The 72,089-nt window shown below is 40.0% G+C and overlaps 3 protein-coding genes and 1 pseudogene across 5 annotated transcripts; all 4 read left to right on the top strand.

Annotated features, from left to right (window-relative positions):
* Positions 1-11,460: 11,460 nt before the first annotated feature.
* On the top strand, positions 11,461-20,903 carry LOC136768719 (butyrophilin subfamily 1 member A1-like). Of its 2 annotated transcripts, XM_066723053.1 has the most exons (9): positions 11,461-11,756; positions 14,295-14,605; positions 15,100-15,219; positions 15,551-15,577; positions 16,126-16,161; positions 16,274-16,300; positions 16,520-16,546; positions 18,929-18,955; positions 19,266-20,903. In XM_066723053.1, the coding sequence occupies exons 2-9, from the start codon at positions 14,302-14,304 to the stop codon at positions 19,358-19,360; spliced, it is 663 nt and encodes a 220-aa protein (XP_066579150.1). In that variant the 5' UTR covers positions 11,461-11,756; positions 14,295-14,301; the 3' UTR covers positions 19,361-20,903. The 2 variants fall into 2 exon arrangements, with proteins under 2 accessions (XP_066579150.1, XP_066579151.1); XM_066723054.1 differs by lacking the exon at positions 16,126-16,161 and having other exon boundaries at positions 11,462-11,756.
* Positions 20,904-22,872: 1,969 nt separating this feature from the next.
* On the top strand, positions 22,873-32,292 carry LOC136768720 (butyrophilin subfamily 1 member A1-like). 2 transcript variants are annotated; one of them, XM_066723056.1, is made up of 9 exons: positions 22,873-23,145; positions 25,684-25,994; positions 26,489-26,608; positions 26,940-26,966; positions 27,515-27,550; positions 27,663-27,689; positions 27,909-27,935; positions 30,318-30,344; positions 30,655-32,292. In XM_066723056.1, exons 2-9 carry the CDS (start codon positions 25,691-25,693, stop codon positions 30,747-30,749), a joined length of 663 nt encoding a protein of 220 aa, XP_066579153.1. In that variant the 5' UTR covers positions 22,873-23,145; positions 25,684-25,690; the 3' UTR covers positions 30,750-32,292. The 2 variants fall into 2 exon arrangements, with proteins under 2 accessions (XP_066579153.1, XP_066579154.1); XM_066723057.1 differs by lacking the exon at positions 27,515-27,550 and having other exon boundaries at positions 22,874-23,145.
* A 1,970-nt stretch (positions 32,293-34,262) lies between these two features.
* LOC136768715 (butyrophilin subfamily 2 member A2-like) lies at positions 34,263-44,624 on the top strand (annotated as a pseudogene).
* Positions 44,625-46,594: 1,970 nt separating this feature from the next.
* On the top strand, positions 46,595-58,004 carry LOC136768714 (butyrophilin subfamily 2 member A2). The gene is made up of 11 exons (XM_066723047.1): positions 46,595-46,866; positions 47,801-47,886; positions 49,434-49,772; positions 50,155-50,439; positions 50,912-51,031; positions 52,715-52,741; positions 53,084-53,119; positions 53,242-53,268; positions 55,026-55,052; positions 55,426-55,452; positions 55,754-58,004. The coding sequence occupies exons 2-11, from the start codon at positions 47,805-47,807 to the stop codon at positions 57,034-57,036; spliced, it is 2,253 nt and encodes a 750-aa protein (XP_066579144.1). The 5' UTR covers positions 46,595-46,866; positions 47,801-47,804; the 3' UTR covers positions 57,037-58,004.
* The last annotated feature ends 14,085 nt before the right edge of the window (positions 58,005-72,089 follow it).

Below are 72,089 nucleotides of genomic sequence, written 5' to 3' on the forward strand. Positions count from 1 at the left end.
TCTTGTTCTGCCACTCCATGTAGCTCCTGAGCCATCACTTCTAATAGTCCCTTCCAGGTGTTGCACTTGCTTGCATCTGAGGCTTGGGGACTGGACACTACAGATATGACACCACAAAAGGTATGTTTGCAGAGCTTTGACGTGTCCTCTTCAGGTTTGGTAGTCGGGATTCCCTGGCCACTCTGCTGGAATTTGATGGAAAACCGGTGGTCTGTGGCTTCATCTGTTGGCCTCGGCAAGCTCTCTCATGATGCCTCTCTCATTTACCCTACACCACTCAAGCACCTTGGCTCGAGTGGTGTAGTGTAAAAATTATTCTAAATTGATTAGTAAAAAATCACAATCTCCAATTATACTAGTCAAGCCAATCAGGGGGACGTCATCAGGTATAAATCACTCATGGGTTGCATTTTGTTTGTCAACCAATCAGAAGCATTCATTTTACATTCGGCCTTTGTACATACCAAAATGGCTGACCAGGTCTCGAAATCTTGATGTTAACACTGAAAATGGCGATATTTCTAGCACAATTGAACATTATAGTGCCTTGGCAATCAAGCTTTTTGAATTATAGCGCCTGGGCACCGAGGTGCTTAAACAGCCTGGGCAAGACTATGACATACTGGGTCATGATGAGGAGAAACGTCAGGGTAAACACCTTTGAGTTTTCATTGGACAAAAATAAACTTTACAATTTAATTGTGAAATTGGTGAGAATTAAGTGCACAGTTTCAGCCCTCAAGAACCACAGACTCTTATTGTGTCTCATTCATGTGAACCACTGGAAGGCAGCATTCCCTTTGGACGTTTCAAACCAATTCCCACCTGCCATCCTACAGGAACTGCAGTATTCAAGGTGTTGAATTTCAAATGGGATATTGGTGACAACCTTGTGTTTAATATGGTTAGAGCCACAACTATGGTTTAATTAATTGTATTTTATAATAAATGTGTTTATAAAATCCAGGCCTAAATCAGGTTAACTATCTTATATCTATTTTAGTTTTCTACTAGAAGGTTATTTTATTGTACAGGAAATGAACACTTGCTAATAAAGAAATGTTTAAAATTGTCCCAGTGGTCTTTTCAGCTAAATGTCACATGCTTGGATTTTGTCAGCTACAGGTGTCCTTGTGTCAAATTATGGAGGAAAATATATGGAGAGGTATTTTCTACATATACAGTAAATATTACAGACTAAAATATATTTAAAAAAGATCCCAAATATTGGAAATATATGCTACTAACAAACCGATTGACATAAGGATCACATTTCTCCAACTGATCCATATAGGCAAACAATGAATATTTTTTAAACATAAGCAAGCCATTCAAAAGCAATTCATCCATTCAGACCCTGGCAGTTAATCTCAAATAAGCCAAATACAAAGGTGACCAACGGACACAGAACAGCAGCTCAATCAGGTATTTATGGCCGACTAAAACAAACAAAAGCCAGCAGTAAAAGCACAGCACAGACCGCCATTTCGGCAGGTTCAACCGGTGTGCAGTGCAGCAAGGTGCCCATTTGAGTGGAGACACAAAATGTCTCCTGTGATTGACACAACACCAGCAAATCATTCCAAGTAATGCCACCCATCAGTAAATCGACCGATTGAAAATGTACAACACATGACTTTACACCCCTGCAGCAGTACAACAGGATTGATAATGCTGTACATGACTAACAAAGACGCATTGTAAAAAACTTTTCTGCACCAAAATTTCTAAGGCACAAAAAAAAAAAAAAACTTTCCAATACCGGATGCATTTCAGCTCCCTGACAACAACCTGAACAGCAACCCTAGCCCACATCAAACATTCAAGCTAGAACTACACAATTATACTACTCCAAAAAAACACAACCCCAACCTAACCAAAAGCATGGGATTACGGAGGACTCCAACCCTAGCCCAGACCTAATTTAGCTTTCCTTTAAATGCAAAATGTGCTTAAATTACAAGATAATTAACTCTAAGCATTCCAAATGTAACAGTTAGACCACTTTTACCTGGATCTGAATCTCAAATTTAAAATTGCCACGTTGCCTGATATTCGAAAACCATTATAACATATGCATCTATCCATTGTGATACAATGCCATGTATTTCCATCCCTGAGAATACTGCAGGAAATCAAGCCAGCAGCACAGTGACACAACCATTGCTGCACTATAGTAAGTACATGAGACCTTGGTCTTACCTGTTGCAGACGTCTTCAGCTGTGTGTGCTGGAACGGTCCATGACATTGGCAGAAAAACATCTCCGCAGCAGAGTAACACAAGCCACTTCCACAGAATAGCACAGTAACACAAAGCAGCACAACAGTACACCATGATACACACCACACAATCAATCACAACAGCACAAAATGTGTCTTCAATCTAGCATCAAGAGACACACACTGTTGCAGCAGTACAGACCACTAGCACAAACCATTACTTTACATTAATAGACTATAGGCCTACCATTTCAGACCCTGATAGCAGCCTGATAGCAGCAAAGTAACACACAACAAGCATGATGTACAACACAGTAACCCAAACCAATGTGTCAGTAAAACACACAACCCATCACAGCAGTACAGATCAACACCACTGTTAATAGCACTGTAAGTACATTAAACCCAGGTCTTACCTGCTGCAGAAGTCTTCGCTGATGGTTGGACACTGGCACAGCTGCAGTTGGGAAGCAAATCGTATCAGCATCATAGAGGGGTAAGAACACATGCCAACATTATAGCGCAACACTGTAATACAGGCAAGCCACATCTGAAGTACAGCACAGTAACATAAACCACTGTAGCAGTAAAGAACAGTGACATCAATAACTGTAGAGCCGTTATTAATGCTTTATATAAACTGTATTATGTTTTATATTAGAAATAATAATAATATGCAGACTGAGCAAAGTAGATTTGTCAAGCTAGCAACAGGCAATTGTCCAGAGGATATGCTCTGGACATTCGCCTCTCCACTTTGACTTCTGTTCATATTGATAAGAGGAACACCCAAACAGATCAATAGCCCACAGATACCAGTTTGTTTGGGGTTTCCTGTTATTCTCTCAAGGCTGAAGATGCTACATTATAGTGATTGACTACCTCATTGTCCATTGTTAAAGAAATGTGAGATTGGGCAGTTTGTATGCCACAACAGGAAAACACCTGCTTCCATGATGACCCCCACTGCTCAGGAAGACCACCACAAACATTCAGAAACCCAATCTCAAGACAACACTTTGGGAAATCTGTCTGAGCCCCTGCCCACAGACCAACATGTCATGCATTGTATAAAAGGCTGTCCACTTCTGCTGTTCAATAAATCTCTGCTGAGGTAGAGTGCTTCCATGTCGGGCCCCTTCCAGGCCTGGCATGTTAAATAAATAAATGTATCATCTATGCATCCAGACTGGGTTCTTCAGTAACCAATGCATCAGTCCAGCACACAGACTATGACAGCAGTACAGTCCCTACGAACATGCCTGGAGTACAACACAGCAACACAAACCATTAGGACCCCACAGGACAGTAACTGAAACCACTGCAGCAGTAAATGAGTTAACGGAGAGAAGCGACGGAGGAAGCAAGGCCGAGCAGATGGGAACTATTAAAAGAGACTGTTTCTGTGCAGCAGTCAGTGGTCTTAAGCAACCCTGCAGAAGATGGAGACATGTATCCAGAGGTCCCCAGGCGATATACAGTTCCATTAGAAGAGTTACCTATAGATCTAAAGTGGAAAGAGTTAGAGAAGGTCTGGGAAGCTGTAACTGCAGAATAGACTAAAGAAACGAAAAGTAGAAGTAGAGGAAATCTGAGGTACAGCTACAATCAGTTGCGTAGAAACATTTGCCATAAATGCAAGAGTGGTGTCTGCTGTAGTATAAGAAAGTGGCATTCCCATTCTCACATCTAGCATATCATCCTTTAACATATCTAAAAGGTCTCTGGTTAAAACATCACAAACCCGACCTTGAGACTGAGATATAGTGATGTTTGTGATTACATCAATCATGGCGTCATTTCCACTGCAGTAAGAGTGTGTGTAAGGCTCCACAAGTTGTGTCCCAGCCCTTGTGCGGTCTGGGATCTAATCCATTGGACATATTGCCGATCTATCTCACAATTAACAGAGTTCTTCATTGAGTTGGTACTAACAAACAATCCACCAATATCACCAATAATGCTCATTTTCTTCCTACTACCTGATGTACAGTGAGGGAAAAAAGTATTTGATCCCCTGCTGATTTTGTACGTTTGCCCACTGACAAAGAAATGATCAGTCTATAATTTTAATGGTAGGTGTATTTTAACAGTGAGAGACAGAATAACAACAAAAAAATCCAGAAAAACGCATTATACACAAGTTATACATTGATTTGCATTTTAATGAGTGAAATAAGTATTTGACCCCTTCGACTTAGTACTTGGTGGCAAAACCCTTGTTGGCAATCACAGAGGTCAGACGTTTCTTGTAGTTGGCCACCAGGTTTGCACACATCTCAGGAGGGATTTTGTCCCACTCCTCTTTGCAGATCCTCTCCAAGTCATTAAGGTTTCGAGGATGACGTTTGGCAACTCGAACCTTCAGCTCCCTCCACAGATTTTCTATGGGATTAAGGTCTGGAGACTCCAGGACCTTAATGTGCTTCTTCTTGAGCCACTCCTTTGTTGCCTTGGCTGTGTGTTTTGGGTCATTGTCTTGCTGGAATACCCATCCCCATCCCATTTTCAATGCCCTGGCTGAGGGAAGGAGGTTCTCACCCAAGATTTGACGGTACATGGCCCTGTCCATCGTCCCTTTGATGCGGTGCAGTTGTCCTGTCCCCTTAGCAGAAAAACAACCCCAAAGCATAATGTTTCCACCTCCATGTTTGACAGTGGGGATGGTGTTCTTGGGGTCATTCCTCCTCCTCCAAACACGGCGAGTTGAGTTGATGCCAAAGAGCTTGATTTTGGTCTCATCTGACCACAACACTTTCTCCCAGTTCTCTGAATCATTCAGATGTTCATTGGCAAACTTCAGACAGGCCTGTACACAGGCCTGTACAACTTCAGACATGCCTTTCTTGAGCAGGGGGACCTTGCGGGCACTGCAGGATTTCAGTCCTTCACAGCGTAGTGTGTTACCAATTGTTTTCTTGGTGACTACGGTCCCAGCTGCCTTGAGATCATTAACAAGATCCTCCTGTGTAGTTCTGGGCTGATTCCTCACTGTTCTCATGATCATTGAAACTCCACGAGGTGAGATCTTGCATGGAGCCCCAGACCGAGGGAGACTGACAGTTATTTTGTGTTTCTTCCATTTGCGAATAATCACACCAACTGTTGTCACCTTCTCACCAAGCTGCTTGGCGATGGTCTTGTAGCCCATTCTAGCCTTGTGTAGGTCTACAATCTTGTTCCTGACATCCTTGGACAGCTCTTTGGTCTTGGCCATGGTGGAGAGTTTGGAATCTGATTGATTGATTGCTTCTGTGGACAGGTGTCTTTTATACAGGTAACGAGCTGAGATTAGGAGCACTCCCTTTAAGAGCTCATTACCTGTATAAAAGACACCTGGGAGCCAGAAATCTTGCTGATTGATAGGGGATCAAATACTTATTTCCCTCATTAACATGCAAATCAATTTATAACTTTTTTGAAATGCGTTTTTCTTGATTTTGTTTGTTGTTTTTCTGCCTCTTACTGTTAAAATACACCTACCATTAAAATTATAGACTGATTATTTCTTTGTCAGTGGGCAAACGTACAAAATCAGCAGGGAATCAAATACTTTTTTCCCTCACTGTATGTGTTTGGATATGTGATGCGCTAGTGTTATAAGCTTTTACTTGTGTTCTGATTTGCTTTCGAAGCCATTGTGCTGAAGCTAAATGTTCTTTACAAAGAGGGGTGCTACTACACCTGCACAGTTACCATGACAGCGTCAAGTAAAAGAGTCAATTAGGGCCTATTCAGATGATGCCATAAGGAGGTGGGTCATATAACTGGGGACATGTAATTCCCATAAGATTGGTGGCAGGTGGGTCCAGCCTGCTGTGACATTAACTATCTGTCCAAAATCAAGGAGGGTGGAAAAACATAGGAAATAGTTGCACACACACATACAAAACTACCTAATCCTGTATCCTAATGGTTAGGGCTGGGCGATATGACTTAAAAATAATATCTCGATATTTTTAGAAGTTTGGGAGATACACGATATGGATCTCGGTATTTCTTGTTCTTATCCAATCAAGCTACAAAATAAGACCAAAGACATTCAAAATACAAGTATTTTGTTAATCATTAAATATGCAAAACTAATAAATACTACATGCAGGTTGTCTTGGTAAATATATGCAGAATGCAACACATTACAGCGCAAGTGGTGTGTGATTACTATTACGTGTGGGATATATATATATATATATATAGACACACATACATACATAAATACATACATACATATACACATGATTTACTGTCACATAACGATAACACAAGTAATAGTAATCACGCAACACATGCGCTGTAAAAGCTATAGATTCAGGCAGATTTACCACAGCCGGGTTTATAGTACATTTCTTCTCTGACTGTCGCGTTTCGATTCTACTTACCGGTACCGCACGTGCTAATACAAAATAGTTATAATAATAATAATAATAATAATAATAATAATAATAATAATAATAATAATAATAATAAAATCTGTTGTACCACTTCACCACAATGCAAACTTTATTATTCTTTAATTTTATACAAATTATACTCATCTAAATTAGCGGGGGTGGGGTGCGATCGTGTATTGACGGGGCTGCTTGCAGATCGAGTTCAGCCCGGCGACGAGTGCGCTTGCGCATTAAAGTACCTCCTGGTTTGGTTGGTTATTGAGTCAGTTCACTCTCCTCCAAGTCTGTTTGTGTTTCTAATGCGCATTTCTTGCCGCATCCGGCACGTGTAGAAGAACTGGGAAGAACGCAAAGCGTCCAAATGACAAAAAATACTGCCGTAAAGAGTGGGATTTGCGACACCATGATATAAACGATAGAGAATAATATGAAACAATAGACGTTTTTCTATCGTCATACTGCACAGCACTACTCATCATATGCATTACGAATATCAACTGTTCCTTCTGAAGCTGTAATTTGAGAAATATTAGTTGAAGATAAGGGTTTGAATAAAGTCCCCAAAGGGTCTGTACCAAGAGGCTCTGAGACCAGGTCACGCCATAATAAACGATATGAGACTGAGGATGGTTCCTCCAACTGCATGACATTTTCTATAAGGAGGTCATTTTTTATTTCCAGCAGGGTTGGGTCGGCTGTGGAATAAACACAGTCTGAGTTTAAGTATCACCTACTACAGCTGGGCCTGTATTAATAAAGGTGGATAGCCACATATTCGGTTTCTTTAACCATTCCCCCTTTCCTCCTTGGGGCAATCTAACATGCTGACCTATCTTTAGACATGTTGACTAGGGTTGTAACGTATACCGGCATGGCGGTTTATCGCGATATGGACATGTACGATTATCATATCGTGAACATTTGTGAATATATCGTGAACCCACGGTTTTGGGAAAAAAAAAGAAACTATATGTCACCTTCGCGGCTGCGCATATGCAACTTCTTTCCACTTGACTGCTTAGACTCCACCCATACATGAACAGCGGAGAAAATGTCCGAGACAGAGGCTGTGAATTCTAATCTCTATCCCCCACCGAGAAAGTTAAAATCTGCAGTATGGGAATACTTTGGGTATCCGAAAAACGAACGCGGGGTTGTCCTTTAATGGATATCCAGTTTGCAAGAAATGTGGACGAAGAGTGGCTGCAAAAAGGAGGAAATAAGTCGAACATGTCACGTAAAATGCGAATCAGATCAAATCGCGATATGCGTGTGTCTATGAATATACAGCGCAAAAAGTCTGCTATATACTGTGCATCTATATTCTGCTTGTTCTGCGTGTCTGTGTGAATGAGCAGCACCGTTTCGTCTAGTAGTACATACTCAAGTACGTGTGACGCTCATGGTGTTTAAAGCGTCTGCCGGTGCACTCACTACATGAACACATGAACATATCCAGAGCTGCTCTGAGAGAAAACATAATGAGCATTTCATAATTTTATTTAAAACAATCATCCTCAAATACACTCTGACTGAAACTCATACGTGTTTAGTACAACCTGTCAAAATAAAAGTTCGGTTTAGCTTGAAGAAATAATGACTATGAAATATATTACTATTGTACATTAGAATGTAGCCTACTTAAAGTTATAGCAACAAATAATAATACATTTATTTAAATATTATTTAAGGAATATATTGTTTTTTGTCCTTGTTTTAATTAGTAAACCTCTGTTGTGCAGACAAACAAAATATGTTAATTTAATCTGATTGCATTTTCAATAATATATTTGTATTAAATCATAGAATCCAGACAAATTATATCAGACAACCCAGAATTTCTGAGGAAATAAAATAATTTCATAAGACTAAGACTAATTATTTTATAATTATTATCTTAAATAATAATTAATACATTAAAAATAAAAATAAGTTAAGGTTTTATGAATTCAATTGAAGTTTTTGACATGTTTTTGATTATAAACATTTGAATTAGTTTGCCCCATCTAAGTTATATCCCACATTTCAGTTCCCATTTACATGGTTCATTGGTTGGTTCATTATGTGGTTATATGTAGTTACATGCTATTTTTTTTAATCATGTTTATAATTCAGTTAATTCTTTAGGGTCAAGCTACCTCTGCAACGACTCTTCCTGATCCAGCTCAACCAACTGTCACACAGTCACTTGCAAAAGGAATCAAGTTAGATCCTACATCCAAACAAGCCAAAGAATTTAATCATGCTGTAGCTTGAGACATGATGCCCTTTAGAGTAGTGGAAAAACCTGGCACCTTTTGCTCTCCCATTTATGCTGTTCAAGAGGAAGGACAGTTTGGTTTATTCTTGTGTAATCTAAAGAGAAATAACTTATTCCATATTTTGTTCAAATGTGAGATGTGCAGCTTTTCTTTTTTTTCATACCGTGAAAATCTCATACCTTTACAACCCTAGTGTGCATGACTTTTTTTTTTAAATAAAATCTAACTTGATGTATTTATACTGTTATACTTTGTACTAATATTGGATTGGTACTTCACTTTGCCCATGGAGATTATGCAACACACAAAAAATAAAGTGGTGATCCTCAATTTCTGTGCTACTCGCAACCTTTCTGATTCTGTCTACACCTGTCTGTGGAGATCTGTTTGCAAAGAGTGCAATAAGAATGGAAAAGATGGCAAACAATTGAATTGAATTGCATATATGAATAAAGACTTTCTTAGAAAGCTAGATTTAGAAAACTTTCAATTGCAATTTGATTGTGGTGGAAAAAAGTTTTGGAGTCGAGAGTTCTAATCAGAATTTATTTTGTGCATGGGAGGAACAGCGCAACACAGAACTCAAAGGGTTTTAGGCCACATGACACTGATCCCCAAAAGTTTTGAGATAATGCAAAGCTTTTATATTCCCTCTGGGACATACCCTCAAGGGGGGTTACATTTTACAAACAGTGTCTGAGTGGTCTCCAATAACCAGCAGTGATTTCATTGTCATTCTAAACTAAGCCTTCATTAATATTATAATCAATACTCATGAATAATAATCATTAACCTCTACATTGCCAGTTGCATTGGAAGGTAATTTGCAGATAATATGTTGCAAGAAAGGAATGGGAGCTGCTGATAACCAAGTGAGGAGTAACAGCACACCAAGGACTAAGGCAGGATAGGATGTTAATATTTCCCCCCCTTTTTTTAATTTCCAGAATAATATATGTATTAGAAACTGCCTTTATGGACTCTTAATTCCACTGCTCAATGTGTTATGTGCAAATGTGGAAAGGGCATTGGGCTGATTTCCTAAGTGTAAGTTTAACATGCCACTGTAAATGTTGTGTGGATTAGGACTAGAAAAGTAAGGCAATGCCACTATTAGAATGAGATATCAGGGTTTTGCTTGGTGCTGATCCTCCGAACCCTTTACACTTTCCCTTCAAACATACACAATGTTTTGTCTGATAAGCTGTAGCAGACTTGATTGAAAAAATTGAAAAGTATGTTCAGAACAAGCAAAGAAAATACATCAGGGGCGGGTTGTACTAACGGGATCCGATCTTGATCTTGATCTCAATTTTGTTGTACTAAACGGATCAGGGCTCAATCTGAGCTCAGATCCGAGATCAAAAATGATCCTGTTTTTGATCAGGATTAGAGCTTGACCCGACTGTTTAAAATGCAGGAGATCTGTAGACTTCATCTAGTTCAAAACTCGCAGCACTTTAAAGACTTTAAAGAGAGGCAGATGACTTCAGAGGTTTGTCGGGAGGAAGACGTATGAAAGCGATATAGATTAACAGCATGAAGCATGTTTAACCTCACAGACATAATTGATGTTGTTTTAGGACCTACATTGAAGAGCAGTCATGCATTACCAAAACGTTTGAAGCTGCACGTGGCGTTAAGATATTCTGCAACCGGCAGATTTCAGCAAATAGGTAACATTATCGATGTAGACAAATCCGGTTAAGCACAGATAAACAACAAAAATGTGACTTACATTATTTACAAAGATTTTCACTTTCAAATAAACAATGTTTCTACTTCTACTTCTGTCTTTATGTTGAGGTGTAGTTTGTGTGCGATTAGGTTTTTATTTACATTGTAAAACAATGTAAAAGCACGTATTATTATTATTATTATTATTATTATTATTATTATTATTATTATTATTATTATTGTAGTTGAGCAGTTAATGAAACAGTGCCGTATCTTGTGAGACGCACACTAGTGCAAGAAACTGTAAGGTTGTGTACTTTTAACGGATCCAATGGGCAATGTCCTTGACTGACAACTTTTCTGATTACGGATTAATCAATTGGATTAATGAATTGAATGTTTAATGAATAAACTTGCCAGCAATACAGCACAGTATAGTTGTGTGAAAGGTTTATGATTGTATTGAGTCATTATAGCGGTAGATGTTCAATCGAGCCGGTTCGTGTCGATAGGAAACTGCTGAGTCACCGCAGCGCTGCTTAGTAATCGATCAGACACTCGGATCAGCGGAGCCGGATCACGACCTGCTTCTACAGCGCCTTTACATGATCCGGACCCGATCCTGTTTTCTGACCCTGTTAGTAAAACCGGATCCTGATGACGTTTTGAAAATGCTAAGCAAGGTTTTCCCCCAAATTTGAAAAAGGAAGTTTCATCTGTACTGCTCTGTATGTTGAAAGAAATAATGTGACCATTTAATAGAATTAATAATTTCAAAATAATAAACAGCTTATGAATATTCAAATCTGTATCTGTTTCTTCATGAAAATATGAACAGAATATTCCCAGATAACCAGACCTTGTCAAAGGCCAGTAATCTATCTCTGTGGTTACTGATTAAACTCAAATTGGTAGCTACAAGAACTGGACTTGTATTTTATTAAAGTGAAAGTGTTTCTGCCCGTCGTCCATTTTGCAGGAAGAAGAATACTTTAATTTTGAATTTTAATTCAGAAATAATTGTCCTGCTGTCTGATATATTCAGATCTGAAGTTCACTTGCTTGCTGAATGGGTTTGATTCAGCTGCAGTAACTAATCTGAGATCCACGCAGGCCAGAACTCACTCTGAATAGCGGCTAACCTTGGATTCACCATCGCTGGCAGAGTGAAAGTCCATTTTGAAGTAACAGGCAGACTTCATTAAGGTAAGCAAGTTTACTCTTAATAATGTAGTTTGTAATTTCTCCTGATTCTCTTAGATCGGGAGCCAACTCAGTGTTTGTGTTGTTGGTTGTTGGAGCAGTGCTGACAGCGCTGTGCAGTTCTATAGATTCGCCTCTCTAGTGAAGAGGTTAAGCCCAAAGAAAGGGTGAGTATTGCTGCTGTTGTGTGTAGGGACCTGTGTCCACTGTATGCCCAGTGTCAATGAGGGCATCAGATTCAGCTCAGACCTCAGTGGACTTGCCTCTGTGTTGTTTCTCTGTGTCCACTAGACTCTTTAGACACATGACCACATCTCTGTGATTATGCACATGCCTTCTACAGTATAACCTTATAGCTGCTCTGAGCTGGTTTAATATCTCACAATCCTGAGGGAATATGATATTATTGTCTCTTACACAAATACACAATGTGAAATTAGAGCTTTTCTGTCATTTGTGCTGATGTAGGTTTTCAGTTGCAGATCTCATATTTCAGTTACAGCTGATCATTGTATTAATGGCAAAAGTGGTTTAATTCCTTCATTATGGATTTTGGCTATGTATTAACACAACTGCCTGCTAAAATGATTCGGAATGTATTATTTGCTGTATTAGGAGCATGTACATACAGTGCATCCAGAAAGTATTCACAGCACTTCACTTTTTCCACATTTTGTTATGTTACAGCCTAATTCCATAATGGATTAAATTAATTATTTTCCTCAAAATTCTATAAACAATACCCTATAATGACAATGTGAAAGAAGTTTGTTTGAAATCTTTGCAAAGTTATTAAAAATAAAAAACAAGAAAAGCACATGTACATAAGTATTCACAGCCTTTACTCAATACTTTGTTGAAGAACCTTTGGCACCAATTACAGCCTCAAGTCTTTTTGAGTATGATGCTACAAGCTTGGCACACCTATTTTTGGGCAGTTTCTCCCATTCTTCTTTGCAGGACCTCTCAAGCTCCATCAGGTTGGATGGGGAGCGTTGGTGCACAGCCATTTTCAGATCTCTCCAGAGATGTTCAATCGGGTTCAAGTCTGGGCTCTGGCTGGGCCACTCAAGGACATTCACAGAGTTGTCCTGTAGCCACTCCTTTGTTATCTTGGCTGTGTGTTAGGATGGTTGTCCTGTTGGAAGATGAACCTTCACCCCAGTCTAAAGGTCCAGAGCGCTCTGGAGCAGGTTTTCATCAAGGATGTCTCTGTACATTGCTGCATTCATCTTTCCCTTGATCCTGACTAGTCTCCCAGTTCCTGCCGCTGAAAAACATCGCCACAGCATGATGCTGCCACCACCATGCTTCACTGTAGGGATGGTATTGGCCAGGTGATGAGCGGTGCCTGGTTTCCTCCAGACATGAGTTCAATCTGTGTTTCATCAGACCAGAGAATTTTGTTTCTCATGGTCTGAGTGTCCTTCAGGTGCCTTTTGGCAAACTCCAGGCAGGCTGTCATGTGCCTTTTACTGAGGAGTGGCTTCTGTCTGGCCACTCTACCATACAGGCCTGATTGGTGGAGTGCTGCAGAGATGGTTGTTCTTCTGGAAGGTTCTCCTCTCTCCACAGAGACATGCTGGAGCTCTGTCAGAGTGACCATCGGGTTCTTGGTCACCTCCCTGACTAAGGCCCTTCTCCCCTGATCGCTCAGTTTGGCCGGGTGGCCAGCTCTAGGAAGAGTCCAGGCGGTTCCAGACTTCTTCCATTTACGGATGATGGAGTCCACTGTGCTCATTGGGACCTTCAATGCTGCAGACATTTTTCTGTACCCTTCCCCAGATCTGTGCCTCGATACAATCCTGTCTCGGAGGTCTACAGACAATTCCTTGGACTTCACGGCTTGGTTTGTGCTCTGACATGCACTGTTAACTGTGGGACCTTATATAGACAGGTGTGTGCCTTTCCAAATCATGCCCAATCAACTGAATTTACCAGGTGGACTCCAATCAAGTTGTAGAAACATCTCAAGGATGATCAGTGGAAACAGGATGCACCTGAGCTCAATTTTGAGTGTCATGGCAAAGGCTGTGAATACTTATGTACAAGTGCTTTTTTTGTTTTTAATTTTTAATACATTTGCAAAGATTTCAAGCAAACTTATTTCATGTTGTCATTATGTGGTATTGTTTGTAGAATTTTGAGGAAAATAATGAATTTAATCAATTTTGGAATAAGGCTGTAACATAACAAAATGTGGAAAAAGTGAAGCGCTGTGAATATTTTCCGGATGCACTGTATCACATGCCAATATAATGTGTTTCAATGTAATAACTCTATTGTTTAGCACCTTACACTTGTTGTGTAAATGATGATGATGATAATAAGCAGAATGAACCATTCAACAGGGGGTTTGAATCTGCAAACTGGTGCCTTATTTGCATTAATGGTCTGAGATGTCAGTTCTTACGCCATAGGAGATCTCAAGGTACTTTTATTTGTCACTCTTGCACATATGCTGCCAATTGGACTGATATCAGTCTCACACAGTTGGTTTAAGCTGTGTGACAGACAGAGCCTGACTATGTTCTCTGACAGGTTCACGATGGGGATCTTCATCAGGGGTCTGGCTTTGCTCATCGGCCTCCTGTGCTCCCCCTCAGGAGGGCAGGAAGAGGAAAAGAGTGAGTATACTATACTACTATACCCTGAGCCGCAGATGTTCTGGACAGACAAGATAGGGGCCAACGTGTCTGCCAACAGAGAGCTGCCCAAACAGCAGAGCAGAGACAGCACCTACAGCATTGCGAGCCACATCCTGGTGAGCCGGGCCCGCAGTGAGGGGCTGCACTGTGTGGTGAAACAGCAGGAGCAGGAGCAGCACTTTGAATGTGGGATCAAAATCAACGGTAGGTCAAGTAGCTCAAAGAGGCTGAGTGAGAAAGTGGACCAGTCTTTTGGCTTGCTCCTCCTCAATGTTCATATTTAAAAGCTGCACAGCATACTGTGACATAACACTTACTGATACATTAATTGTCTCAAGTTAACAGATTTGTCTGCTCACAGTGTTAATCCAGTGCTATAACCTTTCACTATGTGGAAACAAATGATAAAAGACTAGTAGTGTTAAAAAGTGTTCAATATGTAACATGGGTCATTTTACAACTAAAGATAAGCATTGAAGTTTAGTGTTCATGTGCCGTTCTTGTTCACTTCTTGATGTAAATTGATGTTAATTTGATGTACATTTCTAACAGAGACACATACAAGGAAATACATTTCAATTGACTATCATTGTGTATCTAATAACTTCTGTATTAAGAACTATTTAGAACAACTTCTGCACAAGAATTGATTCTTTCTACTGGTTGTGCCCCAGAATAAATACATGTTTTGCTTGCAGATCAGTTCTTTGAAAGCACCCATCCAGTGACAATGTATGTGTCTGTTGTTGTAATATCTATTGTACTGGGCCTGGTGTGCATCCTGGCAGCTGGGATTTATGTTTGGGACCAAAAAAGAGGTAGGTTTCAGTTTGTTTATGCCGCTATTTACACTACACAGTTATGCCAAATATCCTGCCACTTCACAAACACAACTGAAATTAAAGTGATATATATATATATATACTGACTGACTGGAACAGTCATTGTTTAATTTCTGATCAGATCAGTCCCCAAGGTAGTGTACTGTAGTCATCTTGTTGTGCTGTATGTGCACAAATGTATTATATATCTTTACTTTCATTGTTAATACCATATAAAATTGAAAATAAATATTATCATAATATTATTTTACTCAACATTACTAATAAATTGTCAAAAGTTTTATTTTTTTATTTTTTATTTTTTTAGACCAACGTCAGAAACTTAAGGAGTATAGTAAGTCTTGCTAATTTATTTGTGTATATATTTATTTTCCCAATATAGTATTTAAATTGCTCTATCTATCTATATCTATAATTTATATTTATGTATTCCATCTTATCATTCAGACAAGCCAAAAGAATGAAGACAGTAAGTCCATGTCTGTTTCTGTCCCACCAAATGACCAGTCCCTTAATAAGGGGTGTGGGGAGCAGTTTGCTCTACTAAGTTCAGATTGAATTACATTGCGGTAATAGGCTAATTTTATACACTTAGTCCTGCAATACAGGCCTCTGTCTTCCTTTGACAGCCAGCATGAATGAGGGATACAATGAATAGTACATGGACATATTTAATATGCTTTATTATCATTACACTTGTTTATAATAACCAGTATTGTACTGTATTGTATCAGAAATGTTTAACTGGTCGGAGTACCTATAAATGGACAGTCACCATGAGTTGTACATAATAGATTTCCCCACAGGTAAAACCGCTGCTTTCAGTGCCAATATATTTGCATTAATACAATCTTTCTAATTTAATGTATTTACTTATTACAGAACATCTAATGAAATGGCTACAAAGCCTCGAAAAGGGTAACCTCTCTTACATAGTAACTAATGTTACTAACCTCAACATGTATAAATACATATATATACAAGATGTGGAACAAAAATTATAACAAAAACTATTTTCTAATTCTTGTAGTTAATGAAGATCAGAAACGTCTATTAGGTATGTATGTGATATGCTTCAGGAAGTGTGCTCTATTGTGTCCAGCAAAAACTGAGGCTTTCAATGATTCCACCTGAAACAATAATCATGGCAATTATGAATTATGTAAAAATATGACTATGGAATGAAGCATTTCAAAATGTAATTGGTTAACATTGATACAAGGTAATTATTTGGTAAAATAGATCTCAAACATTGTTTTTTGTTTTACATACACAGATGCTGTAAGATACACCCCAAGTTCAGGTAGTTATCAACTTAAAGTGTATATCGTGGGTTGGTGGGTCGGTTCGGGGACCCTGTCTGTCGGTCTGTCTGTGCTTATGTGTGTATATGTGAATGCATGTGTCTGTGTGTTGTTGTTTTGGGTTTGGGAGGGATATTGTTAGGTGGAGAGTCATGTGGCTTCCCCCGTCTCCTGGATGGTATCGCCGGGGAGCGGCGATTGGCGGGTGGAAGTCATGTGGCCCGGGGGGTATATTAGGTGGTGGTGACCCACCGCTCGGACAGTTCAAAGAGAGGCGTAGACAAAAGCAGACCAGAGTGACCTTCTGAGGAGAGATAGCTTGGAGGGAAAGTTGAGGTACCTCCCTGTATCTTCAATAAAGTCTTGGTTTTGTTTGAAATCTTTTGTTTTACATTTCTTTATTTCGTTATCGTCCTCCAGACCCGAGGTCGTTACAATTGGTGTGTAGCGTAAGGTACACTTATGAATTTAAATTAAAGAAGTGAATTTATAGTATCACCTCATCACGAATCCTGGAATCTTGTAGAACTCAATTTCTGTAATAATTGGACGCAGACACCAATTCCAAAGATATAAATTGTCAAATTTATTCAAAACAAAGACTAAATGTAGCACTACACTAATTATACTAAAGGGAAAAACTAATTAAAATTCAACTCTAGATCAACAAATTAAAGACAAATCACTTCCGTGACCAAATCAAAGACCATGGGATCGCATATGATATCACACAAATCGTTAAACAAAAAAGGTTATAAACACATTGACTACAATACCGGTTGGTAAGACGGAGGTGAGTCTCTCATTAGTATTGTTAGTCAGACATTAAATAACTACGCAGGTTAGTATTTATGTCAGGTAACTTCTCGTTATATATATCAGTCTCATTTACGTTTAGGTGCCGAGAAAGATCCTATCATTACTTGTTACCACAATTTCCCTTAACTGAGTTATGAATCACAGATTAACATTTCTAATTGATTTCTCAAATGTCATGAATCACAAACTCCAAACTGTTAAACTTATCTGAACTTGGTCGCAGAGAGGCCTCTCTGTCTTCGGGCTCAGATAACAGCGCACGGCACGAGGTTCGTGTGGTTTGGAACAAAGGCAGTCCGGTTCGGCTTTGTCCAAGAACTTCCACTCAGTCGATGCACCTGGAAGTTGGGGGTTTCGTGAAACAGAGTCTTTTCCAAACAGATTTTCCACTAGTTTGAAGACTCCAAGGTTGTACACAAAATCTTCTTGGCAAGCAGGGTCTCTCTTACGTACTTATTAGTTCTTTAAAAGAATTCTTCGTACGGTTAAATCTCCTTCTCCCAGTTTAACTATTCTGTTGCCGGCAAAGACTTTGTTGATTTCTGGTTCCAGTTCGGGCAACAGAGCTACAGGTTGAGCTGTGGCAGCGAGTTTCTGGTTCAGGTGAGAGAGCGTGAGGGAGATGCCGTGCGCTACCCTTGAGTTTGTGAGATTGGATTTCGGTTTCAGCCCCCAGTGTCCTATTGGAGGGGGGGTTGATTTATGACTGATGTCAATCCATGCCATCTTTTGGAAATGCCGGTTGGCCCGGGTTCGTAGCTCTATGTCGGGTATTTCGGCTCTCGTCCATTTCAAATAGTTTTTATTACCTACAGGCCCCCTTCCCCAGACATCTGACAGGAGGATTCCAAACTATTTGGCCTATTCTCAGTGCCATCCTCCCACGACTGTCACTTTGATGTAAACCATTCCCACGCTTTAAGGAAATCTGATAACTTTGGGGGGGAGAGGTCTTCTTTAGATCAGTGCTTCAGCTCAGAGCTAAAATGCTCTTATCAAAATACACCCAACATAACGCTACAGGTGTCAGAAGTGTGGGAAACGAGCCTGAGTCAGCCCGTTCTCAGTGAAGAGATGGAAGAGCAGCGTGAGGGCGCGCTGTAATGACAGGGGGGATTAGTGTAGCGATCTCGAGCCCCGCTAAGAGGCCTGGGCCTTTTAGAGATGCGGTAAGATCGCTGCATTGCGGCGCGAGAACCCCCGGGTCGCTACAATATTGACCAGTTTGAAATTTTATCAAAATCTCTAAAATTGTTTTATATTTACATTTCGTCTTGGAGTTAACTGCCATTGTCATTCAAAAGTCCACTACAAAACTAATTCTGAAAACAAGGAAGACAGGACATTCATTAAGAGAAATAACATAAAATAATATATTAAATTACATATGTCTGGAAGACAAAAATGTGCAAAAAAGAATATGCAGTCTTGTATATTACGCATGCAAAATGAAACAAAAGAGTCATGACATATTTGTATCTCATTTGATATTTGTTATTAACTTGAAAGCTTATAACCTTCAGAAGTGCATTTTGACAATCTTATTTTTTTTACTCTCCTAGTTTGGAACTGGATTTGTGATTCTGCAGGTAACATACGACATCTGTGTTTAACATTGTTTGTGTTTTCTAACTTCTATTTAAGTTTGTATTGTGGTCTAAACCTTCTTACAAAATTAACAATTTGGAAAAGTTGGTACCTTCCTCCTATAATCAGGGGAACGATGTCTGCATAACTTTGCACATGTAAATACCCCCAATCCAATATTACTAGAATTACAAGAATTCCTGGTCACTACTACTAGCACTACTTATATTTGATTTCCTTTATCATGCCTATAACAATTAATTAAACGTAACTGTAAAGTCAAGTATTAACACATCATATCTTTGTCTGCAGTTGATGTGACTCTGGATCCTGAAACCGCACAGGACAGCCTCAGTGTGTCTGAAGATGGAAAGACTGTGACACTGGGAGAGAGTCAGAGTGTCTGAGACAATGGGAAAAGATTTGAGCAACTGCCTGCTGTCCTGGGCACGAAGGGCTTCACCTCAGGGAGACACTACTGGGAGGTGACAGTGGGGGAGAAGACTCAGTGGTATGGTCACTAAAGCGTCTGCTGGGAGAGTTGGGAATGTAGTCATGTTCCCTGAGAGAGGATACTGGGCTCTGAGACTGAAGGAATCAGAAGGTTGATGCTGCCACCAAGACTTCCCTGCTCCCGAGTCTGAAGCTCAGGAAGGTGGGGGTGTTTGTGGACTGTGAGGGGGGGCAGGTTTCCTTCTACAACGTGGGGAAGAGGTCTTACATCTACACTTTCACTGACACCTTCACTGAGAAACTCTTAAGTGGAAAGTCCCAGTTTACTAAACTAGGAAAATCAATATTAAGTAAAAATGAAACAGATAAAGCCTCTCATAGTTGCAAGGATGGCACAGAGCAAAACACAAATGAAGCGCAAACAGCAGCTGCTCCACAGGAGACAAACCCATTCTTGATCTCAGGAGAACCAGTGGATGATAAGTCAGCGGGTACGAGCACAGCAGGAGAAACAGCACAGACCATTGACACAGAGCACATACACAGTACAGCTGATTCTGATTCCATAAGGAAATGTGAAACCGAAAAAGAAGTCAAGGCCAGCAATCCATTTGAGAGTTCAGAAGACCTAACTGATGGTAATGAATCAGCAGATGCAAACGCAGCAGCAGAAACACCACAGAAGACTGACCCAGAACACAAAACCAGCGAGACAGTACAGCCCTGTTAGTGTCTGATAGCCCGTCTGACAGAAAACAGTCAAGCAAAAAAGGAAAATTTGCTGTAAAAATTAAGAATCCACTTTTTGATCAGTATTGCACTCAAGGTCATTCAAGAGACATCAGACGCATAAAGTGTAAGTGTAACCCAAAGACAGTTTTCTAAAAACAAAAGCATACATGTTTTTCTAATGTTTCATAAGCAGGAAATAAACTGCCAATATTTGTATCTCTGTGATGCTCTGGGCAAGACACAGGAGTAAACTCAGAGTGGTGGGGAATGTTTAATGACTGTATATTGACATTTTCACAGGTGTGTAAATAATGGAAAACTAAGAATAGATTGTCTCTCTTTTGCGTCTTGATTACATTTCCTCCTCTTTGACACTTGACTGTACTCTTATTTATATCTACAATACTAGATGTGCCTTTCTTCTGCATTAAATATTAATTTCAACATTCTGATTATTTAAAGAGGAACTCCATTGGAATTCCATAGTTTCTCAGGTTATTCTATACATTGAAACATATTCTGTGGATTGAGCTTATCATGTCTAGCTCATTCTGTGTACCAGAATTAGAGATGGAGAAATATACCGTGATGTCACCGGTGTGCTAACTCTGGAGCTGCTTTGCTGGAAGTCAATGGGGAAAGTCAGAAAAGTCATGAAAATCATTACAAAATTAAATGTTATGCACGTTTGACAGCCCCATCACCCTATTTTCCTGAAAGAACCATCTGTTTATAGTAATAAAAAGTTTATTTCACCACCCAGAACTGTCGTTATTATTTCACATGATTATTTTATTAAAGGGAAAGCACATGTAGGCTACATCGGAGTGCGAACTGCGCACATGTGTTCTCCAAAGGGGAATCCGGGCTCTTAGTTTTGATCTGTCTGCTGGCAGCAGTGAGAAGACTGAAGAAGAGAAACTACGTTTTTTGACTGAACACCAGCTTGCTCTTGAAACAATAAATTAAAATAATGTAGTCAATGCCCGGCAGGGTCGTAGGTTTTGTTTCAGAAATGTCCATTATGGGGAGGATGGGTGATTGTCCCCTACATCTTTGGAGCTGGGCATACAATGGTGGGGGGGACAATTTAAGGTTCTCTCAACATTGGTGGCGGGTGTGTGGGTCCCGTCCCCCCTAAACCTATGCCTATGATGCCCAATATAGCTCTAAAGGCATCTTTACCAGACAAATGTTGTACTTACATATACCATTAATTATTTTAATCAAATCAAATTAAGTAGATGTTAACAAAAGCATAATTACACTGTTCTTATGAGTAACTAAGATGTAGATAGTAGAGTACCAACTATGATAATACACTGTAATTATAAAGTGTTGCCAAAATGGGTACATTTTTAAACTTTTCTTATCTTCTGTGTCATCTTGTTTTATTCATATTTCTAGATAGAAAGCTGAAAGGTACTTTCTGTAATTTCTCAAATCCTGCTGTAATATATATTCATTTTGTAAATAAACCTTTAAGAAAACATTTTTAAATAATTGTATTATTATTATATTTATTAATAATAACTAATCCAAATTAACAATTATTGGTTCCTATGAATTCCTACCCTTCATATTTGTCATTAGCCCTTGCTAATCCACATCGTTCAAGGCTATAACCCTTATGACCCCTGCCCAAGGACATCTTCTGAAACACATGCTGTTGTGCCATCCATTTCATTTCACACTGCACACTTCTCTCCCAGACAGCACACTGATTCTAGCCCACTAATGGCCTGATTCCAGCATCAAGTCGTCCCGATGCCAGTTGCCGGAATCGGCCCAATGTCAAATTGTATTACAGCCTAGAATCAGTACGACAGGATTTGCCAGAATCGGTGTGGTGTCAAGTTGTATTATGTCCTGGAATCGGCCAGGACCCGGCCACCGGCATTTATTACCTAGGAAACCCACCACCACCATTCAGTGCAACTCAAATTGTGTTAACCACTACAATTAATTTCATACCAGCATTAAAATAGTAAGGATTGTGGTGGAAGAAAGTTTTAGAGTCGGGAGTTCTAACCAGAATTTATTTTGTGCACAGAAGGAACAGAGCAACACAGAACTCAAAGGATTTTAGGCCAGCATGACACTGTTCCCCAAGAGTTTTGAGGTAGTACACAGCTTTTATATCCCCTCTGGGACATACCCTCTAGAGGTTTTACATTTTACAAACAGTGTCTGAATGGTTATTTCCAATAACCAGCAGTGATTTCATTAGCATTCTAAACTAAGCCTTCATTAATATTATAATCAGTACTCATGAATAATAATCATTAACCTCTGAATTGCTGCATTGGAAGGTATATTTGCAGATTATATGTTGCAAGAAAGGAATGTGAGCTGCTGATAACCAAGTTAGGAGTAACAGCACACCAAGGACAAAGGCAGGATAGGATTTATATATTTTCCCCCGCATCCTTTTTTAAAATTCCAGAATAATATATGTATTAGAAACTGATTTTATGGACTCTTAATTCCACTGCTCAATGTGTTATGTGCAAATTTAGAAAGGGCATTGGGCGGATTTCCTAAGTGTAAGTTTAACATACCACTGTAAATGTTTTGTGGATTAGGATTGGGCCAGGATCCTCCGAACCCTTTACACTTTCTCTTCAAACGTACCTGATAAGACTGTTTTCAAACCAGACCTTGTCAAAGGCCAGTTATCTATCTCTGTGGTTACTGATTAAACTCAAATTGGTAGCTACAAGAACTGGACTTTGCTTTCATGAAAGCGAAAGTGTTTCTGCCTGTCGTCCATTTTGCAGGAAGAAGAATACTTTAATTTTGAATTTTAATTCAGAAATAATTGTCCTGCTGTCTGATATATTCAGATCTGAAGTTCACTTGCTTGCTGAATGGGTTTGATTCAGCTGCAGTAACTAATCTGAGATCCACGCAGGCCAGAACTCACTCTGAATAGCGGCTAACCTTGGATTCACCATCGCTGGCAGAGTGAAAGTCCATTTTGAAGTAACAGGCAGACTTCATTAAGGTAAGCAAGTTTACTCTTAATAATGTAGTTTGTAATTTCTCCTGATTCTCTTAGATCGGGAGCCAACTCAGTGTTTGTGTTGTTGGTTGTTGGAGCAGTGCTGACAGCGCTGTGCAGTTCTATAGATACGCCTCTCTAGTGAAGAGGTTAAGCCCAAAGAAAGGGTGAGTATTGCTGCTGTTGTGTGTAGGGACCTGTGTCCACTGTATGCCCAGTGTCAATGAGGGCATCAGATTCAGCTCAGACCTCAGTGGACTTGCCTCTGTGTTGTTTCTCTGTGTCCACTAGACTCTTTAGACACATGACCACATCTCTGTGATTATGCACATGCCTTCTACAGTATAACCTTATAGCTGCTCTGAGCTGGTTTAATATCTCACAATCCTGAGGGAATATGATATTATTGTCTCTTACACAAATACACAATGTGAAATTAGAGCTTTTCTGTCATTTGTGCTGATGTAGGTTTTCAGTTGCAGATCTCATATTTCAGTTACAGCTGATCATTGTATTAATGGCAAAAGTGGTTTAATTCCTTCATTATGGATTTTGGCTATGTATTAACACAACTGCCTGCTAAAATGATCCGGAATGTATTATTTGCTGTATTAGGAGCATGTACATACAGTGCATCCAGAAAGTATTCACAGCACTTCACTTTTTCCACATTTTGTTATGTTACAGCCTAATTCCATAATGGATTAAATTAATTATTTTCCTCAAAATTCTATAAACAATACCCTATAATGACAATGTGAAAGAAGTTTGTTTGAAATCTTTGCAAAGTTATTAAAAATAAAAAACAAGAAAAGCACATGTACATAAGTATTCACAGCCTTTACTCAATACTTTGTTGAAGAACCTTTGGCACCAATTACAGCCTCAAGTCTTTTTGAGTATGATGCTACAAGCTTGGCACACCTATTTTTGGGCAGTTTCTCCCATTCTTCTTTGCAGGACCTCTCAAGCTCCATCAGGTTGGATGGGGAGCGTTGGTGCACAGCCATTTTCAGATCTCTCCAGAGATGTTCAATCGGGTTCAAGTCTGGGCTCTGGCTGGGCCACTCAAGGACATTCACAGAGTTGTCCTGTAGCCACTCCTTTGTTATCTTGGCTGTGTGTTAGGATGGTTGTCCTGTTGGAAGATGAACCTTCACCGCAGTCTAAAGGTCCAGAGCGCTCTGGAGCAGGTTTTCATCAAGGATGTCTCTGTACATTGCTGCATTCATCTTTCCCTTGATCCTGACTAGTCTCCCAGTTCCTGCCGCTGAAAAACATCGCCACAGCATGATGCTGCCACCACCATGCTTCACTGTAGGGATGGTATTGGCCAGGTGATGAGCGGTGCCTGGTTTCCTCCAGACATGAGTTCAATCTGTGTTTCATCAGACCAGAGAATTTTGTTTCTCATGGTCTGAGTGTCCTTCAGGTGCCTTTTGGCAAACTCCAGGCAGGCTGTCATGTGCCTTTTACTGAGGAGTGGCTTCTGTCTGGCCACTCTACCATACAGGCCTGATTGGTGGAGTGCTGCAGAGATGGTTGTTCTTCTGGAAGGTTCTCCTCTCTCCACAGAGACATGCTGGAGCTCTGTCAGAGTGACCATCGGGTTCTTGGTCACCTCCCTGACTAAGGCCCTTCTCCCCTGATCGCTCAGTTTGGCCGGGTGGCCAGCTCTAGGAAGAGTCCAGGCGGTTCCAGACTTCTTCCATTTACGGATGATGGAGTCCACTGTGCTCATTGGGACCTTCAATGCTGCAGACATTTTTCTGTACCCTTCCCCAGATCTGTGCCTCGATACAATCCTGTCTCGGAGGTCTACAGACAATTCCTTGGACTTCACGGCTTGGTTTGTGCTCTGACATGCACTGTTAACTGTGGGACCTTATATAGACAGGTGTGTGCCTTTCCAAATCATGCCCAATCAACTGAATTTACCAGGTGGACTCCAATCAAGTTGTAGAAACATCTCAAGGATGATCAGTGGAAACAGGATGCACCTGAGCTCAATTTTGAGTGTCATGGCAAAGGCTGTGAATACTTATGTACAAGTGCTTTTTTTGTTTTTAATTTTTAATACATTTGCAAAGATTTCAAGCAAACTTATTTCATGTTGTCATTATGTGGTATTGTTTGTAGAATTTTGAGGAAAATAATGAATTTAATCAATTTTGGAATAAGGCTGTAACATAACAAAATGTGGAAAAAGTGAAGCGCTGTGAATATTTTCCGGATGCACTGTATCACATGCCAATATAATGTGTTTCAATGTAATAACTCTATTGTTTAGCACCTTACACTTGTTGTGTAAATGATGATGATGATAATAAGCAGAATGAACCATTCAACAGGGGGTTTGAATCTGCAAACTGGTGCCTTATTTGCATTAATGGTCTGAGATGTCAGTTCTTACGCCATAGGAGATCTCAAGGTACTTTTATTTGTCACTCTTGCACATATGCTGCCAATTGGACTGATATCAGTCTCACACAGTTGGTTTAAGCTGTGTGACAGACAGAGCCTGACTATGTTCTCTGACAGGTTCACGATGGGGATCTTCATCAGGGGTCTGGCTTTGCTCATCGGCCTCCTGTGCTCCCCCTCAGGAGGGCAGGAAGAGGAAAAGAGTGAGTATACTATACTACTATACCCTGAGCCGCAGATGTTCTGGACAGACAAGATAGGGGCCAACGTGTCTGCCAACAGAGAGCTGCCCAAACAGCAGAGCAGAGACAGCACCTACAGCATTGCGAGCCACATCCTGGTGAGCCGGGCCCGCAGTGAGGGGCTGCACTGTGTGGTGAAACAGCAGGAGCAGGAGCAGCACTTTGAATGTGGGATCAAAATCAACGGTAGGTCAAGTAGCTCAAAGAGGCTGAGTGAGAAAGTGGACCAGTCTTTTGGCTTGCTCCTCCTCAATGTTCATATTTAAAAGCTGCACAGCATACTGTGACATAACACTTACTGATACATTAATTGTCTCAAGTTAACAGATTTGTCTGCTCACAGTGTTAATCCAGTGCTATAACCTTTCACTATGTGGAAACAAATGATAAAAGACTAGTAGTGTTAAAAAGTGTTCAATATGTAACATGGGTCATTTTACAACTAAAGATAAGCATTGAAGTTTAGTGTTCATGTGCCGTTCTTGTTCACTTCTTGATGTAAATTGATGTTAATTTGATGTACATTTCTAACAGAGACACATACAAGGAAATACATTTCAATTGACTATCATTGTGTATCTAATAACTTCTGTATTAAGAACTATTTAGAACAACTTCTGCACAAGAATTGATTCTTTCTACTGGTTGTGCCCCAGAATAAATACATGTTTTGCTTGCAGATCAGTTCTTTGAAAGCACCCATCCAGTGACAATGTATGTGTCTGTTGTTGTAATATCTATTGTACTGGGCCTGGTGTGCATCCTGGCAGCTGGGATTTATGTTTGGGACCAAAAAAGAGGTAGGTTTCAGTTTGTTTATGCCGCTATTTACACTACACAGTTATGCCAAATATCCTGCCACTTCACAAACACAACTGAAATTAAAGTGATATATATATATATATACTGACTGACTGGAACAGTCATTGTTTAATTTCTGATCAGATCAGTCCCCAAGGTAGTGTACTGTAGTCATCTTGTTGTGCTGTATGTGCACAAATGTATTATATATCTTTACTTTCATTGTTAATACCATATAAAATTGAAAATAAATATTATCATAATATTATTTTACTCAACATTACTAATAAATTGTCAAAAGTTTTATTTTTTTATTTTTTATTTTTTTAGACCAACGTCAGAAACTTAAGGAGTATAGTAAGTCTTGCTAATTTATTTGTGTATATATTTATTTTCCCAATATAGTATTTAAATTGCTCTATCTATCTATATCTATAATTTATATTTATGTATTCCATCTTATCATTCAGACAAGCCAAAAGAATGAAGACAGTAAGTCCATGTCTGTTTCTGTCCCACCAAATGACCAGTCCCTTAATAAGGGGTGTGGGGAGCAGTTTGCTCTACTAAGTTCAGATTGAATTACATTGCGGTAATAGGCTAATTTTATACACTTAGTCCTGCAATACAGGCCTCTGTCTTCCTTTGACAGCCAGCATGAATGAGGGATACAATGAATAGTACATGGACATATTTAATATGCTTTATTATCATTACACTTGTTTATAATAACCAGTATTGTACTGTATTGTATCAGAAATGTTTAACTGGTCGGAGTACCTATAAATGGACAGTCACCATGAGTTGTACATAATAGATTTCCCCACAGGTAAAACCGCTGCTTTCAGTGCCAATATATTTGCATTAATACAATCTTTCTAATTTAATGTATTTACTTATTACAGAACATCTAATGAAATGGCTACAAAGCCTCGAAAAGGGTAACCTCTCTTACATAGTAACTAATGTTACTAACCTCAACATGTATAAATACATATATATACAAGATGTGGAACAAAAATTATAACAAAAACTATTTTCTAATTCTTGTAGTTAATGAAGATCAGAAACGTCTATTAGGTATGTATGTGATATGCTTCAGGAAGTGTGCTCTATTGTGTCCAGCAAAAACTGAGGCTTTCAATGATTCCACCTGAAACAATAATCATGGCAATTATGAATTATGTAAAAATATGACTATGGAATGAAGCATTTCAAAATGTAATTGGTTAACATTGATACAAGGTAATTATTTGGTAAAATAGATCTCAAACATTGTTTTTTGTTTTACATACACAGATGCTGTAAGATACACCCCAAGTTCAGGTAGTTATCAACTTAAAGTGTATATCGTGGGTTGGTGGGTCGGTTCGGGGACCCTGTCTGTCGGTCTGTCTGTGCTTATGTGTGTATATGTGAATGCATGTGTCTGTGTGTTGTTGTTTTGGGTTTGGGAGGGATATTGTTAGGTGGAGAGTCATGTGGCTTCCCCCGTCTCCTGGATGGTATCGCCGGGGAGCGGCGATTGGCGGGTGGAAGTCATGTGGCCCGGGGGGTATATTAGGTGGTGGTGACCCACCGCTCGGACAGTTCAAAGAGAGGCGTAGACAAAAGCAGACCAGAGTGACCTTCTGAGGAGAGATAGCTTGGAGGGAAAGTTGAGGTACCTCCCTGTATCTTCAATAAAGTCTTGGTTTTGTTTGAAATCTTTTGTTTTACATTTCTTTATTTCGTTATCGTCCTCCAGACCCGAGGTCGTTACAATTGGTGTGTAGCGTAAGGTACACTTATGAATTTAAATTAAAGAAGTGAATTTATAGTATCACCTCATCACGAATCCTGGAATCTTGTAGATCTCAATTTCTGTAATAATTGGACGCAGACACCAATTCCAAAGATATAAATTGTCAAATTTATTCAAAACAAAGACTAAATGTAGCACTACACTAATTATACTAAAGGGAAAAACTAATTAAAATTCAACTCTAGATCAACAAATTAAAGACAAATCACTTCCGTGACCAAATCAAAGACCATGGGATCGCATATGATATCACACAAATCGTTAAACAAAAAAGGTTATAAACACATTGACTACAATACCGGTTGGTAAGACGGAGGTGAGTCTCTCATTAGTATTGTTAGTCAGACATTAAATAACTACGCAGGTTAGTATTTATGTCAGGTAACTTCTCGTTATATATATCAGTCTCATTTACGTTTAGGTGCCGAGAAAGATCCTATCATTACTTGTTACCACAATTTCCCTTAACTGAGTTATGAATCACAGATTAACATTTCTAATTGATTTCTCAAATGTCATGAATCACAAACTCCAAACTGTTAAACTTATCTGAACTTGGTCGCAGAGAGGCCTCTCTGTCTTCGGGCTCAGATAACAGCGCACGGCACGAGGTTCGTGTGGTTTGGAACAAAGGCAGTCCGGTTCGGCTTTGTCCAAGAACTTCCACTCAGTCGATGCACCTGGAAGTTGGGGGTTTCGTGAAACAGAGTCTTTTCCAAACAGATTTTCCACTAGTTTGAAGACTCCAAGGTTGTACACAAAATCTTCTTGGCAAGCAGGGTCTCTCTTACGTACTTATTAGTTCTTTAAAAGAATTCTTCGTACGGTTAAATCTCCTTCTCCCAGTTTAACTATTCTGTTGCCGGCAAAGACTTTGTTGATTTCTGGTTCCAGTTCGGGCAACAGAGCTACAGGTTGAGCTGTGGCAGCGAGTTTCTGGTTCAGGTGAGAGAGCGTGAGGGAGATGCCGTGCGCTACCCTTGAGTTTGTGAGATTGGATTTCGGTTTCAGCCCCCAGTGTCCTATTGGAGGGGGGGTTGATTTATGACTGATGTCAATCCATGCCATCTTTTGGAAATGCCGGTTGGCCCGGGTTCGTAGCTCTATGTCGGGTATTTCGGCTCTCGTCCATTTCAAATAGTTTTTATTACCTACAGGCCCCCTTCCCCAGACATCTGACAGGAGGATTCCAAACTATTTGGCCTATTCTCAGTGCCATCCTCCCACGACTGTCACTTTGATGTAAACCATTCCCACGCTTTAAGGAAATCTGATAACTTTGGGGGGGAGAGGTCTTCTTTAGATCAGTGCTTCAGCTCAGAGCTAAAATGCTCTTATCAAAATACACCCAACATAACGCTACAGGTGTCAGAAGTGTGGGAAACGAGCCTGAGTCAGCCCGTTCTCAGTGAAGAGATGGAAGAGCAGCGTGAGGGCGCGCTGTAATGACAGGGGGGATTAGTGTAGCGATCTCGAGCCCCGCTAAGAGGCCTGGGCCTTTTAGAGATGCGGTAAGATCGCTGCATTGCGGCGCGAGAACCCCCGGGTCGCTACAATATTGACCAGTTTGAAATTTTATCAAAATCTCTAAAATTGTTTTATATTTACATTTCGTCTTGGAGTTAACTGCCATTGTCATTCAAAAGTCCACTACAAAACTAATTCTGAAAACAAGGAAGACAGGACATTCATTAAGAGAAATAACATAAAATAATATATTAAATTACATATGTCTGGAAGACAAAAATGTGCAAAAAAGAATATGCAGTCTTGTATATTACGCATGCAAAATGAAACAAAAGAGTCATGACATATTTGTATCTCATTTGATATTTGTTATTAACTTGAAAGCTTATAACCTTCAGAAGTGCATTTTGACAATCTTATTTTTTTTACTCTCCTAGTTTGGAACTGGATTTGTGATTCTGCAGGTAACATACGACATCTGTGTTTAACATTGTTTGTGTTTTCTAACTTCTATTTAAGTTTGTATTGTGGTCTAAACCTTCTTACAAAATTAACAATTTGGAAAAGTTGGTACCTTCCTCCTATAATCAGGGGAACGATGTCTGCATAACTTTGCACATGTAAATACCCCCAATCCAATATTACTAGAATTACAAGAATTCCTGGTCACTACTACTAGCACTACTTATATTTGATTTCCTTTATCATGCCTATAACAATTAATTAAACGTAACTGTAAAGTCAAGTATTAACACATCATATCTTTGTCTGCAGTTGATGTGACTCTGGATCCTGAAACCGCACAGGACAGCCTCAGTGTGTCTGAAGATGGAAAGACTGTGACACTGGGAGAGAGTCAGAGTGTCTGAGACAATGGGAAAAGATTTGAGCAACTGCCTGCTGTCCTGGGCACGAAGGGCTTCACCTCAGGGAGACACTACTGGGAGGTGACAGTGGGGGAGAAGACTCAGTGGTATGGTCACTAAAGCGTCTGCTGGGAGGGGTGGGAATGTAGTCATGTTCCCTGAGAGAGGATACTGGGCTCTGAGACTGAAGGAATCAGAAGGTTGATGCTGCCACCAAGACTTCCCTGCTCCCGAGTCTGAAGCTCAGGAAGGTGGGGGTGTTTGTGGACTGTGAGGGGGGGCAGGTTTCCTTCTACAACGTGGGGAAGAGGTCTTACATCTACACTTTCACTGACACCTTCACTGAGAAACTCTTAAGTGGAAAGTCCCAGTTTACTAAACTAGGAAAATCAATATTAAGTAAAAATGAAACAGATAAAGCCTCTCATAGTTGCAAGGATGGCACAGAGCAAAACACAAATGAAGCGCAAACAGCAGCTGCTCCACAGGAGACAAACCCATTCTTGATCTCAGGAGAACCAGTGGATGATAAGTCAGCGGGTACGAGCACAGCAGGAGAAACAGCACAGACCATTGACACAGAGCACATACACAGTACAGCTGATTCTGATTCCATAAGGAAATGTGAAACCGAAAAAGAAGTCAAGGCCAGCAATCCATTTGAGAGTTCAGAAGACCTAACTGATGGTAATGAATCAGCAGATGCAAACGCAGCAGCAGAAACACCACAGAAGACTGACCCAGAACACAAAACCAGCGAGACAGTACAGCCCTGTTAGTGTCTGATAGCCCGTCTGACAGAAAACAGTCAAGCAAAAAAGGAAAATTTGCTGTAAAAATTAAGAATCCACTTTTTGATCAGTATTGCACTCAAGGTCATTCAAGAGACATCAGACGCATAAAGTGTAAGTGTAACCCAAAGACAGTTTTCTAAAAACAAAAGCATACATGTTTTTCTAATGTTTCATAAGCAGGAAATAAACTGCCAATATTTGTATCTCTGTGATGCTCTGGGCAAGACACAGGAGTAAACTCAGAGTGGTTTGGAATGTTTAATGACTGTATATTGACATTTTCACAGGTGTGTAAATAATGGAAAACTAAGAATAGATTGTCTCTCTTTTGCGTCTTGATTACATTTCCTCCTCTTTGACACTTGACTGTACTCTTATTTATATCTACAATACTAGATGTGCCTTTCTTCTGCATTAAATATTAATTTCAACATTCTGATTATTTAAAGAGGAACTCCATTGGAATTCCATAGTTTCTCAGGTTATTCTATACATTGAAACATATTCTGTGGATTGAGCTTATCATGTCTAGCTCATTCTGTGTACCAGAATTAGAGATGGAGAAATATACCGTGATGTCACCGGTGTGCTAACTCTGGAGCTGCTTTGCTGGAAGTCAATGGGGAAAGTCAGAAAAGTCATGAAAATCATTACAAAATTAAATGTTATGCACGTTTGACAGCCCCATCACCCTATTTTCCTGAAAGAACCATCTGTTTATAGTAATAAAAAGTTTATTTCACCACCCAGAACTGTCGTTATTATTTCACATGATTATTTTATTAAAGGGAAAGCACATGTAGGCTACATCGGAGTGCGAACTGCGCACATGTGTTCTCCAAAGGGGAATCCGGGCTCTTAGTTTTGATCTGTCTGCTGGCAGCAGTGAGAAGACTGAAGAAGAGAAACTACGTTTTTTGACTGAACACCAGCTTGCTCTTGAAACAATAAATTAAAATAATGTAGTCAATGCCCGGCAGGGTCGTAGGTTTTGTTTCAGAAATGTCCATTATGGGGAGGATGGGTGATTGTCCCCTACATCTTTGGAGCTGGGCATACAATGGTGGGGGGGACAATTTAAGGTTCTCTCAACATTGGTGGCGGGTGTGTGGGTCCCGTCCCCCCTAAACCTATGCCTATGATGCCCAATATAGCTCTAAAGGCATCTTTACCAGACAAATGTTGTACTTACATATACCATTAATTATTTTAATCAAATCAAATTAAGTAGATGTTAACAAAAGCATAATTACACTGTTCTTATGAGTAACTAAGATGTAGATAGTAGAGTACCAACTATGATAATACACTGTAATTATAAAGTGTTGCCAAAATGGGTACATTTTTAAACTTTTCTTATCTTCTGTGTCATCTTGTTTTATTCATATTTCTAGATAGAAAGCTGAAAGGTACTTTCTGTAATTTCTCAAATCCTGCTGTAATATATATTCATTTTGTAAATAAACCTTTAAGAAAACATTTTTAAATAATTGTATTATTATTATATTTATTAATAATAACTAATCCAAATTAACAATTATTGGTTCCTATGAATTCCTACCCTTCATATTTGTCATTAGCCCTTGCTAATCCACATCGTTCAAGGCTATAACCCTTATGACCCCTGCCCAAGGACATCTTCTGAAACACATGCTGTTGTGCCATCCATTTCATTTCACACTGCACACTTCTCTCCCAGACAGCACACTGATTCTAGCCCACTAATGGCCTGATTCCAGCATCAAGTCGTCCCGATGCCAGTTGCCGGAATCGGCCCAATGTCAAATTGTATTACAGCCTAGAATCAGTACGACAGGATTTGCCAGAATCGGTGTGGTGTCAAGTTGTATTATGTCCTGGAATCGGCCAGGACCCGGCCACCGGCATTTATTACCTAGGAAACCCACCACCACCATTCAGTGCAACTCAAATTGTGTTAACCACTACAATTAATTTCATACCAGCATTAAAATAGTAAGGATTGTGGTGGAAGAAAGTTTTAGAGTCGGGAGTTCTAACCAGAATTTATTTTGTGCACAGAAGGAACAGAGCAACACAGAACTCAAAGGATTTTAGGCCAGCATGACACTGTTCCCCAAGAGTTTTGAGGTAGTACACAGCTTTTATATCCCCTCTGGGACATACCCTCTAGAGGTTTTACATTTTACAAACAGTGTCTGAATGGTTATTTCCAATAACCAGCAGTGATTTCATTAGCATTCTAAACTAAGCCTTCATTAATATTATAATCAGTACTCATGAATAATAATCATTAACCTCTGAATTGCTGCATTGGAAGGTATATTTGCAGATTATATGTTGCAAGAAAGGAATGTGAGCTGCTGATAACCAAGTTAGGAGTAACAGCACACCAAGGACAAAGGCAGGATAGGATTTATATATTTTCCCCCGCATCCTTTTTTAAAATTCCAGAATAATATATGTATTAGAAACTGATTTTATGGACTCTTAATTCCACTGCTCAATGTGTTATGTGCAAATTTAGAAAGGGCATTGGGCGGATTTCCTAAGTGTAAGTTTAACATACCACTGTAAATGTTTTGTGGATTAGGATTGGGCCAGGATCCTCCGAACCCTTTACACTTTCTCTTCAAACGTACCTGATAAGACTGTTTTCAAACCAGACCTTGTCAAAGGCCAGTTATCTATCTCTGTGGTTACTGATTAAACTCAAATTGGTAGCTACAAGAACTGGACTTTGCTTTCATGAAAGCGAAAGTGTTTCTGCCTGTCGTCCATTTTGCAGGAAGAAGAATACTTTAATTTTGAATTTTAATTCAGAAATAATTGTCCTGCTGTCTGATATATTCAGATCTGAAGTTCACTTGCTTGCTGAATGGGTTTGATTCAGCTGCAGTAACTAATCTGAGATCCACGCAGGCCAGAACTCACTCTGAATAGCGGCTAACCTTGGATTCACCATCGCTGGCAGAGTGAAAGTCCATTTTGAAGTAACAGGCAGACTTCATTGAGGTAAGCAAATTTACTCTTAATAATGTAGTTTGTAATTTCTCCTGATTCTCTTAGATCGGGAGCCAACTCAGTGTTTGTGTTGTTGGTTGTTGGAGCAGTGCTGACAGCGCTGTGCAGTTCTATAGATACGCCTCTCTAGTGAAGAGGTTAAGCCCAAAGAAAGGGTGAGTATTGCTGCTGTTGTGTGTAGGGACCTGTGTCCACTGTATGCCCAGTGTCAATGAGGGCATCAGATTCAGCTCAGACCTCAGTGGACTTGCCTCTGTGTTGTTTCTCTGTGTCCACTAGACTCTTTAGACACATGACCACATCTCTGTGATTATGCACATGCCTTCTACAGTATAACCTTATAGCTGCTCTGAGCTGGTTTAATATCTCACAATCCTGAGGGAATATGATATTATTGTCTCTTACACAAATACACAATGTGAAATTAGAGCTTTTCTGTCATTTGTGCTGATGTAGGTTTTCAGTTGCAGATCTCATATTTCAGTTACAGCTGATCATTGTATTAATGGCAAAAGTGGTTTAATTCCTTCATTATGGATTTTGGCTATGTATTAACACAACTGCCTGCTAAAATGATCCGGAATGTATTATTTGCTGTATTAGGAGCATGTACATACTGTATCACATGCTAATATAATGTGTTTCAATGTAATAACTCTATTGTTTAGCACCTTACTCTTGTTGTGTAAATGATGATGATGATGATAATAAGCAGAATGAGCCATTAAACAGAAGGGGGTTCGAATCTGCAGACTGGTGCCTTATTTGCATTAATGGTCTGAGAAGTCAGTTCTTACGCCATAGGAGATCTCAAGGTACTTTTATTTGTCACTCTTGCACATATGCTGCCAATTGGACTGATATCAGTCTCACACAGTTGGTTTAAGCTGTGTGACAAACAGAGCCTGACTGTGTTCTCTGACAGGTTCATGATGGGGATCTTCATCAAGGGTCTGGCTTTGCTCATCGGCCACCTATGCTCCCCCTCAGGAGGGCAGGAAGAGAAAAAGAGTGAGTATCTCAGTTCACTCCCAATATAAGGAACTACAGAACATATTTTCATGATTACTTGACACAGAGTCTTGATACTGAGCGTATGGTGCAGTAGTAGTATTCAGGAGTAATATAGTTGGTGAAAGCAAACCGTCATTATAGGGACACAACCAAAGTATGAACAGCTACAACATTCACACACAAATCTTAAGGAAAGGTCAAAGGTTGGCACAGTAGAGGAGCAATGTAGAAACAGCCACACACTGTAATATGGAAAGGTCAAAAGTGAGGGAAAAAGGCGATGGAATAACATTTAAAAAATATGTCAACACTCACTTCAAAATCATAGGCAAAATCATAGGCAATCTGTTCAAGAAACCTATGGATACTATGGATACTAATCCATATTTAAATAAGAAAGACATGTTTATGAGGCTGTATTACATTTCCATACGCAAAGACAGCTGCTGTAATGAACACACAATAGAACAGGCTTTAAGAGGCAGAAGAACTTCAAATCTTTTCCAGCATATCCTAAATTCCTCCCCTATTATAACCCCCCAACCTACTATACCCCACCCCTTTCCAACTATAAATTCTAATTCCAACATTTAAAACCAGATGTATTCAGCAATGTAACAGAAATCTTGATGCTTTAACTAAATATGCAGAAGTAATCAACTCAGGTGTTGGAAAGAAGTACAAAGTACATCACTTTATCTTTATTGCCCTTTTCTTGCAGGTGTATATGACTGCACAGAGACATGAAACAAACATACATTAACATCCCTGTTATTTCCAGCTCTACCTCCCCATATTACACCCTCTGTTCTGTGTGACTGACTTTTGCCTTTTTAGGGGGTTAAGACAGTGACTTCATGAAATGAATTCACAAAATGAATACAATGTTATCATTACTATCATTTATTTCTTAGCAGACACACTTATCTAGGACAACTTGCAGTTTACAACATTTCAAAACATTACAAAATGCTAAAATACAATCAATACTAATTTCAATAAGCACACATCCTAGTACAATGAGCTAACATGTGCAGACAGAATACAGTTCTGTCAATAAAGTCCTAGTGTGCTAAAGGGAGGGGTAGGTGTATGAGAAGTTGCAGTAAAAACAAAAGAAGGCTAACAAGGCAGGAGCATAAGTATGTATAGTTTAATAAGAAAGTGCTTAAGAGCAACAGTGCTGAGCAGCCCAGGGGATTAGGCTGCTGTATTTCTATAGATTACACCCCCACTGACCAGAGAGATGCCCAAGTGTCAGTACAGTTATATACAGTTATTTACAGTTATATACAAATTGAAAGCACTGGGAAGATATCTCAGTTCAAGATGCCTTCTCACTATTTTCAATTTTTTTTGGTAGATTGCAAATGAAACACAGGGACGCGTCAATGAATAAATCTGAAGTATTTTCTTTTTCAGTTTGGTGAAATATAATATACAGTATTACCGCTCTCACACTGGTGCACTATCTCAGTGTGAACCACAATTGGTCACTCACCTATTGGACCACTAACTCAGCACTCTTCTTTCATTACTTGCAGACGAGTTTAAGGTCAACGTCCCATTGGCCCCCATTGTGGCTCACGAGGGCAGCAACGTTGTCCTCCTCTGTCACATCTCACCTGAGCAGAGCGCCGTGGCCATGGAGGTGCGCTGGTTCAAAGTCAGCTTCACTGACTTCCTCTACCACTACAAGGAAAGGATGGGGACAGAAGGAAATCAGTACAAGGGCAGGGTAGCATTGTTCCTCCCAGAGCTGGAGAAAGGCAACACTTCTCTCCTGCTGAAGAACGTCAAGATCTCAGACCAGGGGGAGTACACCTGTAACGTCAACTCAGGGAGCTGGTACGAGGAGCCCCAGCTGAACCTAGTGGTCAGAAGTGAGTATCGGCCTTGCTTTGGTGTCTCTGTGTTGAATAGAATCCCTGCAGACCTTGAGTCTTCTTTCGAGAATCTGAGGGGGGGTAATTTGGACAGAAGTGATGGTGTGTGGGTGGGATTATATGTAATGTTGCTGAATGTGTCTTTTTGGGAGTAGATTTTCCTACCAATGCGCAACTAGTAAGAGAGTGTATCTGGACGTTTTATAGTCCTATAGTTAACTCATCATAGACTGGCCAAGATATTGCTTGTTCAGAACAAAATGTTGCAAAGAGACAACCTGTTCCAGTCCTCACAAAGTATCAACCACAAAGAGGTTTACAGTCAAGTAGAACATCTGACATTGTACCAATGAACCAAATAACTCTTGTACATCCACAGGCCAGGGCACCAAACCCATGATAGAAGTTTTAAAGCAAGAGAAAGACTCTGTTCAGCTGAGCTGCAGTTCTGAGGGCTGGTACCCTGAGCCACAGATGTTCTGGACAGACAAGAGAGGAGCCAACGTGTCTGCCAACAGAGAGCTGCCCAAACAGCAGAACAGAGACAGCACCTACAGCATTGCGAGCCACATCTTGGTGAGCCGGGCCCGCAGTGAGGGGCTGCACTGTGTGGTTAAACAGCAGGAGCAGGAGCAGCAGTTTGAATGTGGGATCAAGATCAACGGTAGGTCAAGTAGCTCAAAGAGGCTGAGTGAGAAAGTGGACCAGTCTTTTGGCTTGCTCCTCCTCAATGTTCATATTTAAAAGCTGCACAGCATACTGTGACATAACACTTACTGATACATTAATTGTCTCAAGTTAACAGATTTGTCTGCTCACAGTGTTAATCCAGTGCTATAACCTTTCACTATGTGGAAACAAATGATAAAAGACTAGTAGTGTTAAAAAGTGTCATTTTACAACTAAAGATAAGCATTGACGTTTAGTGTTCATGTGCCGTTCTTGTTCACTGCTTGATGTAAATTGATGTTAATTTGATGTACATTTCAGAGACACATACAAGGAAATACATTTCAATTGACTCTCATTGTGTATCTAATAACTTCTGTATTAAGAACTATTTAGAACAACTTCTGCACAAAAATAGTTTCTTTCTACTGGTTGTGCCCCAGAATAAATACTTGTTTTGCTTGCAGATCAGTTCTTTGAAAGCACCCATCCAGTGAGAATGTATGTGTCTGTGGTTGTAATATCTATTGTTCTGGGCATGGTGTGCATCCTGGCAGCTGGGATTTATGTTAGGGACCAAAAAAGAGGTAGGTTTCAGTTTGTTTATGCCACTTTGTACACTATACAGTTATGCCAAATATCCTGCCACTTCACAAACACAACTGAAATTAAAGTGATATATATATATATATACTGACTGACTGGAACAGTCATTGTTTAATTTCTGATCAGATCAGTCCCCAAGGTAGTGTACTGTAGTCATCTTGTTGTGCTGTATGTGCACAAATGTATTATATATCTTTACTTTCATTGTTAATACCATATAAAATTGAAAATAAATATTATCATAATAATATTTTACTCAACATTACTAATACATTGTCAAAAGTTTTATTTTTTTATTTTTAATTTTTTTAGACCAACGTCAGAAACTTAAGGAGTATAGTAAGTCTTGCTAATTTATTTGTGTATATATTTATTTTCCCAATATAGTATTTAAATTGCTCTATCTATCTATATCTATAATTTATATTTATGTATTCCATCTTATCATTCAGACAAGCCAAAAGAATGAAGACAGTAAGTCCATGTCTGTTTCTGTCCCACCAAATGACCAGTCCCTTAATAAGGGGTGTGGGGAGCAGTTTGCTCTACTAAGTTCAGATTGAATTACATTGCGGTAATAGGCTAATTTTATACACTTAGTCCTGCAATACAGGCCTCTGTCTTCCTTTGACAGCCAGCATGAATGAGGGATACAATGAATAGTACATGGACATATTTAATATGCTTTATTATCATTACACTTGTTTATAATAACCAGTATTGTACTGTATTGTATCAGAAATGTTTAACTGGTCGGAGTACCTATAAATGGACAGTCACCATGAGTTGTACATAATAGATTTCCCCACAGGTAAAACCGCTGCTTTCAGTGCCAATATATTTGCATTAATACAATCTTTCTAATTTAATGTATTTACTTATTACAGAACATCTAATGAAACGGCTACAAAGCCTCGAAAAGGGTAACCTCTCTTACATACTAACTAATGTTACTAACCTCACTATTACATGTATAAATACATATATATACAAGATGTGGAACAAAAATTATAACAAAAACTATTTTCTAATTCTTGTAGTTAATGAAGATCAGAAACGTCTATTAGGTATGTATGTGATATGCTTCAGGAAGTGTGCTCTATTGTGTCCAGCAAAAACTGAGGCTTTCAATGATTCCACCTGAAACAATAATCATGGCAATTATGAATTATGTAAAAATATGACTATGGAATGAAGCATTTCAAAATGTAATTGGTTAACATTGATACAAGGTAATTATTTGGTAAAATAGATCTCAAACATTGTTTTTTGTTTTACATACACAGATGCTGTAAGATACACCCCAAGTTCAGGTAGTTATCAACTTAAAGTGTGTATCGTGGGTTGGTGGGTCGGTTCGGGGACCCTGTCTGTCGGTCTGTCTGTGCTTATGTGTGTATATGTGAATGCATGTGTCTGTGTGTTGTTGTTTTGGGTTTGGGAGGGATATTGTTAGGTGGAGAGTCATGTGGCTTCCCCCGTCTCCTGGATGGTATCGCCGGGGAGCGGCGATTGGCGGGTGGAAGTCATGTGGCCCGGGGGGTATATTAGGTGGTGGTGACCCACCGCTCGGACAGTTCAAAGAGAGGCGTAGACAAAAGCAGACCAGAGTGACCTTCTGAGGAGAGATAGCTTGGAGGGAAAGTTGAGGTACCTCCCTGTATCTTCAATAAAGTCTTGGTTTTGTTTGAAATCTTTTGTTTTACATTTCTTTATTTCGTTATCGTCCTCCAGACCCAAGGTCGTTACAATTGGTGTGTAGCGTAAGGTACACTTATGAATTTAAATTAAAGAAGTGAATTTATAGTATCACCTCATCACGAATCCTGGAATCTTGTAGAACTCAATTTCTGTAATAATTGGACACAGACACCAATTCCAAAGATATAAATTGTCAAATGTATTCAAAACAAAGACTAAATGTAGCACTACACTAATTATACTAAAGGGAAAAACTAATTAAAATTCAACTCTAGATCAACAAATTAAAGACAAATCACTTCCGTGACCAAATCAAAGACCATGGGATCGCATATGATATCACACAAATCGTTAAACAAAAAAGGTTATAAACACATTGACTACAATACCGGTTAGTAAGACGAAGGTGAGTCTCTCGTTAGTATTGTTAGTCAGACATTAAATAACTACGCAGGTTAGTATTTATGTCAGGTAACTTCTCGTTATATATATCAGTCTCATTTACGTTTAGGTGCCGAGAAAGATCCTATCATTACTTGTTACCACAATTTCCCTTAACTGATTATTATTCAATGATTAAGGATAGGCAGGGCCACCAATAATCTAATGTCTATTAACTTGTGTCAATTTCAGACTAAACAGTTAAATAGGAATGAGAAGATATTTCTCGGCGTTGACAGATTTTATTTCTAAAATTATCAACAAAACAGTTTAATGCAACACACATTTATATTTAAGAAAACGAAATGATATTACACATTCTAGAGTTATGAATCACAGATTAACATTTCTAATTGATTTCTCAAATGTCATGAATCACAAACTCCAAACTGTTAAACTTATCTGAACTTCGTCGCAGAGAGGCCTCTCTGTCTTCGGGCTCAGATAACAGCGCACGGCACGAGGTCCGTGTGGTTTGTAACAAAGGCAGTCCGGTTCGGCTTTGTCCAAGAACTTCCACTCAGTCGATGCACCTGGAAGTTGGGGGTTTCGCGAAACAGAGTCTTTTCCAAACAGATTTTCCACTAGTTTGAAGACTCCAAGGTTGTACACAAAATCTTGTTGGCAAGCAGGGTCTCTCTTACGTACTTATTAGTTCTTTAAAAGAATTCTTCGTACGGCTAAATCTCCTTCTCCCAGTTTAACTCTTCTATTGCCGGCAAAGACTTTGTTGATTTCTGGTTCCAGTTCGGGCAACAGAGCTACAGGTTGAGCTGTGGCAGCGAGTTTCTGGTTCAGGTGAGAGAGCGTGAGGGAGATGCCGTGCGCTACCCTTTATACGCCTGTCAGATCAATAGGTGATTGGTTCTTGAGTTTGTGAGATTGGATTTCGGTTTCAGCCCCCAGTGTCCTATTGGAGGGGGGGTTGATTTATGACTGATGTCAATCCATGCCATCTTTTGGAAATGCCGGTTGGCCCGGGTTCGTAGCTCTATGTCGGGATTTCGGCTCTCGTCCATTTCAAAGAGTTTTTATTACCTACAGGCCCCCTTCCCCAGACATCTGACAGGAGGATTCCAAACTATTTGGCCTGTTCTCAGTGCCATCCTCCCACGACTGTCACTTTGATGTAAACCATTCCCACGCTTTAAGGAAATCTGATAACTTTGGGGGGGAGAGGTCTTCTTTAGATCAGTGCTTCAGCTCAGAGCTAAAATGCTCTTATCAAAATACACCCAACATAACTACAGGTGTCAGAAGTGTGCGAAACGAGCCTGAGTCAGGCCGTTCTCAGTGAAGAGATGGAAGAGCAGCGTGAGGGCGCGCTGTAATGACAGGGGGGATTAGTGTAGCGATCTCGAGCCCCGCTAAGAGGCCTGGGCCTTTTAGGGATGCGGTAAGATCGCTGCATTGCGGCGCGAGAACCCCCGGGTCGCTACAATATTGACCAGTTTGAAATTTTATCAAAATCTCTAAAATTGTTTTATATTTACATTTCGTCTTGGAGTTAACTGCCATTGTCATTCAAAAGTCCACTACAAAACTAATTCTGAAAACAAGGAAGACAGGACATTCATTAAGAGAAATAACATAAAATAATATATTAAATTACATATTTCTGGAAGACAAAAATGTGCAAAAAAGAATATGCAGTCTTGTATATTACGCATGCAAAATGAAACAAAAGAGTCATGACATATTTGTATCTCATTTGATATTTGTTATTAACTTGAAAGCTTATAACCTTCAGAAGTGCATTTTGACAATCTTATTTTTTTTACTCTCCTAGTTTGGAACTGGATTTGTGATTCTGCAGGTAACATACGACATCTGTGTTTAACATTGTTTGTGTTTTCTAACTTCTATTTAAGTTTGTATTGTGGTCTAAACCTTCTTACAAAATTAACAATTTGGAAAAGTTGGTACCTTCCTCCTATAATCAGGGGAACGATGTCTGCATAACTTTGCACATATAAATACCCCCAATCCAATATTACTAGAATTACAAGAATTCCTGGTCACTACTACTAGCACTACTTATATTTGATTTCCTTTATCATGCCTATAACAATTAATTAAACGTAACTGTAAAGTCAAGTATTAACACATCATATCTTTGTCTGCAGTTGATGTGACTCTGGATCCTGAAACCGCACAGGACAGCCTCAGGGTGTCTGAAGATGGAAAGACTGTGACACTGGGAGAGAGTCAGAGTGTCTGAGACAATGGGAAAAGATTTGAGCAACTGCCTGCTGTCCTGGGCACGAAGGGCTTCACCTCAGGGAGACACTACTGGGAGGTGACAGTGGGGGAGAAGACTCAGTGGTATGGTCACTAAAGCGTCTGCTGGGAGGGGTGGGAATGTAGTCATGTTCCCTGAGAGAGGATACTGGGCTCTGAGACTGAAGGAATCAGAAGGTTGATGCTGCCACCAAGACTTCCCTGCTCCCGAGTCTGAAGCTCAGGAAGGTGGGGGTGTTTGTGGACTGTGAGGGGGGGCAGGTTTCCTTCTACAACGTGGGGAAGAGGTCTTACATCTACACTTTCACTGACACCTTCACTGAGAAACTCTTAAGTGGAAAGTCCCAGTTTACTAAACTAGGAAAATCAATATTAAGTAAAAATGAAACAGATAAAGCCTCTCATAGTTGCAAGGATGGCACAGAGCAAAACACAAATGAAGCGCAAACAGCAGCTGCTCCACAGGAGACAAACCCATTCTTGATCTCAGGAGAACCAGTGGATGATAAGTCAGCGGGTACGAGCACAGCAGGAGAAACAGCACAGACCATTGACACAGAGCACATACACAGTACAGCTGATTCTGATTCCATAAGGAAATGTGAAACCGAAAAAGAAGTCAAGGCCAGCAATCCATTTGAGAGTTCAGAAGACCTAACTGATGGTAATGAATCAGCAGATGCAAACGCAGCAGCAGAAACACCACAGAAGACTGACCCAGAACACAAAACCAGCGAGACAGTACAGCCCTGTTAGTGTCTGATAGCCCGTCTGACAGAAAACAGTCAAGCAAAAAAGGAAAATTTGCTGTAAAAATTAAGAATCCACTTTTTGATCAGTATTGCACTCAAGGTCATTCAAGAGACATCAGACGCATAAAGTGTAAGTGTAACCCAAAGACAGTTTTCTAAAAACAAAAGCATACATGTTTTTCTAATGTTTCATAAGCAGGAAATAAACTGCCAATATTTGTATCTCTGTGATGCTCTGGGCAAGACACAGGAGTAAACTCAGAGTGGTTTGGAATGTTTAATGACTGTATATTGACATTTTCACAGGTGTGTAAATAATGGAAAACTAAGAATAGATTGTCTCTCTTTTGCGTCTTGATTACATTTCCTCCTCTTTGACACTTGACTGTACTCTTATTTATATCTACAATACTAGATGTGCCTTTCTTCTGCATTAAATATTAATTTCAACATTCTGATTATTTAAAGAGGAACTCCATTGGAATTCCATAGTTTCTCAGGTTATTCTATACATTGAAACATATTCTGTGGATTGAGCTTATCATGTCTAGCTCATTCTGTGTACCAGAATTAGAGATGGAGAAATATACCGTGATGTCACCGGTGTGCTAACTCTGGAGCTGCTTTGCTGGAAGTCAATGGGGAAAGTCAGAAAAGTCATGAAAATCATTACAAAATTAAATGTTATGCACGTTTGACAGCCCCATCACCCTATTTTCCTGAAAGAACCATCTGTTTATAGTAATAAAAAGTTTATTTCACCACCCAGAACTGTCGTTATTATTTCACATGATTATTTTATTAGAGGGAAAGCACATGTAGGCTACATCGGAGTGCGAACTGCGCACATGTGTTCTCCAAAGGGGAATCCGGGCTCTTAGTTTTGATCTGTCTGCTGGCAGCAGTGAGAAGACTGAAGAAGAGAAACTACGTTTTTTGACTGAACACCAGCTTGCTCTTGAAACAATAAATTAAAATAATGTAGTCAATGCCCGGCAGGGTCGTAGGTTTTGTTTCAGAAATGTCCATTATGGGGAGGATGGGTGATTGTCCCCTACATCTTTGGAGCTGGGCATACAATGGTGGGGGGGACAATTTAAGGTTCTCTCAACATTGGTGGCGGGTGTGTGGGTCCCGTCCCCCCTAAACCTATGCCTATGATGCCCAATATAGCTCTAAAGGCATCTTTACCAGACAAATGTTGTACTTACATATACCATTAATTATTTTAATCAAATCAAATTAAGTAGATGTTAACAAAAGCATAATTACACTGTTTTTATGAGTAACTAAGATGTAGATAGTAGAGTACCAACTATGATAATACACTGTAATTATAAAGTGTTGCCAAAATGGGTACATTTTTAAACTTTTCTTATCTTCTGTGTCATCTTGTTTTATTCATATTTCTAGATAGAAAGCTGAAAGGTACTTTCTGTAATTTCTCAAATCCTGCTGTAATATATATTCATTTTGTAAATAAACCTTTAAGAAAACATTTTTAAATAATTGTATTATTATTATATTTATTAATAATAACTAATCCAAATTAACAATTATTGGTTCCTATGAATTCCTACCCTTCATATTTGTCATTAGCCCTTGCTAATCCACATCGTTCAAGGCTATAACCCTTATGACCCCTGCCCAAGGACATCTTCTGAAACACATGCTGTTGTGCCATCCATTTCATTTCACACTGCACACTTCTCTCCCAGACAGCACACTGATTCTAGCCCACTAATGGCCTGATTCCAGCATCAAGTCGTCCCGATGCCAGTTGCCGGAATCGGCCCAATGTCAAATTGTATTACAGCCTAGAATCAGTACGACAGGATTTGCCAGAATCGGTGTGGTGTCAAGTTGTATTATGTCCTGGAATCGGCCAGGACCCGGCCACCGGCATTTATTACCTAGGAAACCCACCACCACCATTCAGTGCAACTCAAATTGTGTTAACCACTACAATTAATTTCATACCAGCATTAAAATAGTAAGGATTGTGGTGGAAGAAAGTTTTAGAGTCGGGAGTTCTAACCAGAATTTATTTTGTGCACAGAAGGAACAGAGCAACACAGAACTCAAAGGATTTTAGGCCAGCATGACACTGTTCCCCAAGAGTTTTGAGGTAGTACACAGCTTTTATATCCCCTCTGGGACATACCCTCTAGAGGTTTTACATTTTACAAACAGTGTCTGAATGGTTATTTCCAATAACCAGCAGTGATTTCATTAGCATTCTAAACTAAGCCTTCATTAATATTATAATCAGTACTCATGAATAATAATCATTAACCTCTGAATTGCTGCATTGGAAGGTATATTTGCAGATTATATGTTGCAAGAAAGGAATGTGAGCTGCTGATAACCAAGTTAGGAGTAACAGCACACCAAGGACAAAGGCAGGATAGGATTTATATATTTTCCCCCGCATCCTTTTTTAAAATTCCAGAATAATATATGTATTAGAAACTGATTTTATGGACTCTTAATTCCACTGCTCAATGTGTTATGTGCAAATTTAGAAAGGGCATTGGGCGGATTTCCTAAGTGTAAGTTTAACATACCACTGTAAATGTTTTGTGGATTAGGATTGGGCCAGGATCCTCCGAACCCTTTACACTTTCTCTTCAAACGTACCTGATAAGACTGTTTTCAAACCAGACCTTGTCAAAGGCCAGTTATCTATCTCTGTGGTTACTGATTAAACTCAAATTGGTAGCTACAAGAACTGGACTTTGCTTTCATGAAAGCGAAAGTGTTTCTGCCTGTCGTCCATTTTGCAGGAAGAAGAATACTTTAATTTTGAATTTTAATTCAGAAATAATTGTCCTGCTGTCTGATATATTCAGATCTGAAGTTCACTTGCTTGCTGAATGGGTTTGATTCAGCTGCAGTAACTAATCTGAGATCCACGCAGGCCAGAACTCACTCTGAATAGCGGCTAACCTTGGATTCACCATCGCTGGCAGAGTGAAAGTCCATTTTGAAGTAACAGGCAGACTTCATTGAGGTAAGCAAATTTACTCTTAATAATGTAGTTTGTAATTTCTCCTGATTCTCTTAGATCGGGAGCCAACTCAGTGTTTGTGTTGTTGGTTGTTGGAGCAGTGCTGACAGCGCTGTGCAGTTCTATAGATACGCCTCTCTAGTGAAGAGGTTAAGCCCAAAGAAAGGGTGAGTATTGCTGCTGTTGTGTGTAGGGACCTGTGTCCACTGTATGCCCAGTGTCAATGAGGGCATCAGATTCAGCTCAGACCTCAGTGGACTTGCCTCTGTGTTGTTTCTCTGTGTCCACTAGACTCTTTAGACACATGACCACATCTCTGTGATTATGCACATGCCTTCTACAGTATAACCTTATAGCTGCTCTGAGCTGGTTTAATATCTCACAATCCTGAGGGAATATGATATTATTGTCTCTTACACAAATACACAATGTGAAATTAGAGCTTTTCTGTCATTTGTGCTGATGTAGGTTTTCAGTTGCAGATCTCATATTTCAGTTACAGCTGATCATTGTATTAATGGCAAAAGTGGTTTAATTCCTTCATTATGGATTTTGGCTATGTATTAACACAACTGCCTGCTAAAATGATCCGGAATGTATTATTTGCTGTATTAGGAGCATGTACATACTGTATCACATGCTAATATAATGTGTTTCAATGTAATAACTCTATTGTTTAGCACCTTACTCTTGTTGTGTAAATGATGATGATGATGATAATAAGCAGAATGAGCCATTAAACAGAAGGGGGTTCGAATCTGCAGACTGGTGCCTTATTTGCATTAATGGTCTGAGAAGTCAGTTCTTACGCCATAGGAGATCTCAAGGTACTTTTATTTGTCACTCTTGCACATATGCTGCCAATTGGACTGATATCAGTCTCACACAGTTGGTTTAAGCTGTGTGACAAACAGAGCCTGACTGTGTTCTCTGACAGGTTCATGATGGGGATCTTCATCAGGGGTCTGGCTTTGCTCATCGGCCTCCTATGCTCCCCCTCAGGAGGGCAGGAAGAGAAAAAGAGTGAGTATCTCAGTTCACTCCCAATATAAGGAACTACAGAACATATTTTCATGATTACTTGACACAGAGTCTTGATACTGAGCGTATGGTGCAGTAGTAGTATTCAGGAGTAATATAGTTGGTGAAAGCAAACCGTCATTATAGGGACACAACCAAAGTATGAACAGCTACAACATTCACACACAAATCTTAAGGAAAGGTCAAAGGTTGGCACAGTAGAGGAGCAATGTAGAAACAGCCACACACTGTAATATGGAAAGGTCAAAAGTGAGGGAAAAAGGCGATGGAATAACATTTAAAAAATATGTCAACACTCACTTCAAAATCATAGGCAAAATCATAGGCAATCTGTTCAAGAAACCTATGGATACTATGGATACTAATCCATATTTAAATAAGAAAGACATGTTTATGAGGCTGTATTACATTTCCATACGCAAAGACAGCTGCTGTAATGAACACACAATAGAACAGGCTTTAAGAGGCAGAAGAACTTCAAATCTTTTCCAGCATATCCTAAATTCCTCCCCTATTATAACCCCCCAACCTACTATACCCCACCCCTTTCCAACTATAAATTCTAATTCCAACATTTAAAACCAGATGTATTCAGCAATGTAACAGAAATCTTGATGCTTTAACTAAATATGCAGAAGTAATCAACTCAGGTGTTGGAAAGAAGTACAAAGTACATCACTTTATCTTTATTGCCCTTTTCTTGCAGGTGTATATGACTGCACAGAGACATGAAACAAACATACATTAACATCCCTGTTATTTCCAGCTCTACCTCCCCATATTACACCCTCTGTTCTGTGTGACTGACTTTTGCCTTTTTAGGGGGTTAAGACAGTGACTTCATGAAATGAATTCACAAAATGAATACAATGTTATCATTACTATCATTTATTTCTTAGCAGACACACTTATCTAGGACAACTTGCAGTTTACAACATTTCAAAACATTACAAAATGCTAAAATACAATCAATACTAATTTCAATAAGCACACATCCTAGTACAATGAGCTAACATGTGCAGACAGAATACAGTTCTGTCAATAAAGTCCTAGTGTGCTAAAGGGAGGGGTAGGTGTATGAGAAGTTGCAGTAAAAACAAAAGAAGGCTAACAAGGCAGGAGCATAAGTATGTATAGTTTAATAAGAAAGTGCTTAAGAGCAACAGTGCTGAGCAGCCCAGGGGATTAGGCTGCTGTATTTCTATAGATTACACCCCCACTGACCAGAGAGATGCCCAAGTGTCAGTACAGTTATATACAGTTATTTACAGTTATATACAAATTGAAAGCACTGGGAAGATATCTCAGTTCAAGATGCCTTCTCACTATTTTCAATTTTTTTTGGTAGATTGCAAATGAAACACAGGGACGCGTCAATGAATAAATCTGAAGTATTTTCTTTTTCAGTTTGGTGAAATATAATATACAGTATTACCGCTCTCACACTGGTGCACTATCTCAGTGTGAACCACAATTGGTCACTCACCTATTGGACCACTAACTCAGCACTCTTCTTTCATTACTTGCAGACGAGTTTAAGGTCAACGTCCCATTGGCCCCCATTGTGGCTCACGAGGGCAGCAACGTTGTCCTCCTCTGTCACATCTCACCTGAGCAGAGCGCCTTGTCCATGGAGGTGCGCTGGTTCAAAGTCAGCTTCACTGACTTCCTCTACCACTACAAGGAAAGGATGGGGACAGAAGGAAATCAGTACAAGGGCAGGGTAGCATTGTTCCTCCCAGAGCTGGAGAAAGGCAACACTTCTCTCCTGCTGAAGAACGTCAAGATCTCAGACCAGGGGGAGTACACCTGTAACGTCAACTCAGGGAGCTGGTACGAGGAGCCCCAGCTGAACCTAGTGGTCAGAAGTGAGTATCGGCCTTGCTTTGGTGTCTCTGTGTTGAATAGAATCCCTGCAGACCTTGAGTCTTCTTTCGAGAATCTGAGGGGGGGTAATTTGGACAGAAGTGATGGTGTGTGGGTGGGATTATATGTAATGTTGCTGAATGTGTCTTTTTGGGAGTAGATTTTCCTACCAATGCGCAACTAGTAAGAGAGTGTATCTGGACGTTTTATAGTCCTATAGTTAACTCATCATAGACTGGCCAAGATATTGCTTGTTCAGAACAAAATGTTGCAAAGAGACAACCTGTTCCAGTCCTCACAAAGTATCAACCACAAAGAGGTTTACAGTCAAGTAGAACATCTGACATTGTACCAATGAACCAAATAACTCTTGTACATCCACAGGCCAGGGCACCAAACCCATGATAGAAGTTTTAAAGCAAGAGAAAGACTCTGTTCAGCTGAGCTGCAGTTCTGAGGGCTGGTACCCTGAGCCACAGATGTTCTGGACAGACAAGAGAGGAGCCAACGTGTCTGCCAACAGAGAGCTGCCCAAACAGCAGAACAGAGACAGCACCTACAGCATTGCGAGCCACATCTTGGTGAGCCGGGCCCGCAGTGAGGGGCTGCACTGTGTGGTTAAACAGCAGGAGCAGGAGCAGCAGTTTGAATGTGGGATCAAGATCAACGGTAGGTCAAGTAGCTCAAAGAGGCTGAGTGAGAAAGTGGACCAGTCTTTTGGCTTGCTCCTCCTCAATGTTCATATTTAAAAGCTGCACAGCATACTGTGACATAACACTTACTGATACATTAATTGTCTCAAGTTAACAGATTTGTCTGCTCACAGTGTTAATCCAGTGCTATAACCTTTCACTATGTGGAAACAAATGATAAAAGACTAGTAGTGTTAAAAAGTGTCATTTTACAACTAAAGATAAGCATTGACGTTTAGTGTTCATGTGCCGTTCTTGTTCACTGCTTGATGTAAATTGATGTTAATTTGATGTACATTTCAGAGACACATACAAGGAAATACATTTCAATTGACTCTCATTGTGTATCTAATAACTTCTGTATTAAGAACTATTTAGAACAACTTCTGCACAAAAATAGTTTCTTTCTACTGGTTGTGCCCCAGAATAAATACTTGTTTTGCTTGCAGATCAGTTCTTTGAAAGCACCCATCCAGTGAGAATGTATGTGTCTGTGGTTGTAATATCTATTGTTCTGGGCATGGTGTGCATCCTGGCAGCTGGGATTTATGTTAGGGACCAAAAAAGAGGTAGGTTTCAGTTTGTTTATGCCACTTTGTACACTATACAGTTATGCCAAATATCCTGCCACTTCACAAACACAACTGAAATTAAAGTGATATATATACACTCACCTAAAGGATTATTAGGAACACCTGTTCAATTTCTCATTAATGCAATTATCTAACCAACCAATCACATGGCAGTTGCTTCAATGCATTTAGGGGTGTGGTCCTGGTCAAGACAATCTCCTGAACTCCAAACTGAATGTCTGAATGGGAAAGAAAGGTGATTTAAACAATTTTGAGTGTGGCATGGTTGTTGGTGCCAGACGGGCCGGTCTGAGTATTTCACAATCTGCTCAGTTACTGGGATTTTCACGCACAACCATTTCTAGGGTTTACAAAGAATGGTGTGAAAAGGGAAAAACATCCAGTATGCGGCAGTCCTGTGGGCGAAAATGCCTTGTTGATGCTAGAGGTCAGAGGAGAATGGGCCGACTGATTCAAGCTGATAGAAGAGCAACTTTGACTGAAATAACCACTCGTTACAACCGAGGTATGCAGCAAAGCATTTGTGAAGCCACAACACGTACAATCTTGAGGCGGATGGGTTACAACAGCAGAAGACCCCACCGGGTACCACTCATCTCCACTACAAATAGGAAAAAGAGGCTACAATTTGCACAAGCTCAGCAAAATTGGACAGTTGAAGACTGGAAAAATGTTGCCTGGTCTGAAGAGTCTCGATTTCTGTTGAGACATTCAGATGGTAGAGTCAGAATTTGGCGTAAACAGAATGAGAACATGGATCCATCATGCCTTGTTACCACTGTGCAGGCTGGTGGTGGTGGTGTAATGGTGTGGGGGATGTTTTCTTGGCACATTTTAGGCCCCTTAGTGCCAATTGGGCATCGTTTAAATGCCACGGCCTACCTGAGCATTGTTTCTGACCATGTCCATCCCATTATGACCACCATGTACCCATCCTCTGATGGCTACTTCCAGCAGGATAATGCACCATGTCACAAAGGTCGAATCATTTCAAATTGGTTTCTTGAACATGACAATGAGTTCACTGTACTAAACTGGCCCCCACAGTCACCAGATCTCAACCCAATAGAGCATCTTTGGGATGTGGTGGAACGGGAGCTTTGTGCCCTGGATGTGCATCCCACAAATCTCCATCAACTGCAAGATGCTATCCTATCAATATGGGCCAACATTTCTAAAGAATGCTTTCAGCACCTTGTTGAATCAATGCCACGTAGAATTAAGGCAGTTCTGAAGGCGAAAGGGGGTCAAACACAGTATTAGTATGGTGTTCCTAATAATCCTTTAGGTGAGTGTATATATATATATATATATATATATATATATATATATATATATATATATATATATATATATACTTTTTCCACTGTTACCATCTTCACTGACTGTAACACCTCATAGTCTTGAATTTCAGTACTGACTGACTATTACAGTCATTGTTTATTTCTGATCAGATCAGTCCCCAAGGTGGTGTACTGTAGCGACAGGCATTAGCAGTTAAATATTCCATCTTGCTATATGTGCACAAATGTATTATATATTTTTACTTTCATTGTTAATATCATATAAAATTGTAAATCAATATTTTCATAATATTAATATACCCAACATTACTAACATAATGTCTACAGTTTTATTATTATTATTTTGTTCTTTTAGACCGACGTGAGAAACTTAAGGAATATAGTAAGTCTTGCTAATCTATTTGTGTATATATTTATTTTCCCAATATATTTAAATATTTAAATATAGGGGTAAAGTTTACAGTACATGGGCATATTTAATATGTTTTATTATCATTACAGTTGTTTTTAATAACCAATAATGCACTGTATTGTACCTGTACTGTATTAGTAATGTTAACTGGTTGGTGACATAATGGACATAAAATAATGTCAAAGTGAAAAATATTAACTGCAAATTGTTCTAAATTAATTACAAATACTAAACAGAAAATAATTGCTATTTGAGTGTCAGTATATTTGTATTCATACAATCTTTCTAACTGAATTTATTTACTTATTACAGAAACTCTAAAGCAACATCTAGAAAGCCTTGAAAACGGTAACTTCTCTTACATACTAACGAATGTTACTAACCTTAACATTACATGTATAAATACCTATACATACAAGATGTGGAAATGAACAGAAATCATAACAAAAACTATTTTTTATTTCTTGTAGTTAATGAAGATCAGAAACGCCTATTAGGTATGTATGTGATATGCTTCAGGAAGTGTGCTCTATTGTGTCCAGCAAAAACTGAGGCTTTCAATGATTCCACCTGTTACAATAATCATGGCAATTACAGTGAGGGAAAAAAGTATTTGATCCCCTGCTGATTTTGTACGTTTGCCCACAGACAAAGAAATGATCAGTCTATAATTTTTATGGTAGGTGTATTTTAACAGTGAGAGACAGAATAACAACAAAAAAATCCAGAAAAACGTATTTCAAAAAAGTTATAAATTGATTTGCATGTTAATGAGGGAAATAAGTATTTGACCCCTTCGACTTAGTACTTGGTGGCAAAACCCTTGTTGGCAATCACAGAGGTCAGACGTTTCTTGTAGTTGGCCACCAAGTTTGCACACATCTCAGGAGGGATTTTGTCCCACTCCTCTTTGCAGATCCTCTCCAAGTCATTAAGGTTTCGAGGCTGACGTTTGGCAACTCGAACCTTCAGCTCCCTCCACAGATTTTCTATGGGATTAAGGTCTGGAGACTGGCTAGGCCACTCCAGGACCTTAATGTGCTTCTTCTTGAGCCACTCCTTCGTTGCCTTGGCTGTGTGTTTTGGGTCATTGTCATGCTGGAATACCCATCCACGACCCATTTTCAATGCCCTGGCTGAGGGAAGGAGGTTCTCACCCAAGATTTGACGGTACATGGCCCCGTCCATCGTCCCTTTGATGTGGTGCAGTTGTCCTGTCCCCTTAGCAGAAAAACACCCCCAAAGCATAATGTTTCCACCTCCATGTTTGACAGTGGGGATGGTGTTCTTAGGGTCATTCCTCCTCCTCCAAACACAGCGAGTTGAGTTGATGCCAAAGAGCTCGATTTTGGTCTCATCTGACCACAACACTTTCACCCAGTTCTCCTCTGAATCATTCAGATGTTCATTGGCAAACTTCAGACAGGCCTGTACATGTGCTTTCTTGAGCAGGGGGACCTTGCGGGTGCTGCAGGATTTCAGTCCTTCACAGCGTAGTGTGTTACCAATTATTTTCTTGGTGACTATGGTCTCAGCTGCCTTGAGATCATTAACAAGATCCTCCCGTGTAGTTCTGGGCTGATTCCTCACCGTTCTCATGATCACTGAAACTCCACGAGGTGAGATCTTGCATGGAGCCCCAGACCGAGGGAGACTGACAGTTATCTTGTGTTTCTTCCATTTGCGAATAATCACACCAACTGTTGTCACCTTCTCACCAAGCTGCTTGGCGATGGTCTTGTAGCCCATTCCAGCCTTGTGTAGGTCTACAATCTTGTCCCTGACATCCTTGGACAGCTCTTTGGTCTTGGCCATGGTGGAGAGTTTGGAATCTGATTGATTGATTGCTTCTGTGGACAGGTGTCTTTTATACAGGTAACGAGCTGAGATTAGGAGCACTCCCTTTAAGAGAGTGCTCCTAATCTCAGCTCGTTACCTGTATAAAAGACACCTGGGAGCCAGAAATCTTGCTGATTGACAGGGGATCAAATACTTATTTCCCTCATTAACATGCAAATCAATTTATAACTTTTTTGAAATACGTTTTTCTGGATTCATTTCTTTGTCAGTGGGCAAACATACAAAATCAGCAGGGGATCAAATACTTTTTTCCCCCACTGTATGAATTATGTAAAAATATGAATAAGGAGTGAAGCATTAAAAAAGTATTGGTTAACATTAATAGAAGGTAATTATTACACATCTATTCAGTAAAATAGATCTCAAACATTGTTTTTCTGTTTTACATACACAGATGCTGTAAGATACATCCCAAGTTCAGGTAGCTATCAAATTTATTTTTCTTTATAATTCAGATCTTAGTAAGTAAGCTTCCATGTTAATATATTAACCAGATTTATATTTAATCCAAATCTCTAAATTGTTAACTGCCATTGTCATTCAAAAGTCCAGTACAAAACTGATTCTGAAAACAAGGAAGACAGGACATTCATTAAGAGAAATAACATAAAATAATACATTATGTTACACATTTCTGGAAGACAAAAATGTTATGTAGTCTTGTATATTACATATGCAAAATGAAACAAAAGAGTCATGATGTATTTGTATCTCATTCAATATTTGTTATTAACTTGAAAGCTTATAACCTTCAGAAGTGCATTTTGACAATCTTATTTTTTTTACTCTCCTAGTTTGGAACTGGATTTGTGATTCTGCAGGTAACATACGACATCTGTGTTTAACATTGTTTGTGTTTTCTAAGTTCTATTTAAGTTTGTATTGTGGTCTAAACCTACTTACAAATTTAACAATTTGGAAAAGTTGCTACCTTCCTCCTGTAATCAGTGGAACGATGTCTGCATAACTTTGTACATGTAAATACCCTCAACCCAATATTAGAATTACTAGAATTCCTGGTCACTACTACTAGCACTACTTGATTTCCTTTATCATGCCTATAACAATTAATTAAACGTAACTGTAAAGTCAAGTATTAACACATCATATCTTTGTCTGCAGTTGATGTGACTCTGGATCCTGAAACCGCACAGGGCAGCCTCAGGGTGTCTGAAGATGGAAAGACTGTGACACTGGGAGAGAGTCAGAGTGTCTCAGACAATGGGAAAAGATTTGAGCAACTGCCTGCTGTCCTGGGCACGAAGGGCTTCACCTCAGGGAGACACTACTGGGAGGTGACAGTAGGGGAGAAGACTCAGTGGTATGTAGGAGTCACTAAAGCGTCTGCTAAGAGAGATGGGAATGTAGTCATGTTCCCCGAGAGAGGATACTGGACTCTGCGTGTGAAGGATCAGAAATTTGATGCTGCCACCAAACCAGAGACTCCCCTCCCCCAGAGCCTGAAGCCCCAGAAGGTGGGGGTGTTTGTGGACTATAAGGAGGGGCAGGTCTCCTTCTACAATGTGGAAAAGAGGTCTCATATCTACACTTTCACTGATACCTTCACTGAGATACTCTGTCCTTTTTTTGGCACTTCCAAACCATGTAAAAAGCCACTTTTAATCTCACCTATAGATAAAAATGCAGATTTCAACAAGTCTGAGCCTGAGTTTAACATTGTGACAGAGAAAGCAGCCACCCACAGCTCTGCATATGACAAATCAGCTGATTCAAGCATAGGAAACACAAAACAGCAGGAGAAAATCACAAGACAACAAAGCAGTGAAGCCTGTTGTGAAGACACAGCATGCTCAGGAGATGCAATGTCAGATGTGAAAAGAGAAGCAGAAGATTCAGGCAATACAAAGATAGGTAAAAATAAAACAAGTGGAAAATCCCTATTTTCTAAACTAGGAAAATCAAGAAGTAAAAATGAAACAGATAAAGTCTCTCATAGTTGCAAAGATGGCACTGAGCAGAACACAAATGAAGCACAAACAGCAGCTGCTCCACAGGAGAGAAACCCATTCTTGATCTCAGGAGAACCAGTGGATGATAAGTCAGCGGGTACGAGCACAGCAGGAGAAAAAGCACAGACCATTGACACAGAGCACATATGCAGTACAGCTGATTCTGATTCCATAAGGAAATGGGAAACAGAAAAAGAAGTCAAGGCCAGCAATCCATTTGAGAGTTCAGAAGACCTAACTGATGGTAATGAATCAGCAGATGCAAACGCAGCAGCAGAAACACCACAGAAGACTGACCCAGAACACAAAACCAGCGAGACTCATTCTGACAGCACAGCCCTGTTAGCATCCAATAGCCCGTCTGACAGAAAACTATTAAGCAAAAAAGGAAAATTTGGTGTAAAAATTAAGAATCCACTTAAAAAATCTAAGTGATCAGTATTGCACTCAAGGTCATTCAAGAGACACCAGGTGCATAAAGTGTAACTGTATCCTAGATTTATAAAATCAAAAGCATACATGTTTTTCTAATGTTTGATAAGAAGGAAATAAACTGCCTATACACCAATCAGCCATAACATTATGACCACTGACAGGTGAAGTGAATAACACTGATAATCACATTATCATGGTACCTGTCAGTGGGTGGGATATATTAGGCAGCAAGTGAACATTTTGTCCTCAAAGTTGATGTGTTAGAAGCAGGAAAAATGGGCAGCGTGAGGATCTGAGCGACTTTGACAAGGGCCAAATTGTGATGGCTAGACGACTGGGTCAGAGCATCTCCAAAACTGCAGCTCTTGTGGGGTGTTCCCGGTCTGCAGTGCTCAGTACCTATCAAAAGTGGTCAAAGGAAGGAAAAGCGGTGAACCGGTGACAGGGTCATGGGCGGCCAAGACTCATTGATGCACGTGGGGAACAAAGGCTGGCCCGTGTGGTCCGATCCAACAGACAAGCTACTGGAGCTCAAATTGCTGAAAAAGTGAATGCTGGTTCTGATAGAAAGGTGTCAGAACACACAGTGCATCGCAGTTTGTTGCGTATGGGGCTGCGTAGCCGCAGACCAGTCAGGGTGCCCATGCTGCCCCTGTCCACTGCCGAAAGCGCCTACAATGGGCACGTGAGCATCAGAACTGGACCACGGAGCAATGGAAGAAGGTGGCCTGGTCTGATGAATCATGCGTTCAAGGTGTTGACTTGGCCTCCAAATTCCCCAGATCTCAATCCAATCGAGCATCTGTGGGATGTGCTGGACTGTTACGACCCCAAGTGGCTGATGTAAGGGGATAAGGGGAACGTAACATAAAACACACAAACATAGTAGTGGAATAACACTTGGAATAAATAAACACTTCATATATATATATATATATATATATATATATACACTCACCTAAAGGATTATTAGGAACACCTGTTCAATTTCTCATTAATGCAATTATCTAACCAACCAATCACATGGCAGTTGCTTCAATGCATTTAGGGGTGTGGTCCTGGTCAAGACAATCTCCTGAACTCCAAACTGAATGTCTGAATGGGAAAGAAAGGTGATTTAAGCAATTTTGAGCGTGGCATGGTTGTTGGTGCCAGACGGGCCGGTCTGAGTATTTCACAATCTGCTCAGTTACTGGGATTTTCACGCACAACCATTTCTAGGGTTTACAAAGAATGGTGTGAAAAGGGAAAAACATCCAGTATGCGGCAGTCCTGTGGGCAAAAATGCCTTGTTGATGCTAGAGGTCAGAGGAGAATGGGCCGACTGATTCAAGCTGATAGAAGAGCAACTTTGACTGAAATAACCACTCGTTACAACCGAGGTATGCAGCAAAGCATTTGTGAAGCCACAACACGTACAACCTTGAGGCGGATGGGCTACAACAGCAGAAGACCCCACCGGGTACCACTCATCTCCACTACAAATAGGAAAAAGAGGCTACAATTTGCACAAGCTCACCAAAATTGGACAGTTGAAGACTGGAAAAATGTTGCCTGGTCTGATGAGTCTCGATTTCTGTTGAGACATTCAGATGGTAGAGTCAGAATTTGGCGTAAACAGAATGAGAACATGGATCCATCATGCCTTGTTACCACTGTGCAGGCTGCTGGTGGTGGTGTAATGGTGTGGGGGATGTTTTCTTGGCACACTTTAGGCCCCTTAGTGCCAATTGGGCATCGTTTAAATGCCACGGCCTACCTGAGCATTGTTTCTGACCATGTCCATCCCTTTATGACCACCATGTACCCATCCTCTGATGGCAACTTCCAGCAGGATAATGCACCAAGTCACAAAGGTCGAATCATTTCAAATTGGTTTCTTGAACATGACAATGAGTTCACTGTACTAAACTGGCCCCCACAGTCACCAGATCTCAACCCAATAGAGCATCTTTGGGATGTGGTGGAACGGGAGCTTCGTGCCTTGGATGTGCATCCCACAAATCTCCATCAACTGCAAGATGCTATCCTATCAATATGGGCCAACATTTCTAAAGAATGTTTTCAGCACCTTTTTGAATCAATGCCACGTAGAATTAAGGCAGTTCTGAAGGCGAAAGGGGGTCAAACACAGTATTAGTATGGTGTTCCTAATAATCCTTTAGGTGAGTGTATATGAAGTGTTTATTTACAAGGGGGAGGGGAGTATATACAAGTATGTACAGTATTCAAAAACAGATGTGATGATCATGATACAAATGATAAACAAACATACACAGAGGAAAACACCCTGGGCGGTGTCGGCTAACACTGAAAAAACAAAACCTATCTAAGCTAGTCTAAAAGAGTAAATCACTACCTGACTTGTATTTTGTACAACGACCCTAACTATCTACACTAACTAAACTATCTAAACCTCAGAACTAGTACAGAGGGGTGATCACCAGAACGCACGCACGCACACACGTAACATAGACAAACAAGTCCGATCCATGGAGGCCCCACCTCGCAACTTACAGGACTTAAAGGATCTGCTGCTTAACGTCTTGGTGCCAGATACCACAGCACACCTTCAGAGGTCTAGTGGAGTCCATGCCTCGACAGGTCAGGGCTGTTTTGGCAGCAAAAGGGGGACCTACACAATATTAGGCATGTGGTCATAATGTTATGGCTGATCGGTGTATTTGTATCTCTGTGATGCCCTGGATGGGGAATTTTTAATAACACTGACATATATATATATATATATATATATATATATATATATATATACATTTTCACAGGTGTGTAAATAATATGTTATGCATTTCAATACGAAAAAGTAAAACTAAGAATAGATTGTCACTGTTTTGCTGCTTGATTACATTTCCTCCTCTTTGACACTTGACTGTACTCTTATTTACCCCTACAATACTAGATGTGTCTTTTTCCAGCATTGTGTATCTTTTTTAAATATTAATTTCTACATTCTGAATATTTAAAGAGGAACTCCTTTGGAATTCCATAGTTTCTCAGGTTATTCTATACATTGAAACATATTCTGTGGATTGAGTTTATCATGTCTAGCTCATTCTATGTACCAGAATTAGAGATGGAGAAATATACCATGATGTCACCGGTGTGCTAACTCTGGAGCTGCTTTGCTGGAGTCAATGGGGAAAGTCAGAAATATCATTAAAAATAACATTTTATGCATATTTGATAGTCCCATCACCCTATTTTCCTGAAAGAACCATCCGTTTGAAGTCTTAAAAAGTTTAATTCACCACCCAGAACTGTCGCTATTAGTTTACATGATTATTTTATTTGAGGGAAAGCCATGCAGGCTTCAGCGGAATGTGAGATGTGCAAATCCCGGCTCTTAGTTTTAATCTGTCTGATTTAATCTGTCTTGAAACAATAAATTAAAATAATGTAGTCAATGCCCGGCAGGGTCGTAGGTTTTGTTTCAGAAATGTCCATTATGGGGAAGATGGGTGATTGTCCCCTACATCTTTGGAGCTGGGCATACAATGGTGGGGGGGACAATTTAAGGTTCTCTCAACATTGGTGGGGGATGTGTGTCTCCCGTCCCCCCCTAAACCTACACCTATGATGCCCAGTATAGCTCTAAAGGCATCTTTACCAGACAAATGTTGTACATACATATACCATTAATCATTTTAATCAAATCAAATTAAGTACATGATAACAAATGCATAATTACACTGTTCTTATGAGTAACTAAGATGTAGATACTGAGTACCTACTATGTTAATACACTGTTATTATAAAGTGTTACCAAAATGGGTACATTTTTAAACTTTTCTTATCTTCTGTGTCATCTTGTTTTATTCATATTTCTAGATAGAAGGCTGAAAGGTACTTTCTGTAATTTCTCAAATCCTGCTGTAATTAAATATATATTTATTTTGTAAATAAACCTTTAAGAAAACATTTTTAAATAATTGTATTATTATTATATTTATTAACAATAACTAATCCAAATTAACAATTATTGGTTCCTATGAATTCCTACCCTTCATATTTGTCATTAGCCCTTGCTAATCCACATCGTTCAAGGCTATAACCCCTGTGACCCCTGCCCAAGGACATCTTCTGAAACACATGCTGTTGCACCATTCGTCTTAATTTCACACTGCACATTTCCCTCCCAGACAGCACACTGTTTCTGGCCCACTACTGGCCCGATTCCAGCAGCAAGTTGTCCAGATGCCAGTTGCTGGAATTGTCCCAATGTCAAATTTTATTATGGCCCAGAGTCAGCATGATGGGACTTGCCAGAATCGGTGTGGTGTCAAGTTGTATTATGTCCCGGAATCGGCCAGGCAATTTATTTTACCATTTTTACAGCAGTATGTTTACCTAGGAAACCCACCACCACCATTCAGTGCAACTCAAATTTTGTTAACCACCACAATTAATTTCATATTAGCGTTAAAATAGTAAAAGGTATAAATTGCAAAAAAATACATGATTTTAACATTTAAAAACTTGAATGCAAAGGTATGATTGCATGAGTGAAATGCAAAGTTTGAAATGTATTTATTCATAATTTATATTCATAATAAGTTTTAAAAAAATTGATCAAGCAATGCTATTACTAAAGACCCATGCTGACAAAAAAATAATATATAAAGAGAAACAATGAACTGGTGCAAATTACAATGAAACATCTGTATTTCTGTTTTCACATACTTTTCAGTCTGATGTATCCGGAACACTTTCTTTACGTCATCAGTGCATGAAAATATTAAAATATAATATTAAACTTTCTTTATCCCAAACTGGTTGAAATATGGAAAATAAATCAGAATTAGACATTTTAACAATAGCTATTTCAATTCATACTGTATTCATATTGTTACGTGTGTGCGTGCGTGCGTTCTGGCCACTGGCGTGTGCTCCGTGTCTGTTCTCCTCCTCTCCCTATTGTACGCAGGTGCCCCGCTGTGATTGGCTCTCGTCCCCGTCACTCAACTCCGCTGTCCCGTGCTGTTCCTGTGCAATCAGATGTCTCCAACTACTGCTTAAATACCCCTCATTCCTCCATTACGGGAGACTACTGATTGCAACGCCATTTCGTGTTGCTACCCTGTCTGTTTGTGTAAAATACGTTTGTGATTGATTGTGTTTTCCTTGTGTAAATACCCACTGTTTTCTTCTCTGTTGTGTTTTATGTTACGTTCCCCTTATCCCCTTACATCAGCCACTTGGGGTCGTAACAATATATTATGGTGTTAGAAAGTATAGAACGAAGTTTTTAATAGTTATCTTTCATCAATCCCAGTGTAGGTTCAGTCCAATTGCTACAGTGTGACAGTGTGTCCTGCTGACTGACAGCTGCACTGAGTGTCTGTTGAGCAGTTTGACAGCAGAGCTCTGACTGAGCATGCACGCCATAAATGACTTCCTATTATTCCCATAATCACCCTCCACATAATGATCAGCTATAATCAGCATTACTGTCATTTAATGACACAGCTAGTTCATAACATAAACCACTTTATATATAAATGGGTTTTCATAGAGGCACATGTATTACAAAAGAGGAATGTCAAAGTAATAATGGTTTAATCCACTTTCTATTAATTTACTTGTTATGTTTGAGTTACATGACTACATTTATACACGCTTTCCTTAATTTATCAGATGTGAAAATTTGGATTGGAACTAATAACTATTTCACTAGTAACTACCAAAATAGTAAAAGTAAAGTAAACTAACTAAACATTATGGAACTAATAACGACTAAATACCAAAAAATGTACTTTCTGTCTCACCTCATCACTCGAGCATCTTTAGTTGCCCTCTGAGGTGTTTGCATGAGCAGCCCAGGTGGCAGAAAGGGACCTCCTTTTAAAGGACCCCACATGGGGCCTCTTTTACTTATTTATTTTTAATTAATTTTCTATACCAAGTAAAATCACCTTCAAATTAAATGTTCAAGTAATGTATATAACTATAGTACAGAATATGCATTTTTTATTAAATGTATATACAACAACATTGCCAGAATCGGGTCAGAGCAGTAACAATGACATTGATTTGTGGATTCATGAAGCAACCGCTCAGCTGTCTGCCTGGCTGTGATGGAGAGCCGACAGTGCCGGTGACATGCCAGTGTTGGGCCGATTCAGCTGGCTGTCTGGGCTGTCACAGCTAAGAAACAGCACACTGTGGCATTTGAATCCTCTACTAGAATGCCCAGCCTGCACTCCATGTGAAACTGTGAAACAGTGACGCTCTCCATTTTGCTAATAGAGCAGGTAAGAATGGTCATGGTCCACATTGGAACCAATGACATAGGAAAAGGTAGGACAGAGGTTCTGCAAGACAAATTTAAAGAGTTAGTAACAAAACTAAATAGCAGAACCTCCATGGTAGTTTTCTCTGAAATACTTCTGGTACCACGTGCCAGGCCAGTGAGACAGGCAGAGATTAGAAAGTTTAACACGTGGTTGAAATCTTGGTGTAGGGAAGAGGGGTTTAGGTTAATGGAGCATTGGTCTTTCTTCTGGGATAGATGGGACCTGTACAAACCGGACGGTCTACATCTAAACAGAAGGGGGGCTAATGCATTGGGAGAGCGTATGTGCAGTGAAATTGAGAATCATTTAAACTAGGAACCAGGGGGGCAGGGAGCTCTGGCAATGGGAGATGTTCCTCTAAGGAAAGAAAACCAAGGGAAACTGCTAGTAGGAAAGTCCTAAAATGTTTGTACCTCAATGCCAGGAGTATAAGGAACAAGATGTTAGACATGGAACCACAGTGCTGGCATGTGACTATGATGTTGTAGGAGTGACAGAAACATGGCTTACAGAAAATGATTGGGATGAATACAAGTTGGAAGGATACACACAGTTTAGGAGAGACAGGCAAAATCAAAGAGGGGGTGGGGTAGCATTATATGTGAAAAATGACATTGAGGCAGAAGAACTCAAATTAGATCCCAGTAACGGAACAGAATCTTAATCAGAATCTTTAGAGTCAAACTTTTGAATAAAAGATCTGGAGGATTAGCGGTAGGAGTGTGTTACAGGCCACCAAACTCAGATATTCAGAAAGATGCTGCATTGTACAGTGTAATCAGGACTGCATGTAGCAAGGATGTGGCTGTTATAATGGGGGAATTCAATTTCCCAAACATAGACTGGGAAAGCCCAGTCGGGACTACAGAAGCAGAAATAGAAATGAGATGGTAAATGACTGCTTTCTAACTCAATTTGTCAGGGAACCAACCAGAGAGAGTGCATGTATTGACTTGATCTTTTCAAATGACCAAGATAGTCAGAGGTACACTAGTTACAGAACCAATGGCAAATTGTGATCACAATATGGTTAGCTTTGAGGCATTCTTTAAAAAAAACAAGGACCAAGTCTAAAACAATGGTCTACAATTTTAGAAAAGCAAACATTGAAGGTATGAGGCGGCACTTAGAAGAGTTAGACTGGAGCACACTGGATACATACGCCGGATCCGTCCCTTCCTCACCGACTACTCAACTCAGCTACTCATCCAGTCCCTGGTTCTCTCCCGCCTGGACTACTGCAACTACTGCAACTCCCTCCTGGCCGGCCTCCTGCGGCTCGTCTGGTATTCTCTCTGCCACGATTCGCACACGCTACTCCACTGCTCCGCTCCCTCCACTGGCTCCCGATAGCGGCATGCATTCAGTTCAAGACTTTGACCCTCACCTACCGCTGTCTCGACCACACTGCACCAAGATACCTTCAGACACTCGTCTCTCCATACATCCCCTCCAGACCACTGCGCTCCTCCAGTGCCAGAAGACTAACTCTGCCTCCTCTCCACTCTCCTGTATGTAGGAAGTCACTTACTGTACTTGTGTAAATTGTAATTGTAATTTGTAAAATTTATTATTTTGAATTGCTATGTTTTAGCTAAGTTGAATTTGTAATGATTGATGCCTTGTACGTCTCTGTATTTTTGCACTTTGTTTGCACTTATGTTGTAAGTCGCCCTGGATAAGGGCGTCTGCCAAGAAATAAAAATAATAATAATAATACAGATTCAGTTGAAAATGGATGGTTATATTTTAAGAATATAGTACTTGAGGCTCAGGAGAAAATTTTACCAAAACTTAGCAAATTGAGGACCAAAACACATTGGCCAAAATGGTTTAATAGAATTGTGCAAAAAAATATCAAGAGAAAGAAAATGTTGTATAGCACAAACAAAAGGGATGGAGACGAAACAAAATACATAGAATATGTTGAGCTGCAAAGAGATCTAAAGAAAGGGATCAGGAAAACAAAGAGCTAAAACTAATTCAAAGAACTTTTTTCAATATTACAGCAAGAGGTCAACAAAGGAGGAAGTGAAACACCTAAAGGGCAAAAATTGAAGTATCTTGGAAAATGAACAAGATGTGGCAAATGTTCTAAATGAGTATTTTACAGAGGTTTTTACAAAATAAGAAACGGATAACATGCCACAGGTTAACAATCAGTCCAGTCAAACCCTAAGAGAGACAAAATCACGTTAACATTACATTTTGATTGTATTAATTTAATGTAATTTATAATATATATATATGTGTGTGTATATATATATATATATATATATACACTCACCTAAAGGATTATTAGGAACACCATACTAATACTGTGTTTGACCCCCTTTCGCCTTCAGAACTGCCTTAATTCTACGTGGCATTGATTCAACAAGGTGCTGAAAGCATTCTTTAGAAATGTTGGCCCATATTGATAGGATAGCATCTTGCAGTTGATGGAGATTTGTGGGATGCACATCCAGGGCACGAAGCTCCCGTTCCACCACATCCCAAAGATGCTCTATTGGGTTGAGATCTGGTGACTGTGGGGGCCAGTTTAGTACAGTGAACTCATTGTCATGTTCAAGAAACCAATTTGAAATGATTCGACCTTTGTGACATGGTGCATTATCCTGCTGGAAGTAGCCATCAGAGGATGGGTACATGGTGGTCATAAAGGGATGGACATGGTCAGAAACAATGCTCAGGTAGGCCGTGGCATTTAAACGATGCCCAATTGGCACTAAGGGGCCTAAAGTGTGCCAAGAAAACATCCCCCACACCATTACACCACCACCACCAGCCTGCACAGTGGTAACAAGGCATGATGGATCCATGTTCTCATTCTGTTTACGCCAAATTCTGACTCTACCATCTGAATGTCTCAACAGAAATCGAGACTCATCAGACCAGGCAACATTTTTCCAGTCTTCAACTGTCCAATTTTGGTGAGCTTGTGCAAATTGTAGCCTCTTTTTCCTATTTGTAGTGGAGATGAGTGGTACCCGGTGGGGTCTTCTGCTGTTGTAGCCCATCCGCCTCAAGGTTGTACGTGTTGTGGCTTCACAAATGCTTTGCTGCATACCTCGGTTGTAACGAGGCCCATTCTCCTCTGACCTCTAGCATCAACAAGGCATTTTCGCCCACAGGACTGCCGCATACTGGATGTTTTTCCCTTTTCACACCATTCTTTGTAAACCCTAGTAATGGTTGTGTGTGAAAATCCCAGTAACTAAGCAGATTGTGAAATACTCAGACCGGCCCGTCTGGCACCAACAACCATGCCACGCTCAAAATTGCTTAAATCACCTTTCTTTCCCATTCAGACATTCAGTTTGGAGTTCAGGAGATTGTCTTTACCAGGACCACACCCCTAAATGCATTGAAGCAACTGCCATGTGATTGGTTGATTAGATAATTGCATTAATGAGAAATTGAACAGGTGTTCCTAATAATCCTTTAGGTGAGTGTATATAATTTTCTTTATTTCTCAATCATGGCCAGAGTGCAGAGGTATGTAACAATAAGGTAACTGTTCTATTGATTTAAAAGTTTGTGTTATTATTACTTTTTAATTGGCTGTAGCTGATATTTGAATAAATAAATAAATACAAAGAAAATCACAATACCAACTTACCTAGAACACAAACAAAATTTGATGTAACTTTATTGTTAGTTTATTGTGGGGGACATCACTGGTCAGGACAGGAGGTCGTATTTGGGACAGAAACTAAAACGAATTACAAAACGGAATGCCCATTGACTACAATGGGGAAAACAGAAGGACTTTATCTGAAAAAATAAACTATGTAAATGTGCAGCTGTATGTAAAATAATGTGATATCTTGAAATAATTGTAAATCACCCTTAATAAAGTGTCTGCATAGACATAGACAGTATTTACAAGTTGCCACAGACAGAGATGGCAGAGTATAGGTGAGAGGCAGCCATCTTGTTGATTGACTAGTTTCAGACCAGTCTTAGCATTTTAGCATTACTCGTTTTGTTTTAAATTTGCCTTAATTGAAGTTCAGCTGCTGAGTTGGTGAAAGTAAACAGGTTGTAGAAGGGAGATTTAGTCCAGGACTAGCAGGAATTCTGATGCAGGAGGAGCCAGGTGGGGCCAGTTAGGTGTGAATTGGGGGCAGGTAGACAAAAGCTACCATTGTCAGCAGGTTGATATCCTAGAGATCAAGGTTCGTGATCTTTAGGCTCAGCTTGTTGATCTGCGCTGTATTAGGGATATAGAAGAATTGGTCAATCAAACCATGAGAGAGATGGTGTGCACGCCAAAACCTAGGAGAGTTGAGACAGTAGAACAGGAAAGTGTAGAGAACTGCTGGGTTACCACAGGTCGTAACCGCAGAAAAGGCCGCGCACAACCCCTAGACACACCCCAAGAGCTAGAATTGCCAAACAGGTTCCAACTGCTGGACATCAAGTTGGACAGTGACAGCTTCAAGGGTGACAGGAGGGCAGTTGAGCACCAGAGCACCATGGTGCACACTCCCCCCCCGAAGAGGGAGGTAGTTATAGTAGGAAACTCAATTCTTAGACGTGTAGATCACACAGTGTGTTCTAGTGACAAGGAGACCCGCATGGTATCTTGCCTGCCTGGTGCTCAGGTTGCAGATGTCCCTAAACTAGTAGACGGGCTACTGGCCAAAGCCGGGGGGAATTCACTGGTCATGGTCCACATTGGAACCAATGACATAGGAAAAGGTAGGACACAGGTTCGGCAAGACAAATTTAAAAAGTTAGGAACAGAACTAAAGAGCAGAACCTCCACGGTAGTTTTCTCTGAAATACTTCCGGTACCACGTGCCAGGACAGGGAGACAGGCAGAGATTAGAAAGTTTAACACGTGGTTGAAATCCTGGTGTAGAGAAGAGGGGTTTAGGTTTATGGAACATTGATATTTCTTCTGGGATAGATGGGACCTGTACAAACTGAACAGTCTACATCTAAACAGAAGGGGGAGGCTAATGCATTGGGAGAGCATATGTGCAGAGTAATTGAGAATGTTTTAAACTAGGGACCAGTGGGGCAGGGAGCTCTGACAATGGGAGATGTTCCTCTAAGGCAGGGGTTTTCAAACCTGTCCTGGAGTATCCCCTGCCCTGCTGGTTTTTGTTACAACCTAGGTCTTAATTACTTAATTGAATGCTATATTTGCTTTGTTAGGGATTCAATTAGGCAATTAAAACCTCAGTTGCAACAAAAACCAGCAGGGCTGGGGGTACTCCAGGACCGGTTTGAAAACCACTGCTCTAAGGAAAGAAAACCAAGGGAAACTGCTACAATCTGTACAAACCAGACATTATACATCTAAACAGAAGGGGGGCTAATGCATTGGGAGAGCGTATGTGCAGTGAAATTGATAATTATTTAAACTAGGAACCAGGGGGGCAGGAAGCTCTGACAATGGGAGATGTTCCAATAAGGAAAGAAAACCAAGGGAAACTGCTAGTAGGAAAGTCCTGAAATGTTTGTACCTCAATGCTAGGAGTATAGGGAACAAGATGTTAGACCTATAAGCCACAGTGCTGGCATGTGACTATGATGTTATAGGAATGACGGAAACGTGGCTTACGGAAATGATGGGGATGAATACAAGTTGGGGTAGCCAGTAAGGGAGGCTTGGAGACAGACCACAGACACACAAAACAGGCTTTATTAAATAAAGAAAATAAACTGGCACGATGGCTAAACAAAAGATACACAAAACTCAAACAATAATACATGGGCTAGTCAAAGGACTTCACCATGCCACAAAAGGAGCAAAACCAAAAGCCCCAACAAAACAGCAAACTGGGCAGGTTTCCTCCAACACCCAATGTTTTTTGAACATGCAACTGTAGCTGTAGATCATATGAAAGCATATGATATGATATTCTTAGATTTTCAAAAAGCTTTTGATAATGTTCCACACAAAAGACTGATCCTCAAATTGGAAGCTGAAGGCATCCAGGGTAGTGTAAGTAGATGGATTATAAACTGGTTGATGTATAGGAATCAGGTTGCTGATTAGAGGAGTTGCTTGTAACTGGAGTCAGTACTAGGCCTTTGCTTTTTCTAATCTATATTAATGATCTGGACTCTGGGATAGTTAGCAAACTTGTCAAATTTGCAGATGATACTAAAATAGGTCACTCAGCAGATACAATCTCGGCAGCACAGGCTATTCAGAGGGACTTAGATAATATTCAGTTGTGGGTCGACACCTGGCAGATGAAATTCAATGTGGACAAATGCAAGGTTATACATGCAGGTAACATAAATGTCCACTATAATTACACTATGGGAGGAATAGAACTGGATGAAGTAACGCATGAGAAAGACTTAGGAGTCTATGTGGACTCCTCACTTTCTCCATCCAAACAATGTGGGGAAGCAATAAAAAAGGCAAACAGGATGTTAGGGTATATTGTCAAAAGTGTAAAATTTAAAACAAGGGCAGTAATGTTCAGACTGTACAATGCACTATCATCTGGATACTGTGTACAGTTCTGGGCTCCACACTTCAAGAAAGATATCGCTGCTCTAGAGGCAGTTCAGAGGAGAGCAACCAGACTTATTCCAGGTCTGAAGGGAATGTCCTACTGAGAGACTGAGGAACTGAACTTTTTCACCCTGGAACAGAGGAGACTACCTGGGGACTTGATTCAAGTCTTCAAAATCATGAAAGGCATCGACCACATCAAACCAGAGGAGCTTTTCCAGATCAGCAGGGACACACGCACCCGGGGACAAAATTGGGCTTCAAGGCATTCAAAACAGAAAACAGGAGACACTTCTTCAAACAGAGAGGCGTCACAATCTGAACAAACTCCCCAGCGATGTGGTGTGTGGGAACATTTGAAAATAGACTGGATAGGATCCTAGGATCACTTAGTTATTAATGGACACCAAATGAGCACAATGGGTCGAATGGCCTGCTCTCGTTTGTAAACTTTCTTATGTTCTGATCTTCTTTAATAGAATTAGAAAGGCCATGGAAATATAATGAAAGGGATGTAGCGGAGCTGAAGATCATGAAAAACAGGTGACCAGATTTTCAAAAGCAGAAACCAGAACATATTGAAAAAATATTAATAAAGTTAATGTCCAGATATCTGCTGCCATTTCAGGGCTGTAATTCCTACACTGTTTACAGTTTACTTTAACCTTTGACCAAATACTCATGGCCTGCACTGTATATATACATATACATATATAGTAATGCTGGGGATCACATGGAGTGATAGACCCAGGTACAGAGCACAAGAGAGAGTCAGGACAGGCAATAGGTCAAGAGCTGGTAAACAGGTGCAATAAGGGCAAGGCAGAACTCGTTGTCAGGAAACAAGCAGGTGTCAGGCGATTGAATGAAAAGGATGGTCAGGAAAATACAAGAATCAGTAGTCGGGTATGACAGCACTGGTCAGCAACACTAGGAGTCAAATACTGGATTATTATGTTTGGAATGGTCACATGAGGTAGAGCAAGACATTACAATGTGGCTGTGAACCTAAGGAGTATATATATATACACAGTACAGCAGAGCAGGGACATGGAAAACAGGTGTGTGTGATAATTAGGTGCAAATGAGCAATGAACCTAAATACACCAATTGAATCAGAGCTCACAGGCAGGGAGAAGAGAGACTAGAATTCGGGAGGCTGTGACCTCTGGAGGTGATAGGAGGAAAGACATAACAAAAGCGTGACATATATATATATATATACACTCACCTAAAGGATTATTAGGAACATCTGTTCAATTTCTCATTAATGCAATTATCTAACCAACCAATCACATGGCAGTTGCTTCAATGCATTTAGGGGTGTGGTCCTGGTCAAGACAATCTCCTGAACTCCAAACTGAATGTCTGAATGGGAAAGAAAGGTGATTTAAGCAATTTTGAGCGTGGCATGGTTGTTGGTGCCAGACGGGCCGGTCTGAGTATTTCACAATCTGCTCAGTTACTGGGATTTTCACGCACAACCATTTCTAGGGTTTACAAAGAATGGTGTGAAAAGGGAAAAACATCCAGTATGCGGCAGTCCTGTGGGCGAAAATGCCTTGTTGATGCTAGAGGTCAGAGGAGAATGGGCCGACTGATTGAAGCTGATAGAAGAGCAACTTTGACTGAAATAACCACTCGTTACAACTGAGGTATGGAGCAAAGCATTTGTGAAGCCACAACACGTACAACCTTGAGGCGGATGGGCTACAACAGCAGAAGACCCCACCGGGTACCACTCATCTCCACTACAAATAGGAAAAAGAGGCTACAATTTGCACAAGCTCACCAAAATTGGACAGTTGAAGACTAGAAAAATGTTGCCTGGTCTGATGAGTCTCGATTTCTGTTGAGACATTCAGATAGTAGAGTCAGAATTTGGCGTAAACAGAATGAGAACATGGATCCATCATGCCTTGTTACCACTGTGCAGGCTGGTGGTGGTGGTGTAATGGTGTGGGGGATGTTTTCTTGGCACACTTTAGGCCCCTTAGTGCCAATTGGGCATTGTTTAAATGCCACGGCCTACCTGAGCATTGTTTCTGACCATGTCCATCCCTTTATGACCACCATGTACCCATCCTCTGATGGCTACTTTCAGCAGGATAATGCACCATGTCACAAAGGTCGAATCATTTCAAATTGGTTTCTTGAACATGACAATGAGTTCACTGTACTAAACTGGCCCCCACAGTCACCAGATCTCAACCCAATAGAGCATCTTTGGGATGTGGTGGAACGGGAGCTTCGTG

Source organism: Amia ocellicauda, chromosome 14 (assembly GCF_036373705.1).
Source record: "Amia ocellicauda isolate fAmiCal2 chromosome 14, fAmiCal2.hap1, whole genome shotgun sequence".
Classification (NCBI taxonomy): Eukaryota; Metazoa; Chordata; class Actinopteri; order Amiiformes; family Amiidae; genus Amia; species Amia ocellicauda.

Coding starts and splice junctions, on each gene's coding strand:
- LOC136768714 (XM_066723047.1), top strand. CDS start 47,805: ATGATGGGGATCTTCATCAGGGGTCTGGCTTTGCTCATCGGCCTCCTA. Junction 51,032..52,714: donor TGTTAGGGACCAAAAAAGAG/GTAGGTTTCAGT, acceptor TTGTTCTTTTAG/ACCGACGTGAGAAACTTAAG. Junction 55,053..55,425: donor AAGATACATCCCAAGTTCAG/GTAGCTATCAAA, acceptor TTACTCTCCTAG/TTTGGAACTGGATTTGTGAT.
- LOC136768719 (XM_066723053.1), top strand. CDS start 14,302: ATGGGGATCTTCATCAGGGGTCTGGCTTTGCTCATCGGCCTCCTGTGC. Junction 15,220..15,550: donor TGTTTGGGACCAAAAAAGAG/GTAGGTTTCAGT, acceptor TTATTTTTTTAG/ACCAACGTCAGAAACTTAAG. Junction 15,578..16,125: donor TCAGAAACTTAAGGAGTATA/GTAAGTCTTGCT, acceptor TACTTATTACAG/AACATCTAATGAAATGGCTA.
- LOC136768720 (XM_066723056.1), top strand. CDS start 25,691: ATGGGGATCTTCATCAGGGGTCTGGCTTTGCTCATCGGCCTCCTGTGC. Junction 25,995..26,488: donor ATGTGGGATCAAAATCAACG/GTAGGTCAAGTA, acceptor TTTTGCTTGCAG/ATCAGTTCTTTGAAAGCACC. Junction 27,551..27,662: donor GCTACAAAGCCTCGAAAAGG/GTAACCTCTCTT, acceptor TAATTCTTGTAG/TTAATGAAGATCAGAAACGT.